Source organism: Dunckerocampus dactyliophorus, chromosome 17 (genome assembly GCF_027744805.1).
Source record: "Dunckerocampus dactyliophorus isolate RoL2022-P2 chromosome 17, RoL_Ddac_1.1, whole genome shotgun sequence".
NCBI classification, from domain to species: Eukaryota; Metazoa; Chordata; class Actinopteri; order Syngnathiformes; family Syngnathidae; genus Dunckerocampus; species Dunckerocampus dactyliophorus.
The window spans coordinates 1,357,377-1,429,465 of NC_072835.1; the positions used below are offsets into that span (position 1 = coordinate 1,357,377).

The 72,089-nt window shown below is 43.3% G+C and overlaps 3 protein-coding genes across 7 annotated transcripts; all 3 read right to left on the minus strand.

Annotated features, from left to right (window-relative positions):
• Nucleotides 1-22,668: 22,668 nt before the first annotated feature.
• c17h2orf42 (chromosome 17 C2orf42 homolog) lies at nucleotides 22,669-31,750 on the minus strand. 3 transcript variants are annotated; one of them, XM_054756913.1, is made up of 8 exons: nucleotides 29,436-30,580; nucleotides 29,060-29,179; nucleotides 28,882-28,986; nucleotides 28,700-28,804; nucleotides 27,620-27,720; nucleotides 27,368-27,527; nucleotides 26,167-26,379; nucleotides 22,669-23,784 (listed from the first exon to the last, which is right to left on the minus strand). In XM_054756913.1, exons 1-7 carry the CDS (start codon nucleotides 30,520-30,522, stop codon nucleotides 26,198-26,200), a joined length of 1,860 nt encoding a protein of 619 aa, XP_054612888.1. In that variant the 5' UTR covers nucleotides 30,523-30,580; the 3' UTR covers nucleotides 22,669-23,784; nucleotides 26,167-26,197. The 3 variants fall into 3 exon arrangements, with proteins under 3 accessions (XP_054612888.1, XP_054612887.1, XP_054612889.1); XM_054756914.1 differs by adding an exon at nucleotides 30,600-31,750 and having other exon boundaries at nucleotides 22,730-26,379; nucleotides 29,436-30,441; XM_054756912.1 differs by having other exon boundaries at nucleotides 22,677-26,379; nucleotides 29,436-30,579.
• Nucleotides 31,751-32,336: 586 nt separating this feature from the next.
• On the minus strand, nucleotides 32,337-43,582 carry LOC129169933 (cytotoxic granule associated RNA binding protein TIA1-like). Of its 3 annotated transcripts, none has more exons than XM_054756918.1 (12): nucleotides 43,346-43,582; nucleotides 41,681-41,777; nucleotides 40,133-40,231; nucleotides 39,289-39,343; nucleotides 37,727-37,814; nucleotides 37,034-37,109; nucleotides 36,848-36,953; nucleotides 36,581-36,679; nucleotides 34,466-34,550; nucleotides 34,248-34,386; nucleotides 34,018-34,163; nucleotides 32,337-33,128 (listed from the first exon to the last, which is right to left on the minus strand). In XM_054756918.1, exons 1-12 carry the CDS (start codon nucleotides 43,369-43,371, stop codon nucleotides 33,005-33,007), a joined length of 1,140 nt encoding a protein of 379 aa, XP_054612893.1. In that variant the 5' UTR covers nucleotides 43,372-43,582; the 3' UTR covers nucleotides 32,337-33,004. The 3 variants fall into 3 exon arrangements, with proteins under 3 accessions (XP_054612893.1, XP_054612891.1, XP_054612894.1); XM_054756916.1 differs by having other exon boundaries at nucleotides 41,672-41,777; nucleotides 43,346-43,581; XM_054756919.1 differs by lacking the exon at nucleotides 40,133-40,231 and having other exon boundaries at nucleotides 41,672-41,777.
• Nucleotides 43,583-52,070: 8,488 nt separating this feature from the next.
• On the minus strand, nucleotides 52,071-54,785 carry dtwd2 (DTW domain containing 2). The gene is made up of 6 exons (XM_054757268.1): nucleotides 54,525-54,785; nucleotides 54,254-54,344; nucleotides 54,021-54,115; nucleotides 53,732-53,933; nucleotides 53,437-53,565; nucleotides 52,071-52,333 (listed from the first exon to the last, which is right to left on the minus strand). Exons 1-6 carry the CDS (start codon nucleotides 54,689-54,691, stop codon nucleotides 52,154-52,156), a joined length of 864 nt encoding a protein of 287 aa, XP_054613243.1. The 5' UTR covers nucleotides 54,692-54,785; the 3' UTR covers nucleotides 52,071-52,153.
• Between the last annotated feature and the right edge of the window lie 17,304 nt (nucleotides 54,786-72,089).

Genomic DNA, 72,089 nt, shown 5'->3' on the forward strand with positions numbered 1-72,089 from the left:
ATAGCGTATCTCATGTCATTGTATTTTATTGTAGAATATCCTAATTCATTCTATCGCATGTCATCATATTGCATATCATACAGTATCGTATCATCCAGTTATATCCCATCGTATCGTATCATCCGGTTATATCCCATCATATCGTATCATCTGGGTATATCCCATCATATCGTATCATATCGTATCATCTGGTTATATCCCATCATATCGTATCATCTGGTTATATCTCATCGTATCGTATCATCTGGTTATATCCCATCATATCGTATCATATCGTATCATCTGGTTATATCCCATCATATCGTATCATATCGTATCATCTGGTTATATCCCATCATATCGTATCATCTGGTTATATCCCATCATATCGTATCATATCGTATCTCATTTGAACATATTCATCGCCTCATAGATGACCGTAATTTATCGTGTCTCATCTCATTTATCATCATATCTTATCGTATTCTATGATATTGTATCTCATGGTGTCGTATCATACTGTATCGTATCCCATCTCATTGTGTTATGGTCTATACAGTATCACTATATGATGATATGATTTTGACATGATTGCTAGGAAAATACTGTGATACCATTGTATGGTAGGCCATTCATACACACGTAGCGTTAATTCCGAGTATTTGATTCAGTAATTTGACCTGCTAAGCTAACGCGTACGTGCTCGTTAGCTACGTCTTAGCATGTCAAAGTGAGCGTGTAGGCTCATTTGCTCCAAATAAATGGCACTGAAGTAAAGATGGGTCTGGTAGGATATCGTCTGCGTGCATTCAAGGTATAATCGATGACTGTCGCTAGGCTAGCGCAGCAACGGCACACTTTCCTCCGGTGATGAAGGGCTTTCACAAGCCGTCCGAGCGCCTTTTTTATCATCTGTGTACGATACTGGCAAGGCCGTAATTCTCCGTCCTTCCTTCTTTCCCAAAAGCAAATGAAAAGACGGCGCTGTACATCTCCCCGCGCGGACATGTTTACGAGGCGTCCCCGTTGTTGGAGAGCAGCGGAACACAGAGGGAAGCTTTCACAGGGAGAACGTCCGACTGAGATAATTACCACCTTGTCAACTCGGGTGCCCGTTTAAAAAGTCTCTCTTGTTCGCTTCACGGCACATTTATAGCAAACACGCCCGCCGCTAGCTCTTCCACGCCAAAGCCGAGCCAAACGTTCCACTCCGCCTGTCCAAACACCTCACCTTTCACAGCACAAACACACAAACAGTCACATTGTTCTAATTCTTATTATTGGTTGCGTAAGGGAAGGGATTTCTGCTTTGTCATTCTGTCATGAGGTTCTCATAACAACAAATCATGTTTCATAATCATGCAGGTCTTCTTGAATAAATATTGTAGCATGTTGTGTATTCCCCTCATTTCATGTGTTGTGTTGTATCTCATGCTTGGTATCATACCAGATGTCATTGCATCTTCTCATATCACATTGTAATGCATTGTATCATTACGCATCTTATCTTTTGATATCATATCTCATCGTATTGTATCATATTGCATCATCGTATCCTTTACTAAAATAACTTACAGTATCTCATCGTGTCATCTCATGGTATGATATCATATCTTATTGTTTTGTATTATTATGACATTTTTGCAGGGCTGCTGGAAATGTAAATTTCTCTTGGAGATCAATAAAGTATCTATCTATGTACCATCATATCCTACTATCTTAACTTGTCATATCGTATCTTATCATATGATATCGAACCATTGTCTTAAAGGAGTCAGTGCCTCACCAGCCGTGAACCTCAACCATCACCGTCACAGATGTTGAGATGGTGTCTGTCATTAATGTTGTCATGCCAGCCTCACCAGGAATGTCACGGCTCATTTTCTCGAGTGGAAACCCACCTGCCCGTTTGTACTTCCTGGTTGTGGTCTCATTCATTTAGCAACAACTCAGAGGCATTAAAGATATTTCTATGAAGGAATTTTACTGCCAAGATAGAGGATGATACTGTATATCCTAGCTCAACAGAAGGTGATCAGAGCTTTTACTGGATGAAGATAGGACGCATGTGCTTCAGGTACAAATAAAAGGTAAGACCACAAATGTTTTTCAATGTATTAAATAAATAAATGGGACTAACAGCTATTTGAAAACAAGTTTTTCCTTTTTTTATCTTAGAGGAGTCAGTGCCTCACCAGCCGTGAACCCCAACCATCAACGTCGCAGATGTTGAGATGGTGTCTGTCATTAACATTGTCATGCTAGCCTCACCAGGAATGTCACAGCTCATTTTCTCGAGTGGAAACACACCTTCCCCTTTGTACTTCCTGGTTGTAGTGACTGATTGACAGCACGTTTTGTTTTGATGTAGCCAGGAAGCCTTTAACCAGATTTAACCGGCCTACTTTCCGCTGAACTTTTCTACTTGCTCAAGTCGTTAAATATATGCTGCTACTTTTTATGCTAAAAACAAAAAACAAAAAAAACGCAATGTTTTCAAAAGCCTGCTGCAAAAAGACCTCTAGAGAAACACAAGTCATTGCACGGTGGATGAAGTCATGAAATCCCTGCTAGAAGTCTGGGGAAACGATGTTAGCACCTTCAACGCTTTCAGATCACGCAAGCTAGCAAAGCTCCAACGATGGTCGCAGATGACGGCGCTCCCCAAAAGAAAATGTCAGCCAAGTCTAATGACATTAGAGCGCACGTCACACCTTCGCTTTCAGCCGCTCTGATCCTCATTGTCGGGATAGGAAGGGCAATGCTATCGCTATGAGCGCCACGTACGTACTGTATCTTAGCATGTGGCCGTCAGCTCTGGTGGCCTCCTAATATCCTCACATGCCCCCGACTTGGTTTCGTCTCCCAGCTGAAGTCCCATCATGCACTCCCTTTTTCCAGATCTGTCACACGTCATCTGGGCATTCCCCCCCCCCGGAACATCACGGGGTGGGAGGGAAACAATCGCTAAGGGGGCAGGAGGAGGACGGGAGGAGTTTAAAGATAAGCAAACTACTATTTCATCTGGATGAAATCATCCATCAGGTGCTCAGACATGATGTCATTTTCAAAAAAAAAAATGGCAAGAATTTACATTTTGCACCGTTGGATCCTAAGAAGGTGAGACAAAAAATGTTTAGAGCAAGCAATTTATTGCATAGAATGTCTACTTTCTCTTACTGTGTCTCCTATATTGGGTAATAGGAGTGTAAAGGTGACTATAGGGGTGTTATTTCATGTCTAGAGGGCTCCAATGATGTTAAAAATCAAATTGAGAAGGTAGTAAACAGGTTTTCTATGTCTTACTTTCTCTTGGTGTGTCTACTATATTGGGTAATAGGAATGTGAGGGTGACTGCAGATGATGATGGGCAAACTTCCTAAAAAAGTGCCCTTTTCCTTTCAGGAACCAAGTGGCGTCCCATCACGTCATCAAACAAAGCAGTTTTGAGGAGAACATGACACTTGTAGATAAAACTCATGTAGCTGTCTGCCTGAATAAGTGACTATTTGGAGGAAAAACAACACGTCCCCAGCTGCAGGCAAGCTCCAAAAGGAAATTCAATATTAAAAAAAAAAATCTTCAAAAGACTCAGTCTGACAATGAAAAATAGCGATAGGCTAAAAATATGTGTAGGGGGGTGTAACGAAAGAGAGGAGTTATTGTACTTGGCAGAGAAGCACTGACGTAGAAAGCCAATCCTCGGGCATTTTGGGGCTTTTGTCTCAAGAAGAAGAAACCCTGAAGAAGAAGAGTTAGACCAGATGGTTTGCAGCGTCTTAACTTGGAATCGATTACGTGGGTTCCAGTTCACTGGTGGTGACGACTGACAGCAATGATTGGGAATGTCAGCAAAACAAAAACAAACATTTACATGCATTTACACACTTACATACATTTACACACTTACATACATTTACATATTTACATACATTTACACACTTACCATACATTTACACACTTACATACATTTACACACTTACATACATTTACACACTTACCATACATTTACACACTTACATACATTTACATATTTACATACATTTACACACTTACCATACATTTACACACTTACATACATTTACATATTTACATACATTTACACACTTACATACATTTACACACTTACATACATTTACATATTTACATACATTTACACACTTACATACATTTACATATTTACATACATTTACACACTTACATACATTTACACACTTACATACATTTACATATTTACATACATTTACATATTTACATGCATTTACACACTTACATACATTTACACACTTACATACATTTACATATTTACATACATTTACACACTTACCATACATTTACATATTTACATACATTTACACACTTACCATACATTTACACACTTACATACATTTACACACGTACATACATTTATACACTTACATACATTTACACACTTACATACATTTACATATTTACATGCATTTACACACTTACATACATTTACACACTTACATACATTTACATATTTACATACATTTACACACTTACCATACATTTACACACTTACATACATTTACATATTTACATGCATTTACACACTTACATACATTTACACACTTACATACATTTACACACTTACCATACATTTACACACTTACATTCATTTACACACTTACATACATTTACACACTTACATACATTTATACACTTACATACATTTACACACTTACCATACATTTACACACTTACATTCATTTACACACTTACATACATTTATACACTTACATACATTTACACACTTACATACATTTACATATTTACATGCATTTACACACTTACATACATTTACACACTTACATACATTTACATATTTACATACATTTACACACTTACCATACATTTACACACTTACATACATTTACATATTTACATGCATTTACACACTTACATACATTTACACACTTACATACATTTACACACTTACCATACATTTACACACTTACATTCATTTACACACTTACATACATTTACACACTTACCATACATTTACACACTTACATACATTTACATGCATTTACACACTTACATACATTTATACACTTACATACATTTACACACTTACCATACATTTACACACTTACATACATTTACACACTTACCATTCATTTACACATTTACATACATTTACACACTTACCATACATTTACACACTTACATACATTTACACACTTACCATACATTTACACACTTACATACATTTACACATTTACACACTTACCATACATTTACACACTTACATACATTTACACACTTACCATACATTTATACACTTACATACATTTATACACTTACATACATTTACACACTTACCATACATTTACACACTTACATTCATTTACACACTTACATACATTTACACACTTACCATACATTTACACACTTACATACATTTACATGCATTTACACACTTACATACATTTAAACACTTACATACATTTACACACTTACCATACATTTACACACTTACATACATTTACACACTTACATACATTTACATATTTACATGCATTTACACACTTACATACATTTACACACTTACATACATTTACATATTTACATGCATTTACACACTTACATACATTTACACACTTACCATACATTTACACACTTACATACATTTACATATTTACATACATTTACACACTTACCATACATTTACACACTTACATACATTTACACACTTACATACATTTACATATTTACATGCATTTACACACTTACATACATTTACACACTTACACACATTTACATATTTACATGCATTTACACACTTACATACATTTACACACTTACATACATTTACACACTTACCATACATTTACACACTTACATTCATTTACACACTTACATTCATTTACACACTTACCATACATTTACACACTTACCATACATTTACACACTTACATACATTTACACACTTACATACATTTACACACTTACATACATTTACACACTTACCATACATTTATACACTTACATACATTTACACACTTACATACATTTATACACTTACATACATTTACACACTTACATACATTTACACACTTACCATACATTTATACACTTACATACATTTACACACTTACATACATTTATACACTTACATACATTTACACACTTACATACATTTATACACTTACATACATTTGCAATTACCAGTTCAATGCTGCTATTGGTGCAAGGCAACAAACAAACTGTAGAACTAAGACCTCTGCCAAGGCTGAACGTTGGAGTTGTCCCTCGCCATTTCACGGTTCAAATTTCACAGCATTCACTCTCTCACGTTTTGATCGTTGTTTCATGGTTGAATACGGCCTATTGTGCAGATTTAAGCTTGTTTTTCATATTCTTCACCTGAATGAAACATTTAAGCATAAAATAGCTAAATGAGCAAATATGTAAACACAGTCGTCCCTCGTTTATGGCAGCTAATTGGTTCCAGTCTCAAATGCGATAAGTGAATTTCTGCAAAGTAGGATTTGATATTAATAAACAGAATGTTTTTGTAGTGAGAGCAAAGAAAACTCTGTTTATCACCTTCTAAATACGCATTTTTAACATTAGAGCCCCGTAGACAAGAAATAGCACCCCTATATTCACTTTCACACTCTTATTACCAAATATAGTAGACATAAGACAAAATAAGACACATAAGACATGGAGAACCTGTTTACCACCTTGTAAACATGCATTGTTATCGTTCTTAGTGCCCCGTAGACATGAAATAACGCCAGCTGCTGGGACCGTGTGCACGTTGCTGGGCTCCTCCAGGTCTATACTCCGCTTCTGCTGACCTCTGTAACGCCGTTACAACATTGGTTGTATTGCTGTGTTGTACATGCTAGAAAGTAAATGTATACGTAGATATTCCATCCACCATGACGTGAAGAATGAGAGTCAAGGGGGGGTAAATAGGTTAATATGAAGTGATGATGTAACATTTACTGGAGTGCAAATGTGTGCTCAAATGATTTTCAGATGTTTGCTTGCTGCCTCACCGTGTGTGCGTGTGCATGTGTGTGTGTGTGTGTGTTACCTCCTGTGGTGCGTGACTGGGCAGTGACCCCCCATGAAGCTGCTCCTTGCTGCTGGTGTCCCTCTCAGGTAATTTATGTTGTCTTTTTCTGGCTCAACATGTGAGGACTTCTGCAAAAACACAGCCATTAATCCCCCAGTCTCCAGGTGGGACGTATGTGCACTGCAGTAAAGGTGAAAGGGCGGACACTGAGCGCAGAGTTTGCCCTGTAAAAATCCCGCGGTGCCGTCACATCGCCTCCGAACCTGATTTTCCGCTTCCTGTGCCAGGCTGCTGCCACCAACGCCCTTTTCCCTTGGACAGCTTCATGTGGGACTCAATCACCCCACTTCATCATCAGTGCTGTCTCTCTCTGCATGCTTGGCATGACGCAGCCCGCAGCAGCAGGCCTGTTTAGTCCGCTTGTGACGACACCCCCTCCTCAGAGATGCACCCCTTCTTCTTTTCCAGGGGAACACGTGACAGCAGAGTTAGCGACTCATCCTGGGACATGTGTCCTTTGCATCTTTGACATGTTTAGTTGCAAAAGCATCAACTTGGAGGCCGAAAGGCTTCAAAGACCGTACAGACGACAAGGTCGTGGAGACCATCCATTGGCCTTTGGGTTTTTGCACGCGCACGACCAAAACAAGACAGTTTTTATACATTTCAGGCAAAAGCCTAAACTGGAACATCTGTTCTTTGGGTCTTGGAAGTGTTTGACGTACGGACGAACACACGGAGCTGCAAAATGTCAACATTGCGACTGAAAGGCTTCCCTGCGTGAACGAAGGCCTTCCAAAAGGAGGCGTGTGCCAGTGACAAGATGAAGGATGTCTACCGGGTCCGCTGAGCAACAGGTGCCATCGGGTCATGAAGACTTAATGTTGGCGATGATTGGATAATGAGCCTTGATGCAAAGAGACGCGCTGCAAGAATGCGGCTGGAGAGCGTAATTAAGGGCGGGAAAGCAGACGGAAACAGCTGTACACTCATCGCAAAGTGTTGACGGACGCGTTTAGAGAGCGGGACGCCGCCGGCCGCCCCCTACATCTCTCATCTCGCCGCCTGGCCTGTCAATCCGCACGGGCGACAGGTAAAATCTGGCTCGTCAGCCTCGTCGCCGGCTGCTGAGGTGAAAAGTTCAGCGGGAGAAAGAGACAGTGTGTGTGTGTGTGTGTGTGGTGAGGGACACCGCACAGCAGCCATTGTCCCCCACATGGATTTGGGTTTTACCCCGTTGCTTCTGCAAGAACCCTTTTGACGAGGAGCTGGTGACATGGCACGCAGAAGAATGCATCAACAAAAGCAAAACGGTAATGTGGGCTTGAGGAGGAGCAGTAGTGTGGTAGTGGTCCTGCTGGTGGAACTGGGGACCAGCTCTGCAGTCAGCAGGGTCCTTCAGGGTGCAACCAGTCTACGTACATGTGCTTAGTGGACTTGGGGAAGGCATTCCACCGTGTTCCTCCAGGAATCCCAAGGAGAGTACTCCAGGACTACGGGGTACCGGACCAGCTAATTCAGGCTGTTTGGTCCCCAGATGCCCCCTGTCAGAGTTTGGTAATAAGTGGGACTAGCTTCCAATGAGGGTTGGACTCCGCCAAGGCTGCCCTTTGTCAGCGATTCTGTTCATTGCTGGTCCTGCTGAAGGATTCTGGTTTGGTGGCTGCAGGATTGGGTCTCTGCTTTTTGCAGATGATGTGGTCCTGCTGACCTTCAGCTCTCACTGGATGGGTCCGCAGCCGAGTGTGAAGCGGCCGGGATGAGAATCAGCACCTCCAAGTCCGAGTCCATGGTTCTCGCTTGGAAAAGAGCGGAGTGCCATCTCCGGGTCGGGGATGAGATCCTCCACCAAGTGGAGGAGTTTAGGTACCTCAGGGTCTTGTTGACGAGTGAGGGGAGGATGGAACGCGAGATGTGCTGAGCCCAAAGGCAAAGCTCTCCATTTAGCAGCCCATCTACGTTCTACCCTCATGTGGGCATGAGCTTTGGGTGGTGACCCAAAGGACAAGATGGCGGGTACAAGCGTCCCAAATGAGTTGTCTCCGTAGAATCATGTCTCACAGCTGGCCCGGGAGCACCTTGGTGTCCTCCCAGTGGAGCTGGACGAGATGGCCAGAGACCGCGAAGTCTGGACTTCCCTACTGAGACTGCTGCCCCCGTGATACGGACCCAGATACGTGGAAAAAAATGCATGGGGGGATCAATACTAGCCCCCTCCCTTAGAGAAAGGGTGAGAAGCTCTGTCATCCAGGAGAAACTGGCAGTGCAAGCACTCCTCATTGAGAGGAGCCACAGGGGGTCTGGTCAGGATGCGTCCTGGACACCTCACGTCCGACTGGTAGGCCTTGGAACGCCTCGGGTTCGGCTGGACCAAGTGGCCGAGGAGAGGGAAGCCTGCCCCCGCGACCTGACACAAATGAGCAGTAGAAGATGCATGATGGCTCCGAGGGGCAGTAGCGTGTGCATGCTAGTTCGAGCTAGCCTAAGAGGAAGACTGCCCTCTGACAGCCGGAACTCTCAGACTTACGAGTCTTAGGTGGACTTACGAGTGCTTGCCAAGTTTGTCGACTCGTCACAGCCGCCTGGGGGCTGTTCTCACCGCTGCCTTTCTACTTCCTCCTTTCAGCGTTAAACAGGAAGTACCGCATGAGGACAAGGAAGCGCTACAGTGGAGCCATCTCCCATTAGCTGGGATTTCACAACGGTTTTCCCATAAGAAACTGAATTTGTCTGTTCCGGTGTCAAACTGTGGCATCACAAAACTTTTAAGAACTGCAGGCAACGTTTGAAGTCACATTGTTAACATGCAAGCGTAAAAGGAAGCTAACCACTCAGGATGTAAGTCTCTTTGTGGTACACGATTCGATGCACATCGAAATACGCGACTGGACAGGATGTGACATCAGAGTTGAGTTTAACTTGTTATGACCCCAACAGTATTATGTATCATGTCATGTTAGGTGTTAGCATGTTAGTACTAGCATGCTAACATTAGCATAATAGCATTTTTTGACAAGTATTACCACACGCAGACACTTAACGTTACTATGCTCGGTGTTGCATGCTAATGTTAGCATTGCTAGCATGCTAACATTGGCATAATAGCATTTTGCCATTTTCATTAGTATTAACATTGGCAGACACTTAGTGCTATCATGCTAGGTTTTGCATGCTAACGTTAGCATTGCTAACAATAGCATCGTAGCTTTTGAGCCGTTTTCATAAATAGAAACACAAACACTTAGTGCTATCTTAGGCCAAGAATACGCACAATTTGCTTTAATTTTAAATGTTTTTTTACTAATAATAGGCCATATTCAACCACGAAAAAGGGGTCATTTACTAATGTTTTGTTGAAAAAGCACAATATCGTGAAGGAGCGATACTTGATGTGGCGAGGGACCATGTATTGCTGCTTTACCTTCAGAGAAATGCTTTTGATGGACTTGTGAGTCAGTTTGTTCAATCAACACAACGTTTACATTCAAACCACAGCAGCTGGTCGTATTAGCCAGCAAACCACGCAACCACAAGATAAATCACAAGAAGATACATCACAAGCCAGAGTAGGGGGGAGCAGAAAGAAGCAGAGAAAAAAAACGATGTGCAGGAGGGAGACAAAGCACTCTGGGGGCCGTCTCTCACTTCCACATCTGGCCGTGATATTTCAGAGCTAATTAGTCATGCAGCAGATAAATCCATCACGCCGTGAGGAGAAAGATCTACATCTACATAGATATAGACATATCCACATGATATCTACTGCATAGCTAGACATAAACGCCGTCTGGGACTCGTTCGTAAATCAGTGGCCAGTCGCAGACACGACGCAGTCAACAGCAACATGGCTGCTCAGCAAGGACCGACATGACCTCCTTAACGTCACGCAAGTGTAAAAAGAAGCTAACCGCTGGTCTAACACGTAAAACCATTTTTAAAACCAGAAGGTCAAAACAGACGCAGACTTCACTTAACCTGCTTAAAATGTTGCGCAAGTGTAATAAGAAGCGAACCAGTGTAAAAAACCCCGTCAGAATGCAAGAGTCTGCGTTAACTTTGCTAACACGTGACGGCGCGTGTGGTGGCTTTGCGTGAGCCCCGTCAAACTGGGGCGTCGTGCGTGCTACAAAGCGTGCTAAAGGTGAGCGTGCTGACGCGCCACATCGTTGGTGTTGTGCGAGACGCCGCAGCTGACAGATGCCACGTTTCCGACGGCGCGGAAGGCAGCTGATGACCATCTGATGTGAGCGGGAAGCACTAAACCACACATGAAGCAGCGCACGGGGGTGGAATGGAGGGCTGAGGGAGGGGTGCTGATGTCAAATCCCACATCACAAACAAGCCCGATACGAACCCTGAAAGCTCGCCTTCAAAGCGGCCCAGGCAGGAAGCCGGCATCCCCCGCCACTTCCTGTCTGGGAGGTGCGAGGGGAAATTGGACCATTTTGTCCTGTTTGGATGTTCCCTTCCTCCCAAGGACGAGCGACTGCGCCGCCGCCCGATGAAAAGGCAGCCGTGGCGGGCGCGGGATTCTCCTTTGTACCGGCGCAGACTTTGACCCGTGAGGTTGCTGTCGTGGAAACGGCGATGACGGGTTTGTCGGAGTCACGGCTGCTTTGGATTCAGGTTACAACAAAGGAAGACGCTTTTATGGAACAAACCTTGGCTCTTCCTTCCATAAACACATTCATCACCATCACACTGCCATGTGTCAGTCGTCATGAAAGGGACCGTTTGACACCCCCGCCAGCAGTGTGCTACATCAACAGCGACTTACCCCCCCCCCCCTTGGTCCCGTGAGTCCAGTTCTGGTTGGATTTGGGTGATGAAGAACATAGTTCCAGGTAGTCGCTGGGGTTACACAAGTAAAGAGTTTGGCTTCTCAAAAGAGTCATAGTGTACATTTGCATCATAAAAATGCCTCCTTGAAATAAATCAGACCTCACAAATCACTCAGCGTTATATTTGTCTTTGGTCGTATGCCCGCACACTGTAGCCTGTCCTGTCTTGCATATGCGATGAAGACGCTCGCATCTTCTTCCGCTGTGGAGCACGTAAAAAAGATGGTTGCGGTGCTCCATGGCAGAAGACGATGGGTGTGCATTGGGTGTGCTAGCGTTAGCATGCAACACCCAGAATGGTAGCGCTAAGTGTCTACATATATTAATACTTGTGAAAATGTCCAAAAATAAAGTGGCCATGGTAATGTTAGCATGCTAGTGCTAACATGCCAACACCTAACATGATAGCAATAAGTGGTCATATAAGTTTCTGCTTATGAAAACTGCAAAAATGCATCTATGCTAGTTAGCATGTTAGCATTAGCATGCAACACACAGTATGGCAGCATATGGTAATACTTATTAAAATGTCAAAAAATGTTACTAAGCTAATGTTAGCATGCTAACAGCTAGCATGATAGCTCCGTTTATATAAGTTTCTACTTAAGAAAACAGCTGAAATGTCACTATGCCTATGTTAGCATATTATCAATGCTAGCGTTAGCATGCAAAACTTAGCATGATAGCGCCTGCCAATGTTAAAACTAATGAAAATGACTAAAAAAAAGACTACAATGCTAACATGATCATAGGCTGTATTGAAAGTGAAATTGAAAGCGTGAAGTGGGGAGGGATGAATGTGATGTATATGTGGTGGACCAACACAGCTGATTAGCATTAAAGCTACAGACACGCAAGACGGCTAACAGTACTAAAAGCGCTTTGAAACTGTTGTGTGGGCACCGCTGAGTCTTATTAGAAATTGCTTTAAAAAAGTAATAATGGAATACGAGACGTTTAATAAAATGGTAACGACTAAGGCGACGAAGTATTGTTCTGCAGCGGATTGCGGGCCACATCAAACGGACAAGGAAGATTTGGGGGACGTAAAAGTGGGACATCCAGATGTCCAGAGAAGTGGTTAAGAGGCAGTAAAAAGACGTTTGTAGTCATGTGTGTGTTGGGGGTGATTTATGGGGCCTCTCTTCCTGTGCCAGCAGTTTGGAGGATGAACGGTCCACTGTCAGCTCCGCCCCCGCCCCCTCCGCCACGCTCAAATGACCTCTCTTCCTCCCTCCCTTCCTCTCTCTTCCTCGCCGTCTCATCAGTCGTGTCGTGTGGTCCCGTCATGCCACGATGCAGCGTCCGTGCGGATCAGGCGCTTTGAGCGTTTTTTTAGGAGGGGGGAAGGCGGTGTGCTGCGCTCGCTAACGTGGCAGATGGACGGTGACGTGCTAACGATGATCGGCGGGCTGATTGATGGCAGCTTCCGGCTGATTATTGGGCCATTGATCAGTCTAGGATGGGCGCCAGTTTTGGCCAAAAGTGAATAAATACAAATTGAATGAGTGAAATATGTTTTTATTTTTATCTAATCACTGCAGTCACCACAGCATAGTCAACCTGGTACGCTGTGGATCAAGTGGGCTTTCTGAAATATGATTCCTTTTTTGGGCCTAAAATTAAATATTTCAATGTCAAAAATGTATTTAATTTGTGAAATATAGTCAGATGCACTTTGTTTTCCCCTTTTTTGGCCTAAAATTAAATAATTTAATTAAAAAAACCCTAATTTAATTTGTGAAATATAATCAGATGCACTTTTTTCCTTTTTTGGCATAAAATTAAATAATTTAATAATTTAAAAAAAAACTTAATTTAATTTGGGAAATATAATCACATGTACTTTTTTTTTCCTTTTTTGGCCTAAAATTAAATAATTCAATAAAAACACAACTGTTTTAATTTGTGAAATATTATACCTTTTTTTTGGCCTCAAATAAATGTTTTTTTTTTTTTTTAATGAATTTGTGAAATGTAATCAGATGCAGTTTGTTTTTCCTTTTTTGGGCCTAACATTAAATCATGTAATAAAAAAAACTTAATTAAATTTGTGAAATATAATCAGATGCATTTTTGCCCCTTTTTTGGCCTAAAATGAAATAATTGAATAAAGAAGCTTCCTTGAATGAGTGAACCATATGAGGTGTGTGTTCAGGGCGCGTCCCACCACTGGGAGGTGTCAGGGTTGGAGAGACTATGTCTCTCAGCTGGCGTTTATGCTCCTAAAATTGTGACCTTTTTTTGTAGAATGACTTTTCCTTCTCTTCAAAAACTTTCTGCTACTGAAATGAGGTTATTTTGTCTCCTGAAAAGCGTGAACTTTACTCCGCTGACATGACACATTTTTCCACAACCTCATTTCCCAAAATATCACGATGTCATTTGGAACTTTGCGCTACTGAAATGACATGTTTTTTCGTGATATTCCAACGTTAATCTCGTGACTTTTCTTCTCCCTATTTTCGATTCATATTGTCACTTTTTCTTGTCAAACTACTGATTTGTCTTTTTTTTTTTTTAGTTTTCTTGTTCTATTTTTAGAATGTGCCGTGGGCCAATAACAACACGGCCACGGGCCCCGCTTTGGACACGGCGGTTTTAAGCACTGCTTGCGCTGATGGGGCGTTCAGGCGCGCTGCGTATATACGGTAGTGTATGTTTTTCTGGATATTTTCCTCGCATAAAGCAGCAACAGCAGCATCGGAAGCCTCATGACATATTCTTTCTTGACAACTCGGGGCAGACGGCCCACTGCCCCGCAGAGCAGAGAAAGGACACTAAAGCACAGCAATATGACTAAAAACGGAGCGTGACGTGTCCCACTGGAAAAACAAACCAAAGCAGGCGGTGTCCATATTTTGACTAGCGGGTTAGCCGACGTGTAAAAAGTGGAAAAGCCGAGCGTAATCTCCTTGCTTAAATGAGAAGCCAAATAGCCTTGTTTTTACAGCGTGCCATAAAGCGGCATGGCGGTGTCTTGCGAGGGCTCGGCCAGGCAGCAAACTGGGAACAGCTTTTCCAGCGGCAGGCAAACGGAGAATAGTGATTTAACGATAAAAAAGGTGGGCTGGAGGTTAACGAGCGGCTTTGATGGGCGGACGCCGTCAAACAGGCCGACTCTTTCCTTGTGGCCGCGTCGGAGTGATTGAACACGGCCGAGCCTATCGGATGCGCCGCCAGCTGTCCTCCGAGTGGCACGCTCGTAAACGCCCGAGCCGACGGGGCCTCGTAAAGCAGACATAATGCGTCGTAAACACGTCACGCCACCTGTCATAAACATTAACGACTGTTTATGGACCGGGACGGACGCCGGCGGCGCTCTGCGAGGCTTCAGGCTGGTGTCGTCTTGCGACAACCATTTTCCCAACATAAAGTCAGCCAAGCCAAGACAACAAATAATCCACATGCTAGCTAGTAAGACATAACAACTTGGATCAACCACATTACGTTGATCCCCCACCCCCCCAGTCAAGTGACACGCTTGCTGCTAGGCGGAGTTTGAAGTCAGATAAATAACACCAAAATCACTGAATCCGACACTTGCCATGTATTTCCCTTGGCAACCTCATGCTTGAGGACTCTGATGCCTCACACTGGAGAGAAAGGACAGGGAGAGTCGATCAGAACACTGTTCAGACACTCAAGACAAAGCCTCTAAATGACAGAATGATGAAAGGCTGCTAATGCATTCATTCATTGCTATATTGGGTAAATGGGGTGTAAAGGTGACTATAGGGCTGTTATTTCATGTCTAGAGGGCTCTAATGTTAAAATGCATATTTAGAAGGTCATAAACAGGTTTTCTGTGCTTTAACGACCAAAATATTCCATTTATAAAAGGAGGAATCCTACTTGGTGGAAGTCTGGAACCAATGAGCCACCATAAACGAGGGATTACTTTATTAGAATTTTACTTCATCGAGCTGCTTTTATACTTAATGCTCTTACTTAATACTTTTGCTTAATTTAAGCAAAATATAAGTCAAATGTGCTTAAATATGCATAAATTTTTACTAATAATCGCCATGAAACAGCACGAATTATGAATGAATATATTTGGAAAAACAGTGATAGCGTGAAGCGGCGAGGAAAATGCATGCAGCGTATTGTTCCCGTACTTCCTGGCGAGACTGAATTCTATCGTGTTTTTCAACTTCTTCATCAAAAGGCCAACGGACTCAATTGTTGTGTGTGATATTTGTTACGTGTGATATTTGTTATGTGTGATATTTGTTACATGTGATATTTGTTGCGTGTGATATTTGTTGCGTGTGATATTTGTTACGTGTGATATTTGTTGCGTGTGATATTTGTTGCGTGTGATATTTGTTACGTGTGATATTTGTTGCGTGTGATATTTGTTGCGTGTGATATTTGTTACGTGTGATATTTGTTGCGTGTGATATTTGTTACATGTGATATTTGTTGCGTGTGATATTTGTTACATGTGATATTTGTTGCGTGTGATATTTGTTGCGTGTGATATTTGTTACGTGTGATATTTGTTGCGTGTGATATTTGTTACATGTGATATTTGTTACGTGTGATATTTGTTACGTGTGATATTTGTTACATGTGATATTTGTTACGTGTGATATTTGTTACGTGTGATATTTGTTACGTGTGATATTTGTTGCGTGTGATATTTGTTACATTTGATATTTGTTACGTGTGATATTTGTTACGTGTGATATTTGTTGCGTGTGATATTTGTTACATTTGATATTTGTTACGTGTGATATTTGTTGCGTGTGATATTTGTTACATGTGATATTTGTTACATGTGATATTTGTTGCGTGTGATATTTGTTGCGTGTGATATTTGTTACGTGTGATATTTGTTGCGTGTGATATTTGTTACATTTGATATTTGTTACGTGTGATATTTGTTACGTGTGATATTTGTTACATGTGATATTTGTTGCGTGTGATATTTGTTACGTGTGATATTTGTTGCGTGTGATATTTGTTACGTGTGATATTTGTTACGTGTGATATTTGTTGCGTGTTGCGCACGAGAAGCAGGATGAAGGCACATCCGTTCCATTTCCCCAGCAGGGGGTCCATCGGGCCTGTGAAGACAAATGTGGCCGCACCCTCCACACCTGCCGAGACAGATTCCATCACGCTAGCGAGCAAACGCATCAAGGTCTTAGCATTAGAGGACGTGGCGTGACGGTTTGTATTTACGTGACGTCGGCGGGTCCAGCGAGGCTACGAAGACCAGATGTGTGTGCGTGCCAGAGCCGAGCTGTCAGGCTTCTCGGGGCGAGACAAATGTGTTGGTAATTTACAAGCGTGCTTAAATAGTCGTTATTCTTTCCTCGCCGAGCTCTCTCAGGATCCGCCGGGCTCATTTATCACCAGCGACACATAAACGCAGCGTAAAACCACCAAGTCTTCTTTTTAAATCCCCTTTCATCAAGCAGAAGATCCTGACCGTCAATGCAAGCAGTCACTGCAAAGATGCCACAATGTGTTCATAAAAATTCCTTGTAGACTCTTTTACCCCATACGATGAAGGTACGCATCAGTCCTACTTCTTCATCTTAGCAGACATTTTGGAAACTCTATGCTTCCAACTTTGTGGGAACCGTTTGGGGAGGGGGGGGGGCCATAGCACAAAGCCTGAACCATCCCCGGTGGAGGTCTGGCGCCTGGCCAGACAACCCCACATCGACCCAGGGTTCCACGTCCTTGACACACCAGATCCAGCGCCCAATGGGGGCTTGGGCAGCTCCACTGCCACCCACCAGGCCCCAAGAGAGGGAGGAAGGCAGGGAACGAAGAGAGTAGAACTGCCTCCCATCCTCCCAAGGGCATGGTTAAAGCACCTCCGCAGGCACCAACCCAAGACCCAGTAGGCAATGCAGAGATATGGGCACCACAGAGTAGTGGCCGGTCTTTTAATAGTCCAAAATGAGAGGTATGCCCCCTTCCTGGAGGTTTTCTTAGTTAACGTCACGCTTGCTGCTTACACCGCGTACTCATCAATCGAGGTGCCAACAGTTTAAGGGTGAGGGGACACAGCACAAAGCTTCCCCAGACGAAGCCATCAAACCTGCCCCGGCCCCAGTGGAGGAGTGGCACCCGGCTGGACGACCCCACATCAAACCAGGCGCCATTGAAACAAACCAGCACCCACCGAGGACAAGGGCAGGGGCAGCTCCACTGCCACCCACCAGGCCCCAAGAGAGGGGGGAGGGCAACAGAGGAAGGGCATGGTGGCAGGGGCTGAAGGCAGCCTAACTGGCTCCCATGCTTGCAGGGGGAGGGTTAAAGCACCACCCCACGACCCAGTAGGCAAAGGTTTTCCAGGGTAGAATTCAGGCTTTAAGTCCAAAATGAGAGGCAGGCCTCCTTCCCGATGGCTTTCTTAATTAACATCATGCTTGCTGCTTACAACGCACACTCATGCTCATCAATCAGTGCCCCATGCAGGGATGGCACCCTTTACGACGAGGTGCCCGTAAATCACACGCCGACTGCTTAATCCTGGAGAGACTTTCACAGGAAGCGAGGGAATTCAAGCTCATGCTAAGGGATGCTAATGTAGCGCGAGCCAGAGCAGATGTGCGAGCGTGCCGCTTGTGTTTGCAGGCGCCATAAATCAACGCCGCGCTCCCACGTATCATGTGACCAACGCTGGAAGACGAGGGCGGCAAACTCGATAACGGTCCGCGCATCTGACCTCGTTAGTCTCAATCGCGTCTCCTCCGGCGATGAATCACAGCGAGATGACGCCGCTAATCGTCTCATCTCATGGAGTTTCCAGGAAATGCGCGCAAGGATTATTCCTCTCATCAGTGCCCATCAGACGGGGGCAACGTGGCTAAATGCTGCGTGTCAACTTGGCCAATCTGCTTCTCGCTGAATCCATCACAACGCAGACAACAGACAAGTTGGACTTCCTTTCAGGCTAACACTGCGTGGACGTACTGGACAGTATTTGTCTTGAAGAGCATCCCAGCAAGGAGTCGGGATAAAAGCGTGTCTGTGATGCGGACAGCTGAGAAGGCGTCCTTGTAAGCGGATCTGCCGCTGATGGCCGTGATGATAGCGCGGCTTATCGGCCTGTAAGTCTGCTGTAATGGCGGCGCTGACAGACACGGACCACCCACTGTCCTGTGACACTCACACCCCCACCATATTCCCCTCCATTTTCATTCAACACAGTCTCAGCTTTTCCAAAAAACACTTCCCGTGGCCGCACTTGACGACTTGCAGATCGGCCCTGCTGGGAACACGCCATCTTGCCCGTTCTTAGCTTTAGCGTCCTGCTAATGAGCTGTGTTTGTCCTGCTGTGTGCCCTTGTGAGATGGAATGATCCTGTATTGACAACTCAAAGTGCGCGTCAAGTATTGAGAGTACAAGGGCAACGGACTAATCAAAACTTCTGCAGTCAGTTAAGTGTGCAGCCTGTTGACGACACAAGCTAAGCCAATCGATGCCAGAGTGTCTGATCACCCGCCTATCGATCTCATTGCGGTTCGCCTTTTCTGGCATCTTTGTTTACACATTTTGACCCACATTAACAGCATCTAACTAGCTAGATGCTATCTCCTGCGGGCCAATTTTATGGGAATAAACAAAAATTGGTTTGGGAAAAAGTTAACATTATGGGAATAAAGTCAAAATATTAAGAGAAAAAGTCGCATTCTAACGAGGAAAACAGTTGCAGTTTTAGGAGAATGAATTCAAAATAATGTCATTTTAGTACCAACATTAGAAATATTAAAGAAAAAATACATTAAGTAGTACTATTGTGAAAAAGACAACACAATAAAGTTGTCATTTTTGGAAAATTAGGTTGGGGAAAAAGGTATTATAGTATGGGAATAATGCTATAATATTATGGGAATAAAGTCCTAATATTATGAGAATAAAGTCATTATATTAAGGGAATAAAGTTATAGTATTATGATAAGAACATTTCCAAGAAAAAAGCTGAAATAGTTGGAAAATTAAAACTCAAACAGCAAAATGTGCGTGGGGTGCGGAGAGTGCAGCTGCTATGAATTACTACTGGATATGACAAAGCTGAGATGAAATAAGAAAGCAGTATAAAACTTCTTAGCGTATCTTTACAAAATATCAACGTGACAAAGTTGCATCCTTTCATTTTTCACGATGTGGCCCACATTGGGAGGAAAAGGTCTGGACACCCCTGTGTTAGATTAAAAAGTTACTTTTGCATAACGAGGAGGCCTAGCTAGCTAGCTAGTTAGCTAGAAGGTACGGTAGGCGCTAGTGTGCTAAGACATTAGCGCTAAGCGTCTGCAATTGATGTCTGCTTTGCTCAATCCATCAGGCGCTATTTAATTACCAGCAATATAACCCGAAAGAATTGGAGCTAGCCAGTGGAGGTGAGGAGGAGGGGGGCATTAAGATCCACAGAGGAGCTTAATGACCCCCCTGGTCCGAACAAATCACTTTTAGCAAAGAAAAAGGTACCCTCAGCAGAAATATGACCTACCTGCGCCCCATTAGCCACAAACTACAACAATGTACTCGTCACCGAGCTAAAAGGAAATCCAGGCACCTCTGAGGAGGCTTGTGTGGGGGAGGTGAAAGGTGTGTGTGTGGGTGGGTGGGGTGGGGGGCAGGTCAGGGAGGACCGCGGGCTGGCCATCGATTGCCCGCCAAGGTGTGATGGATGATGCAATAAGTGGCAGCGGCCGGCGGACGAGGAGGAGGAGGAGGGAATGATTTGTGCTCCTTAAAGTGGTGATGAAGGAGCACAAGGGTGGGGTGGGGGCACATGGAGAGAAAGTGGAGGAGATTTTGGGAGGAGTGAGATCATCTTAACGGCCGGGGGCAGATAGTGGGTTATTTTTTTTAAAAAGGAAAAGATGAATGAAAGGATGGCGGAGGAGGTGATGTACGCCCCCTGCTGGAGTGGAGTCAGCCTTGGCGGGGGGCAGCACTGAATCTTGGAGGAAGAATGCAAGACATCCATCCAACATGTGAGCTGGATGCAAAGTGACAGCAGCGTCTCCTCTCGCTAAAGAAGTCCAGCTGGTGACAAACTCCTACGAATAATCACGAAGGCCACCTCCTCCAAGGCTCAACGTGCACAGGAAACAGTGGAAGCACAATGCTAATGTTCCAGGGTCAATAAGACCCAATAAGAAACACTCAGGTGGTGCTGTGCTAGCTAATGAGCTGTGACGGGGGAAGAGCACCTAGTGATTAGCTTAGCCGTGCTAATGCTTCACCTTCTTACCGGCCTTTTATGAAGACAATCGTCACGCATGGAAAGTGGGCAAGCTTTAGTGCTAGAGCAAAAGTCTGACCAGCCAAGGGGAAGGTGGGGGAACAAACGGCGCGTCTTTGTTTCTGCAATCATTACCATACATCAGGCCAACGGATGAGGCTTTCAGCGAGCGGTAATAAGAATTTGACAAATCACGAGCAGCGGAGAATTAACTAGAAGCGTCAAAACAACCGGAGCGACCCTGACGGATGGCGAGGGCACGGCGGCGGCCATTAGTCACACGGGAGGAAAGGAAGGAGACGCGGCCAAGGTCACCTGGGGGGGGGGGGGGGTCTCTCACACACGTCAGCAACCGCCACCCAGCTCGTCATTAGTGAGAGTGTTCCCGCTAACCACAGCAGGAAGAAGAAGCAGAGAGGGTGATTGAGGAGATGAGGAGCTGGGACGGAACATTCAGTACTTCTTCACCAAACGGAACATTAAGCAAGTAGTAAGGTGTGATCTGACTAGACAGAAATAGCCTACAAATGTTGAACCTTATTTACCGACTGAAGCTCGAACCAGCAACCAATCTACTTCCTGGAACGACTGTACTGGATGTCACCCTGTAGAAGAAGTGGAAAATGATCATCATCACCCGTAGGGGGCACTGGGCCCCAGCAAATTGAACCAGCAACCACCAGGTTGCTATTCTTGTAGAATTGGCCTCTTGGGAGATACACTGCTCAAAAAAATGAGGAACACTTGGAAAACACATCAGATCTAAACTGGGGGAAAATGATGTTGAATATGTTTCCTGATAATAAGTGGGTGATGTATTAGTAACAAAATGATGCCACATCATTTGATAGAAATGAAAATGATCACCCTATAGAGGGGGGAAATCAAAGACACCCCAAAAATGAAAGTGAAAAAATGATGCAGCACACTGGTCCATTTGGCTAAAATGTCATTGTAGCAACTCAAAATGATTCTCAGTAGTTTGTGTGGCCCCCACGTGCTTGTACGCATGCCTGACAACGTGGGGGCATGCTCCTAATGAGACTATGGATGGTGTCCGTAGTGTCCTGGGGGATCTCCTCCCAGATCTGGACCAGGGCATCACTGAGGTACCTGGACGCATGGAGGAGATTCCAGGAGACAGGTAGTTACTCTGGTTACGCTGGTGCAGTGGGACCTGGGTTCCTCCTGGACCTCATGTGGCTAGTGTATGCAGGTAGTTCCTGGAGGATGAAGGAATTGATACCATTGACTGGCCCCCACGTTCACCTGACCTAAACCCACTAGAACACCTCTGGGACATTATGTTTAGGTCCATCCGGCACCGCCAGGTTGCTCCTCAGACTGTCCAGGAGCTCATTGATGCCCTGGTCCAGACTTTATTCCCCAAGAATTATGACTTTGTCAAAATGCTGATTTAATGTTTTTAAATATCCATCCATCCATTTTCTATACCGCTTATTCTCTTTAGGGTCGTGGGGGTATGCTGGAGCCTATCCCAGCTGACTTTGGGAGAGGCGGGGTCCACCCTGGACTGGTGTCCAGCCAATGGCAGGGCACATATAGACAAACACTCACATTCATACCTATGGACCATTTAGAGTCTCCAATCAAGCTAACATGCATGTTTTTGGAATGTGGGAGGAAACCCCCCCACACACGGGGAGAACATGCAAACGCCACACAGAAATGCCCAAGGGAGAATCCAACCCAGGTCTTCCCATCTCCAGACTGTGTTACCACTAACCTTTTTATTTTTAATGTATTATTATTTAGTTTTAATCTTTTCATGAAAAAAATACCACTAGCTTTTTTATTATTTTTAATATATTATTTTGTATTATTTTTCCATCTTCTTTTTATGACAAAAAATACCACTATCTTTTTAAAAATGATTTTTAATTTATTTAGAATAAATTTGTTTTGAGCTTATTTTCATGAAGAAAAAAACAACACACCACTAACTTTATTTTCGTGGAATGACAGTTTTATTTTGTTGTCTTCTTCTTTCATTCAGGAAGTGAGCATTCTCTGTCCACCAATCAACGCACTGCACTGTGTAGCTCCGCCCTTTAAGTCCCCAACCACGACCACTTGCTACCCTAAAAAGTGCCGCATACAACTTATCCCAGCAACAATCCACGAGCGCGGTCCCGGCTACAAAGTCTCATTTGGCGAGCGTTCCATCACGGCGAAGGCGGGCGTCATGTAAATGAGCTCTGAGCGCGGCCCATCCGTCATGCTGCCGCACGCGCTCTCCCATTATTATTCATGACCATAATTGGCCCGCGTTTCCTCAGGCAATGACTCAGAAATGATGGATATGACAACCGCCCCACTTGGCACACAAAGTGTGTGTGTGTGTGTGTGTGTGTGATGGGTTAAGTGTAATACCCCCTCCTACCTCAAGAGGCGGTGATGAGAGTACAGGTGAAACTCCGTGTACCACATTTTGTGGTTCCGAACACGTTCCCAGTCATGAATTAAAAGCTTCTTTTTGGTTCGTAAACACGAGACTCGCTCGAGAACGAGTTACAGCGCATGTCGGCCGAAGAATACGTACCGTGCGCAGCGAAGGAATCGCTTAATAGTTAACCTTTGTGCAGCGAAGAAAAGGGATGCCAAAGGATGAAGATGATTGAATGCTACAGGGGGTCGTGGATTCGGTGCGCTGTTACAAGGAGATCTGTGAAGAGAAGAGGTGGTCATCCTTCCAGACTAAGAAGGTACAAAGTCCTGCAAGACAACGGCAGGAATAAAATAAAAATAAAAAGTTTATTAGGCTTTCATTGACTTCTTGGTATAAGTCCAACCATGGCAGCTACACAAGTCGCTACTCCGTTAAATACACTCCTCATAAAATGTTAACACCAGTTGAAAAATGGCAAGAATGCACATTTTGCACTGTTGGATGTTAAGGAGATTGTCAGTAGTGCTTCAAAATGCAAAAAGAAGAAATGAGAGTGAGACAAAAATCCTTTTGAGTAAGCAAAATGTTGGTAAAAATGTGACTGAATGTGTTTTAGTGTCCACACTGTCATGATCTCTTGATGACAAAGGCAAAAAAGCTTTCTCTCTTTCAATGTAGTGGGAAGACTTTGAAACTTCTTCACACGTCCTGAGGCTCATGGAACAAAAAAGTCAAGCAGTAGACCCCCAAAAAATGAGCCGGAGGATCCCATTGGCTGTCCGTCAAGACACGCGACCATCCTGGGCCCAAGTGAAGGTTGTTACTGGTGCCGAGCACAATCCGATAACCAGCAGACGCCATCTGCCAGAGAAGGCTTTTAAGAAGAAGAAAAGTCTTCAAAAGCCTCGCCTCCTTCAACGCCACAAAATTACCTGTTGGAAGTCAAAACATTTACAAGAATAAAATTGAAATAACTGGAAAATAATTGTTTAAATAAACAGCTAGAATTTTACAAGAATAAAGTCAAAATATTGAGAAAAAAAGTTGTATTCTAATGAGAAAAAAGTTGCAATTTTACGAAAATAAACGCAATATTATGAGGAAAAATAATGCCATTTTAATAGCACAAAGCTAAAATATTAAAGGAAAAAAATGTTTTTTAAAAGCCATAATATGAGAAACCAAAAAAAACAAAAAAAAATTGTCATTTTCGGAAAATTCTGTCAGGCAAAAACTAATAAGTGAATAAAGTCAAAATATTAGAAAGGGAAAATTTACTGTAATACTTAACATTATTTAAATATTTGCAAAATAAAAAAAACAATAGCAAAAGGGGCAGAAAGAGCAGTTATTTCACAAGACTAAAGTCAAAATATTAAGAGAAAAAAGTTGTACTCTAATAAGAAAAAGTCAAAGAATAATGTGGTAATATGAGATTATGTGCATAAAGTTGAAATATTAAAAGAAAAAACTGTTCCTCATTGAAGTAAAAAGCTCGTCAAAGGCCTGGTCTCCGTCAAGGTTGGGAATTTGCAGGAGAGCACCAAACATGGGACATTGAAAGGTGGAAGAAAGTCTTCTGCTCGCTTGACGGTCCTGATGGCCTCCAGCGTTACTGGCATGACAAGGACATCCCACCTGAGATGTTTTCCACCATCATGATCCTTCAATGGAACAATGGAGCTTCAGGTTGTGCAGGGGCGTCAAACGGCAGCCGGCTATGTGGAGATGTCGCAGGCGGCATCCCTCGTGACCGAAGGCCCTCGTCTGTGTGGTAATGATTGGCTTTTTCAACAGCACCACGCTGCACTTCACAAAGAGGAATAAGCTCAGTCTTTTGGACCATCCTGCGTGTTCTCCTCATCTAAATCCAATGGAGAACATTTGGGGATGGATTTACAAAAAGGACATGAGTTCCAGACAGTGATGCCCTGGCATCAAGCATGCCCAAAGCCATTTTTCACCTCATTACCAAGAATGATGCAGCTTTCGCAACATTTTATTTCTGTTTAGGGGGTTTCATGGTTGTTGTTTTTGATCTTTGGTCTTCAACTTGTGATGAGCTGATGAACAGCCTATCTCACCTTCATGCTTCTATGCAATAAATTACTTTTTTGTGTCACTCCCATTTCTTGTTTCTGCATGTTGAAGCTCTACTTAGAACCTCCTTAAGATCCAACAGTGCTAAATGTACATTCTTGACATTTTTCAGCTGCTCTCAACATTTGGATGAAGAATGGCCATGTGGTTTGGTAAAAGCTTAGCAAACACATCAAACTACGGACACATTTAAAGGCAGCCGACAAACAAACCTGAGCACAACTCATTTTGTGTATTTTTGTACATTCCCCAGCACACAAGAGGAGTTTGGGTCCATTTCCTTGACCGTTTCCAGCTGTGATGGAAAGAGCAGCGTGATGGCGCACCCTGCTGGCCACTTTTAACACTAACACAGGACAACCAACGCACTCGAATTGATGTTGTAAATATAGGAGTAGTGAAAAGGGTCATGTAATGACTTGATGTGATATATTGTATGTTTTTCCTTCCTAGATATGCCACTCTAGCAGCTAGTGAGAGCTATTATGCTCAAATAGAATGGAATCCAATACAAAAATGTACCTTTATAAAAGATAATAATGCTTAGTGCAGGTGTACCTAATGAAGTGTCCGGTAAGTCACATGATGCCTAGGAAGGGAACTGCATCATGTTGCTTTTCACACACTCAGACGAGTCGGGCTGCTGTCCGCTCTGCCGGTGGCCGAACTCGAAGTTGATCCTCAGCTCTCCCATGTGGCAAAGCGGGAGCACATCAGGGGTCCACTCAATCTCAAACGGACGGGCGTCCTTCGGATCGTCCGAGCCGGGCCCTGCGGGGGTGGGAAGGACACGGGTGGGGGTCAGAAAACAGCAACGGCGGTGTAATAGAATACGGTCGTCCCTCGCTATATCACGATTCAAATATGGCGGTTTTTGAGAGTAACATACTAATAAATGATTGCTGTTTCATGGTAATACGGCCTATTGTTAGTGATTAAAAAATCCATATTTAAACAAATTGTTCATATTCTTGGCCTAAATGAAGTATTTTCAAGCATAAAAATGACTAAATGAACTAAAATACAAATACAAGGCAGAAGAAACATCCTACTTGTGAATGTAGTACTCCACTTTGGCCACTAGACGTCACCAGAACAAGCAGTTATTGTAGGTTCAATAATAATCATCATCATCATCCCGTAAAAACAACACAGGCTACAGTTGGGGCCATAATCCACCACATCTGTCCGCCTGGCACTAAGGTCCACAAGTAGTTTTGTTATTTACGTCTTAGATGGCTTATTTATTCTTCATATGTCTGCTATGTTTGCTCATACGAGCGTAAAGCTGCCATTAAAACACATTGATGAGACGACAGCCACCACATGAAGTACGCTGTCCAGACAAAAACAAGGAACTGCTAATGTGTGGGTCTGTTATCTTATTTATGGCTAATAAGGCTTATTTTCTCTGATTACTGTATATCTATTGTACTGGGTAATCCTACTGTAAAGGTGATTGTAGGGGTGTTATTTCTATTGCAGGGCTCTAATAATGTTAAAAAACATATTTAGAAGAAGGTAAACAGGTTTTCTATGCCATAACAATGAAAATATTCAATTTATTAATACTGAACTCAAGCCAATGAACTGCCATGAAATGAGGGTGACTGTGGATGGAACAAGCAACAGCGACTTGAGACTGAAGCAACAGCGCCTCCGGTGGTTGCACCCGAGTACCGCACTCCATTTCTTCAACAGCCATGTTTCTGTCCTTGTTACGAGTGGGACCAAAAACTAACAACAAAAACAAGCTCACCAACTCTGAGGAATGTCTGCAGCTCCATGGGTCGAATCGCTTGCGGCCGAGCCGTCCCGACTCCCTCCGGCAGCTCCGGTTGGAGCGGTTGTGGACATCGAAAGCGTGAGTAGGAACCGTCCACGTTTTTGACGAAGCTCTGAGTGAGCTCCAGCTCCAACTGGCAGACACAATAGGAGCTTGATGTAGCAACATCAAAGGACGAATAGGGCTGTGGGAAGACACAGGATGGGGGGAGTGGTGGCGGTTTACCTCGGGGGTGTCGAAGATGCGTTTGACCTGCGCCAGGTTGGTGATGTGCCAGGTGTACTTGGAGAAAGAGCCCAGAGGGGGAGCGTCGCTCTGCATGACCACTGAAGCGGACATGGAGACTGGTGAGTGTCTCCTAGACCAGTGGTCCCCAACCTTTTGGGACCCACAAATCTCCAGCGGACAAGGGCGGGTGGGTGTTATACATGATAGCGATCAAATGCTATTTATTACGTAGCGTGTAAAACTAAGACAGGACCATCATCAAATTAAAAGCACTAAATGAATACAGAGCCTCCATCCACCAGTACCAGCCTGGACTGTTTTATAACGCCGCTGTTTGATGTGTGTCATAACAGGCTAGCATGCATTAACTTGAGGTTGTGGACCCAACAGATATACACATTAGCACTCAGTAAGGTCACATCTTACCTTTATGCATTCCTGAATATGAGGTGAAAGAAAAGGCTAACAATCCACCATAGTAGTTCATCTGTGCAGCGTGGGACAATGTTATACATCAACATGCAACAACTGTGGGATTTCTGACTGTATTTCTTTTATAACAAAATAATGGCACATATTTCCAAAATTGATATCCCTTTTCATAAAAATGTGATGTAGTTAGGTAGGGTCACATTCCAAATTTACGACCCGTTGAGGTCCCTTGAGGACAAAAAAGTTCCCTCAACTTCCATTATAAGCGCCATTTTTCAATTCGTTGTAATTAGATGATAGAAACATGCATTATCTCACTTCAGGGTTTCATTCTGTTGGAAAATAGTCCAATTAGTTGTATTTTCTGTTCAGAAGAGATTGGACAATTCTCACATTGTAGGTGATAGCGTTTCCTAGCGGGGAAAAAAAAAACATTGACTTCTATTATAAGCACCAAGGGACCCCCAGGGGGTTAATCATTGCAACTGAAAGTTTCCCAGTGGTTTGGGGCCCCCGTCATAGACGACCGTAATGTACCACCACCGGGCGGCCTCAACCACTCACTTTGAACCTGATACCGCCTCTAGGTGGATTAGCCCCCCCCCCCAACAGAAAAAGACGGATGGTGAATTCAGACGTCGTCACCTGTTGTGAAGTTAGGCAGCCTCCTCTTGGAGCCGAGCGACAGGCGATGCTGCAGGGCGTTAAAGAACTGTTGAGGAATGTGGTACACCAAAGGTTCTGGATTCCCTGAATGGGGCAGGTGCAGAAAAACCCACTGAGAAATATTTCACCAACAAATGAGCGGAAACGCGCGTCAGCCTTACCGTCCAACTGGTAGTGCATGGCCTGGTGGATCCGCTCTGTGACGCCGGCCAGCCACTGGTGGAAACCCAACGACGCCGAGTGCTCATCCACAGCCTGACCGCCACCTGGGGAGGTCAGGAAGAAGTAATTCATGCTCGGGAGTGATGGCATTCCCAAAACCCCGTGGAGCAAAAGTACCAGAAAGTGCTTCCTCCTGGCGCAGTTTCTTTGCTTTGTGTGGAGATTTCACTGCTTCGGTGTGCAGCGGAGGCCTCTCGCAAGGAACGATGACTCTGCAGGTGGAGTTTGGTAGCACGCCTTAAACACACGGGCGTAATTAGGACGCTTTTGGAAGACTATGACAACGTTTGAGATGCCAACCCTCCCGATTCCTCATGACATACTGACATTACGTACGTACGTGCGTGCGCATTATTCTTCATCCGCACTACGGTACAGCCCCAGTCCACGTGAGAGTACGTTAACCCCCTGCTCGGCGGGACGTTGTGTGCCAAGAAGACGTTCTTTTGGAATTTCTGAGAAAATCAGGAGGGTTGGCATTTATGACTCGTACCATTTGATAAGGAGTTGATAAAAGCCGCAAACTCTGCCGCAAGCTTCTCATCGCTAGCGAAGGCACACACGCAGGCGTAGAAGTGCAGGCAGGGTTCCGACAGCCCCCCGCCCGGCTCGGCCCCGTCGGCTCTCCCTCTCCTGCCGCCCCCCTGGCAGCCGCAGTGAAACAAAGCCTGCTGTTGCACAAGAGCCACCTCGTTTTTCAGCACATCGGCACGTCCGCCAGCTCCCACGGTGAGATGCAGCAGGCCGTGAGGGTGCTGGGAATCCGGGTGGCACTTCACCACCAGGGTGTCCCTAGACACGCGCTGCACCAGGGGCACCAGGGACTCAGTGGCCAGCCTCCAGAGCTCCTCCTTGGCTTGCACGGAGGCCTGCAGAGCTTCCAGGACGGAGCTCTTGACGCTGAGCGGCGTGGAGTGGTTGGTGCACTCGATGGCGTGCTTGATGTGGGCGCAGAGGCTGTCGTAGGACGCCTTGCTGTGGCTCGACTTTTGACCCTGTTTGCAAGCGGGCATGAAGCAGCGGCCCAGGTTGATGTGAGACAGCTGGGAGGCTTTGTCGCCCGTGGCGATGGCGGCGTCTGTCGCGACGAGCTCGACGAAGCCAAACTGAGCGGTTCCTCTTCCTCTTTGACACACTGAAAACACCTGCACTCCTCCTCCTCCTCCCTGGTTGTCCTTCTCCTCGCTGTCAATGATGACTTTGACCACCTCCATGGCATCCTTTCTGCCCCTCCTGGCCTCCAAAGAGGCGTTTCTGAGAGATATCCCGCAAACGGCGTTCTTGCAGCTGAGCCCCCGGGTTCCGTTGTAAACGCCACACTGAGGACACTTGCGAATCCCCCGCAGGGTGGCCCTGCCCAGGTTGGAGAGGAAGGCCGGGGTCACGGAGGACGCCCCTTTGCGACTGTCTCTCTGCTTGGCTGCCAGGTTGGGTGTTGACATCTGCTGGCTGGAGGGGGACGGGACATGGCTGGATGAAGAGGAAGCACTCTCCATTTTCTGGTCACAAATGGTGGGGTTGAAGGTGAACCAAGTTAAACAGGTAAGAAGATTGTTCAGGAAAACAACCACCACCCCCATTAAGATTGTGACTTGTAACTACAGCGTGACATTGCGAAGTCTTATGTGACTATGGTCATGAAAGGTGCGTAAACTACCTGAAAAGCTTCCAGTTGGTCAAATTCGGCTCCAATTTAGCTTTCAAACCAGCTCGACTGTCGCCATTGCTCCTTACATCCCGACACCCGCATTGCGTCTGTAACAACACTCCTAATAGGCCAGAGGGGATCACGTGGCTTAAAAAGGCGGTTACTACCAGCGCAAAAGATCTTGGGATTGTAGTCCATTTCAAACTACTGCACTGGTTGTTAAGACGCATTTTAAGGTTTTTACCGGTACAAAGTCGACATTTATTTCCTGAATGATGGTTAGCAAAAACAAAAATGCTACTTTTAATACTATAACGTTCATTAGTAGCTCATATTTTACGTTTTTTTGAAGTACAGAAATCGTACCTTCATATTGATGGGTTTTAATTTTGATAAAAAAAATATTTTTTCCGCATTTAACTATAAATGGTCAAAAATACGCATTTTAGGTATCCAGTTTTGTCACTTTAGAATTGAGTGATTTTCTGACATTACTAAGTCTTATGTGACTATGTTCATAACAGGTGCGTAAAGTACCTGAAAAGCTTCGCGTCAAATTGGGCTCCAATTTAGCCATCAAACCAGCTCGACAGTCGCCATTTCGCCTTACAGCCCGACACTCCTAATTGGCCAGCGAGGATAAAAAAAAAACTGCCAGTGCAAAGCATCTTGGAATTTGTAGTTGATTTCAAACTAAGGCGTATTTAAGACGCAATTTACGTTTTTTCCTGGTACAAAGACATTTACTCGCTGAATGATGGTTAGCAAAAACAAAAATGCTAATTTTAATACTGCAACGTTCACTAGAAGCTCATATTTTACATTTTCTTAAGTACAGAAATCGCACCTTCATATCATTGGTTTAATTTTGATAAATGGATAAGTACTTAATAGTTATAAATACTGCATTTTTAACGCTGGTCAAAATATATTTTAGGCATGCTATTTTTTGATCATTTTGAAATTTACCAATTTCCTGAAAAAGCTGAGAATTTTTGTTTTCCATCATCAACATTTTAATGGGGGCAAAACCAAAATAAACTATGTTACGTAAGAGTAAACACAACTCTTCCGGCCAAATTCCAGCAAGGTGTAAACATTCTTACCTGCTGATTTTTGGTTAAATAATAATAAAAAAAAAAGGTAACTCACTGATAAGGCAACACAACCGAGCCGTCAACAACATGAAGAGGATGGCAGTGGCCACAAACTCTCCTCTTTGAATAAAAAAAGACGCTCTGTATGTTTAAAACAGAAATGCTGATGAATGCAGCACGATGTCATGTCATCCAAAAGGCCAACACACGTCCTGAATGAACATGTCTTTATACAGATACAATTGAACAGACCGCTTGGTTATTTACAATAAGACTTCCAAATGATATTACAAAAAAAAAGGCGGAATGCCAAAAAAACCCCAAAACAAAACAAAAAGTACTTCAAATTTAGTGAACTTTTTTTTTTTTAAGTAGTTGTGCAATATTTGTCTGCCGGTAAGTAAGACAAGCGTGGCAGTATAGTCCCTGCGATTTAGTCCAGATATTGAAAATGTTTTAAAAAATAAAGTTGACAGTTGACAGCCACTCGATGCTTTATAAACAAACATAAAAAGGTCTTCATTTGTCACTGCAACATTTCTTTTCAAAGACAGCCCCCCCCCTTCCCAAAATGAAACAGCAAAAGAAAAAGGCAAACGCTCTTTGTACAGGTCAGCATTGTGACAAAAAAAAAAAGACAATTTGTCTATTTAACTGTTGCAAAAAAAAAAAAAAAAAAAAAAAAGCAAAAATGAAGAGTATAGTCCTTTGTGACTAAAGGGGGGGAGGGATGCTAGATGAAGTGGATTTGTGTGTAAACGCATTATCGGTCCATGCACACACGCACACACAGAAAGCGTCGACTGGACACGGTCCGTCAGCCGGGGGTCGGTGGCGCAGCGCTGAAATGTACTCCTTTTATTTGGAGATTTTTCAACTCAGTGATATCCTACATTTCACAGAATGACTCCACACCCTGAGAGCAGCCTTGGACTAAAAGTACAACCCACTGATTGGAAGAGGAAAACGAAGCTCAGGCCTTGTCGAGTGAACTCTTTGGCTCCTGCAAACAAAACCTGGTGATTCCAACACCATCTTTTCCTTTTTTTTTTGTTGGCTAAACTAAACTATCTGGACTTGTCATGTCATTTACATTTGGCCGGTGATGGGACACTTTGCAGATGTGGAGAGACGGGGGGGGGATGAGCGTAAAGCCCGGTACGCTAACGGTAATGTTCTCGACCAGCGTCCCTAAGGAGAGAATAATGTGTTGACAAAAGGAGAGCGCGAGCACACGTGTGGTGCTTCGCTCACCACCCCCCACCCCCAGCAGAGTGCCGTCCACGTGCCCCCCCCACCTCAAGAGGGAGGGGCTGATCAGTGGGTGTGGTAGCCTGCCTGGTTGGCCAGCACGGTGCCGTTGACCCCTTGCCCTGGCTCCACCATGCCCCCGTTGCTCACAGCGCCGACACCCGTCCATCCGGCGCCAGAAGGAAGAGGACTACATGTGAAAAGGGGGTGGGGCAGGATGAAGAGGGAGAGTGTGATGATAAAACACCCAACTCATAGAAAAAATCTGATTATATTCTCTCACATTTGTAATTTTTCTCTCTGTAAATTTTCCCTTTTTTTCCCTCTCAAGTATTCAAAATAAACATTTTTTTTTTAAATTGGATATAAAAAAAATACTGTAATTTAAAAAAAAAAAACTGATTTTATTCTCGCAAGTTTATAATTTTTTCTCAATATCTATTTTCTCCCCCTCTCTCAAATATTCTACAGTTTTACTTAAAAAAAAAAAAACGCTTAAAAAAAAAAGAAAATCAGATTTTATAAATGCAAATGTATGCAAATGTAAAGATTTTTTTTTTGTTTTAAGAAAAAAAAAACCTTTACAACCAACTCTTAAAAAATGATTTTATTCTTTCATAATTTTTCCGGATATCCCCCCATTTTTCTGTCAAATACACATTTTTATGAAAATATATGTATTACAAAAATCTAGAAAAACGTTCTCTTTGGAAGATTATAAAAAAATACTTTTCTCTGAAGTTTATAACTTTTTTCTAATAAAAAATACCCAACCCAACTTTTTCTTGATAAGAGAAAAACTTTATCTTTGAAAAAAAAAAATAAAAATGATAAATCTTGTGTATTAATCTTGCAAGAGCTTGTGCCAACCCTATCAATAACAGCGCCACCTAGTGGTGGGTGTGCGAGAAAAGTAACAGCACAGACAACGTAGTAGGGGTGCGTGTTTTGACACACTTACACCCTTTTGTGTGAAGTGGTCACATGACTGTAGCTGAGATCATCATTATACTGACAAACAACTTCTTAAAGCAGAGAGCTCAAGATGTGTTGTTAAAGCGCCTGACACACACACTTACTTGTAGCACTGCTGATCCCAGGTCTGCCCATAGACGCCATAGCTGGGCACCTGCCACCCATTGGGCACATACTGACCAATCTGCTGCGTGTTGCCATACCACTGCCCCCACTGGCTGTAGGGCTGCGCTGCGAAGCTCACCGTGTTCTGCTGACACAAGTGGCACCTATTTTAAGGCAGCGCGCGGCGGGATTTGATTGCACGTGGTGGCCGGGCCCTCCGGGTACGTACCTGAGGCATCTGCACCTGCTGTATGGGGCTGACCATGTCGGTGGTTTCTTTGCCCCAGTAGCACTTGACCACAAAGCCTTCCACCGACGTGGCGTTGACAGACACGATGGCGTGGGCGGCCGCCTCGTGGGAGTTGAACCTGCGGCCAGGAAACGACGATATCGAGTCAATGCGATGCGTCGCTGGTTCTGTCCCTAACCCCTGTCTTGCAATCTTACCTCACAAATGAGTAGCCTTTGTCAGGAAAAACGCGGATCTCCATGATTTGGCCAAAAGGCAAGAAGGTTTGTCTCATAATTTGCTCTGTGAAGGAGAAACTCAAAAGCGTTACCATTGAAGACAGTGTCTCCCATGGGACTGCAATCTATCTGTGGCAGACATATTAGTCTAATTTGCATAATAATATGCAAGCAAACCCGGAAGCAGGGGTGATACTTTCAATGTAAAAGCTTTGAAAATACGTGGAACCCAAGTTAGTGTCCATCACGGCTTATGCACATTTTTCGGTTAGCCCTAGAAGCCATAGAAATCCCGTGATGGTGCAATGCATTGTGGGCATGGTTTCCGCCCGTCTCATTTTCCATCCGTAAGACTTATTTGTGGTTCCAACAACAAAACAGACGCATCCAAACTTCCCGTAGCATGCTCGCGCCATCCTGAGTCAAACACAGCACACGTTTCCTCGCCAGCGCACTTCTGCCACGTGATGGCATTTTCTATATTAAAACAACAAGGTATATGTTTATTAGTTATAGAATGTTATTTACATTGACATATTTAGAAAATTGTGGTTGCAGCAGAATAATGTGTTGGTTTTGCTAGTTGATGGTTTTGTGTTTTTTTCCCCACCAAAACTTGGTAAACGTGATGTCAAATGTTCACTTGTCCATTCATTTGTCATTTGAAATTACATTTGCATTTTTTTTTGCATATAAAACTAGCATTATTGTCTATAAAATGTGTGTTGTTTTGGATGTCTGGAATAGATGAATTGGACTTACATTATTTTATATGGGAACATTTGCTTTGGTTTTAGTTCCTTTTTGGTTCAAGTCTGACCTTCTGGAAGATATTAATGACGCTAACCAAGGCTCCACTGTATTCTTAACATGTGGCACCAAAGCAATCATGTTGTACTGAGCAGCCAGGACCAAGGCACCGCTGTCCATATAAATGATGACTAAAAGGGATAAATGAACATTATAGGTTCCGTTCATCTGCACTGAATACGTGATTCTTGATGTGAGCGTTCCATAAGACACCATGTGGCTGTGCTGTTTTGCCGTGACTTATTTCTTCAGTTTAAGTGTTTCTCACCTCAATAACCCAAAATGGAGCCACAGGAAGTTGCAGGAGGCAGCATTTTGACAAACAAGCTGAAAAATGCTTTTGAATTGAATAAATAAGTCATGTCGAAACAGGAGGGTGGTGTTCGTGTGGTGTGCTCATGTCTTCAATGAAGGTAAAAGTAACCTTAAATGTTCATTTAGCCCTTTCATTCATCATTTATATGCATTTGGAGTTGTTTACTGATTGTAAAACTATAACTGTAAAACTATAAAAGACGTTCTGTATTCACATTTTTGTCTTTGTAGAATGGATGAATTGGATTTACATTATTTCTTATGGGGAAAAATGGATTCAGCTAGCGTTCGTTTCAGTCAGAGTCGGACCTTCTGGAAGGAATTGATGACGCTAACAAAAGGTTCCACTGTATTGTTAACATGTAGCACCAAATCTATCTGTGGCGGGCCGCCATGTTGTACTGAGCAGCCAGGACAGAGACGCAGCATTTTAAGATGACTGTACTGGGAAACACTAGTCTGATTCAAGGAAAAGTAATCAGCTGCAAATGAAGCACATTGTTACGCTCAAGAACTACCTTACTGGCATAGTGACACCTCACCACGCCACAGCAGTTAGCTACTAGCCGGCTAGCCACTAGCTTCACCACACACTAGCCAAAGGTAACACTACATATTGGAGCTATGTTTTTATTTTTGACGCTAGGTGTAGCGTTCCTTTCTATGTTGCTATGTGAAATCAAAGTTCCCAAAATATGACAAGTATGACATGTTACCATGAATGTACCTGTTACTACACGCTCACAGCATGGATGGAAAACCACTATAATTTGTTACAGCTTTTTGGAGGTGTTTTCATAGGTGTGTCCCATTATGTGCATTCATTAGCTGCCTCTTTTTACCCGTTTTTATATCTTTAGAAGGCACAGAAAAAAGAAAGACACGTGTTCATGTCTCATAAGGACTGTGTATGATGGGCAAAAAAAAAAAGTGCACTTCTCCTTCAAGGCCAAACGGTGCTGGCCTCACCTGTGAGACCCGCCGTGACCCCTCCGCAGTAGACGGTGCAGTTGCTGGGACTGGACTGGTTCACCACCTCGTCGAAAGACAGCTGCTTCGTGTTGCTCGCTATTGGACAAAAAACCCCAAAACAAACACAGCATGCATTTTCAATCAGCTGCAAAGACCATAAAATAACTAATATTTTGGAAACATTAACATATATTATGAAATCAAGAAAGGAAAGCACTAAAGAGCTTGCTGCATTTATTAGCATTCTATCATGACTCATCTTACTTTCATTGGTAGTTTTGGGTGTGGGCTTTCGTGTGGCCCAGTTGGTCCTGATCTGTCGCCCTCCCAGCCACTGGCCTCCCATCTGCTGGATGGCGTTCTCTGCGTCCTGAACACAGCCACAACTTGCGTCAAGTCAACTGGTTTCGTCTGGGTTTAGCACCTCAGCGGCGTTGGCGGCACGCTCACCCATTTGTTGAAGAAGGACACGAAGCCATAGCCTTTGGACTTGCCGGTGGCCATGTCTTTCACCACCCGACAATCGCTGCGAACAAACAAAGAGCTGTTATTGTAAATGTATAACATAAACGTAACAACAATGATGGCCTCTCCCACATCTAGAACAGCACAAACAGCTCCTTCTTGTAAGATTAAAAAAAAAAAAAAAAAAACAGCAAAAACCAGACAAAAAATCTCAAAGCTGAGATGCATTTTTTAAAATTGAAATTCTATTATATTGAATCCTTTCATTTTTCACTATGTGGCCCGCCGTGGAATGGACACCCCTGCTTTATAGTGTAACAAATACACAACCTCAAATATACGCTTCCTGTTTCCTTTTTCAGAAAATAAACAGGCTGTACCACGAGGGATCTATGACTGATACCACCTGCTGAAACTATTATGAGTGGACAAAACTGAACAGTACCACTCAAAGTTTGGATAACCTTCTGAAATGAAGTGCCTGGCAATGTAAGTGATTGAGTATTGTTAAGAAAACGCCTCCCTCAACACCTAATGCTCTCTGCAGCTGAGAATCTAAACACCTCCGGCCATTATGTTAAGGAAATTCTAAGTATTGCTTCTTCAGGAAACAAAGCAGAGCACTGAAAGACGCAGTAAGGTTAAAGTTACTCATCGGCGGGACGCGGACACACTTACGATATTTTCCCAAAAGGTCCAAAGGCGGCTTTTATGTCATCTGTGGTGATTTCAGGACTTAGGTCTCCGACAAAGACGTGGAAGTGACCTAAAGAACATTGAAGTGTGGTAAACATCCACAAAACAAACATACTGATACACTCCTGATCAAAATGTTAAGAGCAGTTGTAGGCTTCATCAGCTGATGAATCCATCCCCAAATGTGCTCCATTGGATTTAGATGAGGGGAACACGCGGGATGGTCCAAAAGAGTGAGCTTATTCCTCTTTGTGAAGTGCAGCGTGGTGCTGTTGAAAAAGCCAATCATTACCACACAGACGAGGGCCTTGGGTCACGAGGGATGCCGCCTGCGACATCTCCACACAGCCGGCTGCCGTTTGACGCCCCTGCACAACCTGAAGCTCCATTGTTCCATTGAAGGATCATGATGGTGAAAAACATCTCAGGTGGGATCTCCTTGTCATGCCAGTAACGCTGGAGGCCATCAGGACCGTCAAGCGAGCAGAAGACTTTCTTCCACCTTTCAATGTCCCATGTTTGGTGCTCTCCTGCAAATTCCAAACCTTGACGGAGACCAGGCCTTTGACGAGCTTTTTACTTCAATTAAAAACTTTTTTTTCCATTGTTTTTTCCCTCATATTACCATCATGTTATTCTTCTAAATGTACAACTTTTTCACCTTTTTGCTATTTTTTTTTATTTTCCAAATGTTCTAATTTTTTTTAAGTTTAATAAATTTCCTTTTGTAATATTTTGACTTTATTCACTTATTACAACTTTTTTTCCCAAAATGACAACTTTCATGTATTTTTTTTTGTTTTTCATATTATGACTTAAGAAAAAAAAATTATGATAAAAATAATACTTCAACTCTGCTATTAAAATGACATTATTTTTCTTCATAATATTAGAAGTTTATTCTCATACATTTGTGACTTTTTCTATTATGACTTGTTTCACATAATATTTTGACTTTTAAAAAGGTAATTTTGTGGCGTTGAAGGAGACAACGCCTTTGAAGAGCTTTTTCTTCTTAAAAGCCTTCTCTGGCAGATGGCGTCTGATGGTTATCGGACTGCACTCTGCACCAGTAACAACCTTCATTTGGGCCGAGGATGGTCCCGTGCCTTGGCGGACAGCCAATGGGATCCTCGGGCTCATTTTTTGGGGGGTCTACCACTTGACATTTTTTGTTTCATGAGCCTCAGGATGTTTGAAGAAGTCTTACTGCGTCCAAACTCAGCAGCAATGGTGCGCTGTGGACTAAAATAACCAACACAGCAGTTTTACGTCAATTAGAAGCTCTAAATGTCGGTTTTGGTTATTTTTCCAATTAACAGCCTAGCCCCACCTGACACTAAATCACATTCAAGCCACTTTTGCCTACATTTTTCTCAGTCAAAATGTTTTTTGTCTAACTCCCATTTTTTCTCTTCTTTGCATGTTGAAGCTCTACTTGGAAACTCCTTCAGATCCAACAGTGCTAAATGTTCACTCTTGCCATTTTTCAGCTGCTCTTAATGTTTAGATCAGGAACGTATTATTTATTGAACGAGACGTACTGCTGGTGTCCTTCTTTTGGCTGGTCGGCGTTGTGGCCCAGTTGACCTTGACTTCCTGCAAAGAGACACAACAAGCAAGACAGCACAGGTCAGACGTGAGCAAGGAGTATATTGTTATTGATTAGATGACTTGTGTCTCTCACGCACGCATGAACAAGCGCGCGCACACACACACACACACACACACACACACACCACTTTTACTTTCTAGCGTCTTCTGTTGGGCCAGTGATTTATCTAATGTTACCTAATTGGACAAACCTTTTTCTTTTACACTAAACACACAGTAAATGAAAATACAGAGGAGAATATTCAAGAAAAAAATATCAAGATTTCACCCTCATTAAATCAGGAAAAATGTCCAAATTTGGTGTAAAACTGAAGGAAGTAAGGTCCAAATAACAAGGGACTTACAAACAAGTGATTTTTACGAACTTGTTATACTCCTCAAATGGTCCTTCAATACCTGTTGAGGATAGAATATTTTGAATGGATTTTTCTAGAAGTCAAACTCTTGGGTGGCATCTATGTGGAAATAATGTTGTTACAAATAAAACGTACGGTAATGGTGATGAAAGTCAAGAACACACGCCAGCAAAGAGGCAAGAAGGGTGGGGTTGGGGGGGAGAAGAGCATCATCACATGACATTTAGCGCCTTCACCCAACGCAAATTCATAGCATAAAAAAAACACTTGTTCAACACATCACACATTTACACATCAAGCTCCAATTATTTCATTCAGCATTTTGTTTTCAGGGGGCTCTTTCAGGAAAACCCCGCCCACCCAACACCGGTCCGACTGGCCTCGCCCCTGGGGGGGGGGTGGAGATGGGACAGCTTACCTTACCCAGAATTTTCCGACCGTTCATAGCCGCAATGGTGGCCATGGCGTGTCTATGCTCATAGAATTCCACAAAGCAGTACGGATCGTGACCTGCTGTCTGGGGTGGGTGAGAGACACACACACACACACACACAAGAACATGTCAACTGGGGCGCCCACGCGCACTTTTCAACACGGCAGGGCAGGAAGATTGAGGCTGTGTGTCCAAAATCTGAATTACAAACAAAAAAACCTATAAATAAGTTACAACTATCTACAAATATTGACATTTAGTACCATATTTCCTCATATAGTAGCTGTGAATGGCTCATTTCTCAACTGCAAAGAGTAACAAGTGACCATTAGTGGTAAGAAGGGAATTCTTCACCTGTTCAAATGCATTTTTCTAATACAGTAGATCCTCGCTTTTTTGCCGCCAAAGATAAAAACACACCATGTAAGTGCACCACACGGAGGGAACGCCTACCCACTCATGTACATGCAAAACAATGCTATTTTTAGACTCATCTGAAACCCGCAAGGCATGCTGGGCAATTTTGCTGTTTGGGAAGTGTGCGCGTGGGCTTCCCAGCATGTCTTGCGGGTTATGAACTAGTGTACAATGGTATTATTTTGTATCTACAGTACATTAGTGTCTATTTCGATACCCACGTCCCGTGGGTTTCCCAGCATGCCCTACAGGTTATAAACTAGTGCACAATGGTATTATTTAGTATCTACATTAGCGTCTATATCAATACCAATGTCCTGTGGGCTTCCCAGCATGCTTTGCGTGTTATAAACTAGTGCACAATGGTATTATTTTGCATCTAGTGTGTAAGCGTCTATGTGCATTCCCGCATAGTCGGTGTGGTATAGTTATTTTTGGGTCCACCATGAGAGTGAGGGAGCCTTTTGGTATGATGACCTCCTGTTGGTGAGCATCGGTGCAAAAACACATCTTAAGCAAGTTGGAGTTTGCTACCGACTGCTCTCTGTGCAAGTTTGAACAATGTAGGGCGCATTAGATGGGTTTTCTACCAATAACCAGCCTAATTATGGATATTATCAGCACAAAATGGCGGGTTTTCCTCACCAAAAAGTGATATTTTTATAAAAAATTCACAAATATGCAGGCTTATAGTATGAATGCTGTAAATGCATTATACATGTATCATTACGCAATCTACATCCATTTTGTTGATACTTTTTCCATATCTTTTTTCCGACGTTACTTGTCCGTTTTTGCCCCGCTACACTCCCACAAACTCGACTATCACCTTTACAGATGCCATGCAAAAGGTCCGACATTTACTGTATTGGTCATAGTAAAGGTAATTATCGCCACCTATTGACCCGTTATTTTCTTCCAAAGTGGAAAAATTAAACCAGGGCACTGTGTCAATTCGAGGAGAGGCCACTATTGGAGAAATACGGTATTGGGCAGATGTTGCACTGTGGAAAAACAACAAATCTCTCCCTTTGAGCTCCAAATCTGATAATAAGCAAGACGAACGCTGACTTTTGAGTTTCTTTAAGAGCACGGAAGTTGACTCACTGAACTCACATCCACGATCATTTTACAGCTCTTGCAGGGTCCGATCTGGCCAAACAGCTCCAGGATGAGCGCTTCCGTCACATCCCGCGACAGGTTCCCCACGTACCTGTGCACAAAGACGCAAGAAAAGCAAATTTACCACCACAAAAATAAAAGCACGAGGGAGAAGAACTTGTCTTAAATGAAAATGTTCAATTACAGTGGTGCCTCTGTTAACGTCTGCCCTGGTTAGTGCGTTTTCCAGTTAATGTCAAAAATTTTTGCCTTTGCTTGCATTTGCCCGCTTGTTTAGCATCCAAAATGCCATCCGGTTCGTTTACGCCATCATTAGAGCAACAGCATTTGTTACTATCAGATTTGCTGCACTAGAGAGAGATATACGCCGTAACAAAACACATGGACCGCACAAAAGAGAAAAGTGATGGGTGCGAGACCTCCGAATTTTACGGGCATTTTTCCGTCTATTAGAAGCTCTAAATGTCTCCCAAAAAGGCTTAGACTACTCAAATCTGGCCTTGATTAATCAAAGATTCATAAAAACACTGATTATGATTTGTTAAAATCCAATAAAGGCACATTTAGATTTTTTTTTTTTTAGCATCTGGTGCATATTAGACATGGTCGTCTTTGAACACCACTAGGCTTAGACTTCTCAAATCTGAACGGGATTCATCAAAGATTCATAAAAAACAAGTTTGTGAATTGTGAAACCTTTATTCTATTTGTGAAAATGCAATAAAAAGGTACATATCTCTACGTTTTCAACCTTTAACCCATATTAGACTTGGTCCACTCTGAAAACCTCTAGGTTTAGACTTTTCAAATCTAGACTGGATTAATCTACAGACCCCAAAGATTCATAAAAACACAGTTTATGATTTGTGAAACCTTCACCAGTTTGCGACATTAATGACGTTAAGCAAGCCACCACTGCAATATAAGTGATGCAGACGGAAGGACAACAATAGAGAGATGAAGCTCCAGTCAGAAAACAACATTTCAAGACCGTTAGGCTAAATAATCCAGCATCTAATGTGAGTCAAAGCTGACTTTGGTTTACCTTACTACTAATTTAAAAATAGCACCATGCTAATCTAAACCAGGAAATACGGCCAACGATAGCATTGGTTACCCTTCTGTTATGTAAACTACTTATCTAGCGGGGTGCTCGTATATTATCTATATTTAAAGACGACAAGCACGTTTATGGGCCTAATGCTCGATTTTCAGGACTTAATTGCTCGCCAAAGCCTTGTGCGGAAAGGAGCCATTTCCGTGTTTTGCTGCTCATTAGCAACCCTCGTTCGCAGCACATAGTAAAAACATATTACGTTTGCTCTCACGTCTCATTCGGCTCGCTTCAGTAATGACAAAAACAAGAATTTTTTCATTCAAAATCAGGAAAACCACTTGGGAATTTTCTAGAATTAGCTTGCTAGCATACAACACTAGCTTGATGGTTGATGTGCACGAATTAGCCGAACTGGAAATGCACTTATTTCAACGCTTCATTTATACAACAATATAAGTACATTTACACCAAATCGGGTATATTTCATAGGTAATCTTTTGGGGGAGATTGAGAGTGTTTATAGTCGAGTGCGGCCATGCTAACGTGCTGCAGGTTACGTGAGCGATACAAGCGGTTGAAGCTAGCAGCAAACAAACACTCACAGGGTTTTGGGCTGGTCATCGTCCATCCTGGTTGAACGTGCTGGCCGAGAACGAGTCGCAACCGCGGGGTGCTAATCCACGACCGTCGCGGGCAGCTGCCTGTGACACCGACCGCTTGTTTTTTTTTTTTTGTGGCGCAGTATGAATCGATACGCCGTCGCCGTCGCCGCCGCGGAGGGAAGCTCCAGAGCGAACAATGGGCAACCGACAAAGATGGCGGAGCGGCCGCGACTGATGCCAAAAGCGCATGCGCGACACAGCAGCACGGGGGGGCTTTAGTGGTCCCCAACCAGAGGGTCGCGGGAGAAAAAACTACATTAAAAAACGTTGTCACTGGTGAGGGGCGGATCGATACGAAAATATCGATATTTCCCATACCAGCTCTTCATGCGCTAAAATCGATTCTCAAATCAAAATATCGATAATTTTGATACTTCAGTCATTTGCGCTCATGTTTGTCTGAAACGTTTGTCTGTTGAAACGATGACCGGTCATGAACGGAGCCATGTGTGAATTGTGGGATAAGAGGGGGGACAAAAAAAAAAGACCAGACAAGGACAACAGCAACAACAACAATTGTGACAACAAGAACAGAACAACAGAAACATACAGAACTACATCAGCAAATAAATGTCTGTGACAACTATAAAGATGAACAAGGACATAAGGACAAAGGACAAAACAATATCAACAACCACAATGACAACGCTGTCAATGACAATCACACATAATAGTAGTAATGAAATGATGAACTATGATAGTGATCACAATGACAATACTGCATTGAAACAGTCACACATAATAGTAGTCATGAAATGATGAACTATGATAGTGATCACAATGACAATACTGCATTGAAACAGTCACACATAATTGTAGTAATGAAATGATTAGCTATGATAGTGAACAGAATGATAATTACTGTAATGCACATCATTGTAAAAAAAAACTATAGTCATACTGCTGATATCACCGTCGCTGTAATAAAACCAACAACATAATAACACCCTGGTTAACTCAGTGAGTAATGTGGGGAAGTACGTATGTACTGTGAGTGTGCATATGTACAGGTATCTCTGTATGTGGGGAAGACTTTATATATATAAAGGTGCAAGAATGTGTGGGCGTGTAATTGTCACTGAGAATGCATGAAAGGAAAGGGGCCGCCTTCCACCTCCCAGAGAACCTCGCCCCAAATAGCCAGGCCGAGCCCCCGCCGCCAGAAGGCCACCAGGGCCACAGGGGCAGGCAGCACAAAGATCAGTGCCCCAAGAGCCAGCCCAGAGAGCCCTCCCCACCGGGAAGACCAGCAAGGGGCCAAAGAGAGGTAATCACAGCCAAAGACAGGGCGCCGGCGGGCCGGAGGACAGCCAACCCCTGAGACCAGCGAGAGATCACACCCCACAAAGGCAGACGAGTACCGGGAGCCACAAACCGGCAGGCCCAGGGACGCCCCCACAACCGGAAAGAAGCCCGCCCACGCCAGGAGTGCCAATGCCCCCCCACCGCCACCCCCAGGGAGCGGAGCCCGGCCCGCCCCGGGCCAACCCCCGCCCGACCCCCGACACAGGGCCGCCCCGCCCAGGGATGCAGGAGGCACACCTTCCACCCACCCGGCGGAGGCACAGGTGGCAGAGATGTATCACCCGGCACCTGACCCCACGGAGCGAACCCCTGTATGCCCCCCCCCCCCCCCCCCAAAAAAAAAAATAACTAAAATAAATAAATAAATAAAAATACACACACACACGCATGCACATACACACTCCTACGCACCCACGCGCGCACACACACACACGGACACACACATGCGCGCGCGCACACACACACACAGTGGTCGACTGCCCGACACCCGGAAGCCTCGCCCTATCCCCCGTTGGTAACCCAAGGAGCAGCGGAGCCGGGGACCCCAGGGTTCCAGACATACAATCCAGAACCCAGGCGCGGAGAGCTCTGACCGCCGGGGAGCAGCAAGACACCAGGCCACACCCTCCCAACGGTAGGACGCCGCCAGCAAGGCAGACAGAGGAGTCAGCGAGGAGGAAACCGGGAAAATGAGCAAGCGGGCGGGAAAACAGGCAAGCAGCCAGGCGAACCACCACACAGCGCCAACCGACACCCGCGGGACAGCAAACCCCGGAGAGCACCGCACCCCAAGCCGCAGGCAGGCCAAGCACCAGAGCTGAGAAGGCGACCCCACCAGCCACCAAAAGCCAGACCAGCCACATGCCACCAGAGCCTGACAGCGCACCACCCGCACACCGGAGCCCCACCCCCGACAAGCCCGCAGACAGACCGGGGGAGGCGAGGACACAGACAACGGCCCAGCAGAGCACAAAGAGCAGCGGCAACAAAAGCCCAAGCGCCCGGCAGAGCATGACCCCCACAGCGGGCCCGGCCCCAGGGCACACATCCCCCCCACCCCCACCCCGCCACCCAGGCCCACAGTACCCGCAAGCATGACCAAGCCCCAACCCACCAGTCGGCCCGGCGCCCCAGCAGCCGCCGCAGCGCAGCAACCACAAGCCCCCGCGGCGGCACACGGGCCACCCGCAGCACCGGCACCGCCCCTCGGAGACAGCCAAACCCGCCCCAAGAGCGCAGAGGCGCCCGCGGCATGCGTCAGTCCAGGGGAAGCACCGCCCGCCCGGCGCAAGCCCCGGCATCAACAGGCCCCAGAGTGCCACCCCAGACAAAGGCAGGCGAACCAGACAAAGGCATCCCACAAGGCAGGCCACCCCAGGTGAGCCACCGCGACGGTCAGGTCCCTGGCCACACCCCCGACCTGGCACAGGCACGGGGCACCCCAATCCAGCCCGCCCCACCCGTGTATGTGATATGGTGTGATTGTGTCTATTATGCAATTAAAAAATAATAAATAAATAAAATAAAATAAAAGAGGACAGCTATTAAGAGATGGTCTCCCTGAGGGGTGTATCTGTGTGCATGTATATTATAGGGGTGTATGTGGATGATAGCTAATAATGCAATTAAAATCGGGGGACAGCTGCCGCTCGGAGGACCCCTCACCTGACCAGCCCCCCCAAACCCTAAGTGTCTACTGTGCAATTAAAATTGGGGGGGCAACAGGTCAGTGGCACAGCAGGGGCAAAGGAGCCCCGCAAGGCAGCTCCCCAACCCGACCGTAGGCCACCCCCCAAAGTCCTATACTGTATGTATGTGAGGTGGTGCAGTGGAACAGGAAGGATGGGGGCCCCATACCCCAATGCCGCCCAAACTGAGCAGGGGGGGACCAAGGACACATGACCGACCGGCCACCCACCACAGCCCAGGCTCGGGCGAGCCACAGGCTGCAGGACACACCACAGACCCTACCCGGCCCACCCAACCCCCCAGAGGCGATACCTCCAGCGCCCCCCAACACCGCAGCCCCACCGGAGGTAGAGTCCACAGCGCCACCCACAAACCGCCAAACACCACGGACCAGCCACACGACCCAAGGCAGATCCGACCGCCGCACGCGCCCCGCGCATACCACCACGGCTGGCAAGGGAGCAACACTACAGCGACCACAAGAGCACCGGACCCCACATAGAGCGGAGCACGGCCACACCCACGAAGCACGCAAGCCAGAGGCACCAGGGAGAGACAGTGAAGCAAGCACTGCACGACAGGGCCCACAAGAGGAGCGACCCCCCGCCCGGCGCCTAAGCAGATGCCCCCGCCCGCCCAGCCCCACTCCACCCCCCGCCCATCCACCAACACGCCGAGGGAGACAACCACCAGCCAGGAAGCAGAGCAGGCGCCCAGCACCCGCAGGATGCAGCACCCCGCCCTCCCACCACCCTGGAGGTCAACCAACGCCGTACCCTGGACGGCCCCCCCGGCCCCGCCCCCGCCCCATCACCCGACCCGGTTTTACTTTATTGTTTTACTTTATTGTTTAAAATACCATTTTGTCCTGTTTTTTCTGTTGTTGTATATATATATATATATATATATATATATATATATATACAGTATATACTTGTTGTACTGTATATACTTCAAGGTTTAAAATAAATTACTTACATTATTATTTCTATTAAATTTTAAATTACATCATTTACAATTATTTTTTTAATTTTAATTTACTCTATTTAATTTTAATGAATTGATATAATTTTTATCCATCCATCCATCCATCTTCTACCGCTTATCCGAGATCGGGTCGCGGGGGCAACAGCCTAAGCAGGGAGGCCCAGATCTTCCTCTCCCCGGCCACTTCGTCCAGCTCCTCCCGGCAGATCCCGAGTCGTTCCCAGGCCAGTTGGGAAACATAGTCTCTCCAACGTGTCCTGGGTCTTCCCCGAGGCCTTCTACCGGTCGGACTTGTCCTGAACACCTCCCCAGGGAGGCGTCCGGGAGGCATCCTGACCAGATGCCCAAGCCACCTCATCTGGCTCCTCTCAATGCGGAGGAGCAGCGGTTCTACTCCGAGTCTCTCCCGGATGACAGTGCTTCTCACCCTATCTCTAAGGGAGAGCCCAGCCACCCTACGGAGAAAACTCATTTCGGCCGCTTGTACCCGCGATCTTGTCCTTTCGGTCATTACCCAAAGCTCATGACCATAGGTGAGGGTAGGAACGTAGATCGACCAGTAAATTGAGAGCTTTGCCTTTTGGCTTAGCTCTCTCTTCACCACAACAGACCGATGTAGAGTCTGCATCACTGCAGACGCCGCACCCATTCGCTTATCGATCTCGCGTTCCATCCTTCCCTCACTCGTGAATAAGACCCCAAGGTACCTAAACTCCTCCACTTGGGGCAGGATCTCATCCCCGACCTGGAGATGGCATTCCACCCTTTTCCGGGCGAGAACCATAGACTCGGACTCGGAGGTGCTGATTCTCATCCCGGCTGCTTCGGACTCGGCTGCGAACCGATCCAGTGAAAGTTGAAGTTCACGGCTTGATGAAGCCAGCAGGACCACATCATCTGCAAAAAGCAGAGACTCAATCCTGCAGCCACCAAACCGGAACCCCTCACCGCCCTGGCTGCGCCTAGAAATTCTGTCCATAAAAATAATGAACAGAATTGGTGACAAAGGGCAGCCCTGGCGGAGTCCAACCCTCACTGGAAACGGGTCCGACTTACTGCCGGCAATGCGAACCAAACTCTGACACCGGTCATACAGGGAACGAACAGCTTGAATTAGCTGGTCCGATACCCCATACTCCCGGAGTACTCCCCACAAAATTCCTCGAGGAACACGGTCGAATGCCTTCTCCAAGTCCACAAAACACATGTAGACTGGTTGGGCAAACTCCCATGCACCCTCAAGGACCCTGCTGAGAGTGTTGAGCTGGTCCACAGTTCCACGACCAGGACGAAAACCACACTGCTCCTCCTGAATCCGAGATTCAACTATCCGGCGGATCCTCCTCTGCAGAACCCCTGAATATACCTTACCAGGGAGGCTGAGGAGTGTGATTCCACGATAGTTGGAACACACCCTCCGGTCCCCCTTCTTAAAAAGGGGAACCACCACCCCGGTCTGCCAATCCAGAGGTACTGCCCCCGATGTCCACGCGATGCTGCAGAGTCGTGTCAACCAAGACATGCCTACAGCATCCATTGCCTTAAGGAACTCTGGGCGGATCTCATCCACCCCCGGGGCCCTGCCACCGAGGAGCTTTTTGACAACCTCAGCAACCTCAGCCCCAGAGATAGGAGAGCCCACCGTGGAGTCCCCAGGCTCTGCTTCCTCATCAGAAGACGTGTCGGTGGGATTGAGGAGGTCTTCGAAGTATTCTTTCCACCGATCCACAACATCCCGAGTCGAGGTCAGCAGCACACCATCCCCACCATACACGGTGTTGACTGTGCACTGCTTCCCCCTCCTGAGACGCCGAATGGTGGTCCAGAATCTCTTCGAAGCCGCCCGGAAGTCGTTCTCCATGGCTTCTCCGAACTCCTCCCATGTCCGAGTTTTTGCCTCAGCGACTGCCAGAGCCGCAGACCGCTTGGCCTGCCGATACCTGTCAGCTGCTTCTGGAGTCACATGAGCCAAAAAGGTCCGATAGGACTCCTTCTTCATCTTGACGGCATCCCTCACCACTGGTGTCCACCAACGGGTTCTGGGATTACCGCCACGACAGGCACCAACCACCGTACGGCCACAGCTCCGATCAGCTGCCTCGACAATAGAGGCACGGAACATGGCCCATTCAGACTCAATGTCCGCCACCTCCCTCGGAACATGGTCGAAGCTCTCCCGGAGGTGGGAGTTGAAACTCCTTCTGACAGGGGACTCTGCCAGTCGTTCCCAGCAGACCCTCACAATACGTTTGGGCCTGCCAGGTCTGACCGGCATCCCCCCCCACCATCGGAGCCAACTTACCACCAGGTGGTGATCAGTTGACAGCTCCGCCCCTCTCTTAAACCGAGTGTCCAAAACATATGGCCGCAAGTCCGATGATACGACCACAAAGTCAATCATGGAAGTGCGGCCTAGGGTGTCCTGGTGCCAAGTGCACATGTGGACACCCTTATGCTTGAACATTGTGTTTGTTATCGACAATCTGTGACGAGCACAGAAGTCCAATAACAAAGCACCGCTCGGGTTCAGATCAGGGGGGCCGTTCCTCCCAATCACGCCTCTCCAGGTCTCACTGTCGCTGCCAACGTGAGCATTGAAGTCCCCCAGCAGAACAAGGGAATCGCCTGAGGGAGCACTCTCCAGTACTTCCTCTAGAGACTCCAAAAAAGGTGGGTATTCTGAACTGCTGTTTGGCGCATAAGCACAAACAACAGTCAGGACCCGTCCCCCCGCTCGAAGGCGGAGGGAAACTACCTCCTCGTTCACCGGGTTAAACTCCAACATGCCGGCCACAAGCTGGGGCGCAACAAGAATTGCCACCCCTGCCCGTCGCCTCTCACTGCTGGCAACGCCAGAGTGGAACAAGGTCCAACCCCTCTCAAGAGGACTGGTTCCAGAGCCCTTGCTGTGCGTTGAGGTGAGTCCGACTATATCTAGCCGGAACTTCTCAACCTCATGCACCAGCTCAGGCTCTTTCCCTACCAGAGAGGTGACATTCCATGTCCCTAGAGCTAGTTTCTGTAGCTGAGGATTGAACCGCCAAGGTCCCCGCCTTCGGCTGTCACCCAGCTCACTCTGCACCCGACCCCTTTGGCCCCTCCCATGAGTGGTGAGCTCATTGGAGGGGGGACCCATGTCGTCTCTTCGGGCTGTGCCCGGCCGGGCCCCATGGGCGTAGGCCCGACCACCAGACGCTCGCCATCGTGCCCCTCCTCCAGGCCTGGCTCCAGAGGGGGGCCCCGGTGACCCGCGTCCGGGCAAGGGAAAACGTGGTCCAATGTTTTTTGTCATCATAGAGGTCTATTGAGCTACTCTTTGTCTGATCCCTCACCTAGGACCTGTTCGTCGTGGGTGACCCTACCAGGGGCATAGAAACCCCTGACAACTTAGCTCCTAGGATCATCGGGACACGCAAACTCCTCCACCACGATAAGGTGGTAGCTCAGGGAGGAGATAATTTTTATTATTTTAAGAATTTATTTTTAATTGACAATGTATTTGAATCAATACATTATCTTAGCAATCGTTTTTTGTTCATATCTATGCTATGAAATACACAACTTAAAAAAAAAAAAAAGACCAGACACATTAGGTGAATTTGCACGAAGTATCGATATCGGATCGATATTGCTGACCCCAGCCTGAAATTTACTCTGTATCAGATCAGAAACAAAATCAGTGGTATTACTAGTTGTCATTGGCGCTGCTGAAGAAAGATCTCTGGCTGAAGAGGAGTCAAGAAAGCAAAATTTTTAAGTACGGTAGTAAAGCGTCTGTGTAGGCTCTCAGTCGTACAGGAGTTGTCCATCGAGGAAAAGGCTTCTTGAGACGTCATCTGTACTTCTGTGTAGAAGGTGTCGGACGTTTCGCTCCTCATCCGAAGAGCTTCGTCAGCAAACTAATAAGTGCTGGTAGCTTAGGCCTTAAATACAGTAAGAGTGGGCGGAATTGGAGTGCCAACACCCTCCTCCTATTGGTTCGTTACACTAAGCCTGGGCGGAGCAGTGGTATAATCCTATCCTGTTATTCACACCTACGATAAAAGGGAAGTGTCGCTCCCTGAATTGGGTATGAACGACTCTGATACTGGCTTGTTAGCATCTATTGTTCTGGCTCGGCCCTGCCTTCACCTCATTTGCAAGACTAAGAGCTGTGGGTTTTGGTCTCAGTAACCTGCTGAACACAGGGTCCAAATTAAACCTCAAACCACCATTCCGGTTCAATGATGGGTTCTGTTGTTTGACAAAAATAGCTTCCTTTACTCCTCTTTCAAACCATCTGTTTTCTTTGGCCAAAATCTTTACCTCGCTGTCCTGAAAAGAGTGATTGGTAGCTTTCAGGTGTAGATGTAACATCAGAAGTACAGATGACGTCTCAAGAAGCCTTTTCCTCGTACGGTAGTAAAATAATAAAATAATTGAAATAAATATTATATTATATATTATAATCTTATTTCCTGTTTTTTGTTTCAAATATAGCAGCATGCATATTAGTATTTCATGTATCATTAGTGGGCTGACTTGTGGTGGGAGTGTTTTGAAACACAGGCTACGGTATACATATTCTGTACTATACTCATTATTTTGTTCCAAAATGTGCTGTATGTTTTTATGTTTAACCTCATCGTGTATTCCTAAGGTGCGGCAGTGAGAACAAACAGGAAAGTGTTCAACTGCTATTAAAATAGGATTTATTTTCTTTAAATAAAACGTCAACCCTGAAAGAAAACACGTGTCCATTCAGCTTAATATTCCTTCATTTTGTCCTCATCTCAGCAGACAGTTGTGGTCCGTAACGAGCTTCTCCAGCCTCTTGATCTTGCGCTTGTTCTTGGGCATGGTTTTGTCGTACATGCCGTTCCTCAGGAGGTGCTCCTTGCTGTGGTGGACCTGAGCGCCGTGCTCCAACTGGAAGGCGCACAAGGCTTTCAGGGGCCTCAGCAGGACCTGCACCGACAAACGGGGAAGGAATGAGTTTGCTTTGCAACACGGGCAGTATAAACAATTGCAGATTCTGTTAACTGTGTAAAATTGTTGGTGAATTAGCGTCCTGAGCCAAAAATAGCACACACTACCACTTCTTAACCAGAACCTGTGGGCTGTACGTAAGCTGTCTGTCCCCTGCTGTTCCATTTATCATGAGAAAAAAAAAATGTAGTACTGTATTCTACATTGGCCACTAGGTGTCGCTGCTCGGTGAGACAGGCACTAGACTCCACACTTAGGTTCCCTAGGAACACATTTACTGTAACACTGCTCGAGCAGGACATTTATTTATGTCTTACATGGCTTATTGATTCTTACTCTGTCTACTGTATTGGGTAATACGGGTGTAAAGCCATTTAAAGCCACAAGGAAGTACGTTGTCCAAAAAAAAAAACAACAAGGAATTGCTAACGTGGGAGTCTATGATATCTTATTTATGTCTTATATGTCTTACGTTCTCTTATTATGTCTACTGTATTGAGTCATAGAAGTTACTATAGGGGTGTTATTTCATGTCTTGAGGGCTCTGATCATGTTAAAAAGCATATTTGGAATGCTGGAAACAGGTTTTCTATGTCTAATATGCCTTATTTCTCTTATTATGTCTACTATATTGGGTAATAGGAGTGGTGACTATAGGAGTGTTATTTAATGTCTTGAGGGCTCTAATCATGCTAAAACAGCATATTTAGAAGGTGGTAAACAGTTTTCTATGTCTAATATGTCTTAAGTTCTCTTATTATGTCTACTGTATTGGGTAATAGAGGTCACTCTAGGGGTGTTATTTCATGTCTTGAGGGCTCTAATCATCTTAAAAGACATATTTAGAAGCTTGTAAACAGGTTTTCTATGCCATAACTATGCAAATCAAATCAGAAATTCACTAGAGTGGTCAGGTCTGAAACCAATACAGAAACGCTGCCACTCAGTCCAATAGATAATAACGAACCCTAACAAAGTTATTGACACACTAATAACAATCAATTAAAGAGACCCTCTGCTGGTTTAGTACAAGCATCACCTTGTTGATAGGACCCAGAGAACCATCATATGTCACATGATACCTCTTGGAAGACGTCATTGTGCTCCAGGATGGACAAAGCCACGGCAGCGCACTCCAGTGTGGACAGACAGATGTTGGAGGGCTGAGTTCGGATCACATACTGGCTGGATAGAGTCCTGCTGAGCTGCACCTGATTGACACAAACACTCCACACTCAATGCTCAGGTTATGCGTTTGCAGACCACGCACTTGGCGACTTATATGTGATATGCTAGAGGTTGAAGACACACACACACACACGCACACACACGCACGCGCGCACACACACACACACACACACACACACACACACACACCTGCTTGGGGAGGTGCAGCATACTGTTTTTGAGGAAAATGTTCTTGGCCTGGCTCCAGGTGCCGTCGATGATGATGATGTTGTGAGGCGCGGCGCCCTCATCTTCCTGGAGCTGCACCAGCTCCTCCAGGTTCTGGGACTGGGGGCCCGGGTACAGAATGAGCGTCCGGCTGTCCCGGCATATGTCTGCCAGCTCTGGATTCCTGAGAGAACGACAAAAAACTGTAAACAAAGAAAGAACCTGAAACGACTGTGCAATATGTGAGCGATAAGGACACATGGCCGCTTACTTGACGTCATTAAAGCGCCTTCCCACAATGACGTTGCACTTTGCCGGGGGTAAGCATGCAGCCAGAAGAGGCACTGTGCGTAGAACTCTGCTCTCCTGAAAGCAATGCAGATATTATGATAGTAGTAATCAGAACAGCTTTTCATGACCGGTTGTTGTGCTAGTCCAGATAATGTATGCTGAGTAAAATGATTTATGCAAGCAAATAATGAAATAACAGCGGGCAGGACTCACCTCAGCAGGGTGCTGCACGATGTAGAGACATGTGGACACCTCCAGGGGTTGTGTCGGGAGAAAGGGACAAAGACACACCTTCTGAGGGCGTCTACAACATGGGAGGAAAGTTGAAGACCTGTCATTGCCCCCATCTTTTTGCTCATGAAAGACATGAATGGTCCCCCTCGTTAAAACAATGTTTAGGGAAGGGGGGTACACAGATGTCGTCCGTGTGTTGCATGTCTGTCCATTCGCGTAACCTACCTACCCTAGCATTAGCTTAGCTTACCGGCACCGTAAACACGTCGGTCTTCTCTCGCTAACCTCGACCGGAAGCGCAGCCAAGTCGCCGAAAGCGTCGTCTAAGCGTCCGTCGTCAGACGAATCGTCCAAAGTGTCTGGTATATCACCTTTAAGGGGGACAGAAGAGGAACAAGGACCGGAGACACGGTCCATTGCTAGCTAGCTTAGCTCATAGGGCTTAGCTAACAACAAGAGCCACGCTGCTTAGCAAGCGCGCTGTGATGTGGACATAGATATACACCAACTAGACAGACTGTGACGCTGTCTGACTCGTTTTCTCACAAGTCAGTCTTTTATTTTTCACTTGTATGTGTTGATACATGTCATGTTATAAAATGTGACGCTTGGCTGCTGTCATTCAGACTGTTACAAGCAACGCAAGTTTACATTTCTATATCTTTTACACTTACATCTACAGCCTTGTGCCCAGACAAAGATAAAGCTCTTTATGATTGTCATCATAGAATGCATCAATGACGTATAATATTATATTATTTCTAACGACCCAGAGAGTTGTTTCGAATACTTAAGGGAGCTCATTGGGCCTCATGAAACGGGCGATATATTGTTATCTACACCCATGCATTTCGAGTGACAGCATCTGTGTATAAGCATAATTTTGAATAGATGACATTGTATACCTAATTAAATGATCACCTAAATCAACAACCTTCTATTGATCATTTTCAGCTTTAAAAAAGCTGAAAATGACCAAAACGTAGGATACTTCTATGTCACAGTCACTGTATGTACTTTTACTGCAGTATGAATGCAATCTGCCTTGTTATCTTTGGCCTAAGCAGTCACGTGTGACACATTAGTGCCCATGGTGCATGTGATGCTGCTGAACGTTACCCATCAAAGAAAACTACACCCCTGTCTTGAACTGCACACAAACGAGTGAAAATGTGTGAAAACATGCACCCCTCCTGTGCTATTCTTCTTCTGACAAACACACCACACGACGGCGCTGTTATTTAACCCCATAAAGTGGATTGACTTTTTGAAATTTCTCACACGCGCGGTACAAAAACATCCACTCTAACTTTGGGGAGAATTTAGATTAACCAAATTTGGTACACACCTTTAAGGGACTGACAAGCGTATGTGTGTAATAGTGATGGGAAACTCGATTCTTTGTCGGGCACCCGTGAATCAGTGGAACTCGAGTCTTCCTCAACCTGTGAGTTAGTGAAACTCGAGTTGCCATCGAGCACCCGAGAGTCAGTGAAACTCGAGTCTTTGTTAACCCTTGAGTCAATGAAACCCAAGTGTTCATTGGGCACGAGTGAGCCTGGGAAACTGGAGTCTTCGTTGCACACCCGTGAGTTGGTGAAACTCAAGTGTTTTTTGAGCACCTGCAAGTCAGTGAAATTCAAGTCTTTGTCGAGCACATCTAAGTCAGTGAAACTCGAGTCTTTGTCAAGCACCCAAGTGTCAGTAAAACTCGAGTCTCTGTTGAGCACCCGTGAGTCAGTGAAACGTAGGTCTTCATCAACTCCTGAGTAAGTGAACCTCGAGTCTTTGCCGAGCACCCGTGATTCAGTGAAACTCAAGTCTTCTTCAAACACCTGTGAGTCTGTGAAACTTGAGTCTTTATCAGCCCGGGAGTCGGTGAAACTCGAGTTTTCGTGGAGCACCCGTGAGTCTGGGAAACTCAAGACTTCATGGAGCACCTGTAAGTGAAAATCTGTGGCTGAGTGAGTGAATCGTTCGTTCTGTCGAGTCTGTGATGCAGCTCATGCAGGAAGGGGAAAGGAGAGGTGATTTGAGGCAAGGAAGAGATCTGTTGCTTTTTTACATTTATACAAATGCCGTTAACAAATGGCAATAACACGTAACGTTCCTTTTTTAATGTAGCTAACGGTAGCAGGGCTGAGTAAGTCAACGAGTTAACGAAGGCGAGTAGCCATTCAGTCCCAATCCAGTAGGGAACTTGCAAGTTTTGAACAAGTCGTTTATGACTCGCACATCTCTACGGTGTTAGATTTGAGTAAGACTGGTTGAAAAACACGGCAGCCATCAAGCAAAATGAGGGCGGGACTTAGCAACTAACTGCCCATAAGTCACTGAGCATTGATTTAATGATTATGAAACTAAACTTGGTATTTGTATTCCATGTATGCTAGCATGTATTCTGAAGCATTTTGACCACAACCCATAGGGGGCGCCACAAACATGCCCCTGATGTTGTCACATGACTGTATTGTCTTAAAGAATGACACATTGTGTTTTAGTTGTCAGGTGCTGATCTTCTTGTTTCTCGGGATGAAACTTCTCTGATTCCGATGCTTCAAGTTGGGCTGAAGCGACTTCACTGTCTAATGCTTTTCCAGTGTCTTTCTCCTCAGCAGGTTCTTCAATGGGCACACAGGAGGGCATGTGGGCCACCTGATCTCCATCCTCTTCGTCGCCGGTCTCGGCTGGCGACGCCGCCTCCTTCTCTTCCACTCTCTGTTCTTTCAAGGATGCGTCTTTGTTGTCCTCTGCTGGAGTCAGAGGCACTAGAGACAGACACGCCTTATCGAGGGAGGAGGCGACTTTCCTCCTGGGAGGTGGACTTGGGCTTGTTGCGTCTGGCTCAGGCCTCCACATCTCCACATCTGTGGAGACGTCATAATCATCCATGCCTTCCCAATTAGACTCCCAGGAAAACTCATGAAGTGGATCTTGTGGGATTGCAGTATCTTCCACAGCTGAGATGTTATTGGTTGTGTTGGTGGTTGATGGACTTTCATCTTCTTCATGTGATACGAGGAACATGTCACATGGAGAAGACGTGGCACTTGACCTGAAGAAGTCTGTAATCTCCTTTAGGGATTTGGAAAGACTATCCTCAACATCATCCAAGTCTTGGGACAGAAGTCGAGGTCCTCGTTCTTCTTCTTCATCTGTCGGTTGTCCATCCACCACGGGCGTCTCATCGACGAGGACGTATTTCTCCATGTAGCCCCTGGCCTCCCGGTCGGAATGTCTGCTGTGGAAAGACTTCTCCGAGGTCATACTTTCTGTGTCATCTTCTTTTTCCCGACTTCCTTTTGCCTCCTCATAGAGGTCGTCATAAAGGAAAGCCATGGCTTTGGGTTCCTCTAACAGAATGGGGTCGATCATCTTTGGAGGACCTTCAGGCAGGAAGACAGGAGTCAAGATGTCCTCTTGATTCCCAAACAGCGGGGAGCCATTAAGTTTGAGAGGAGGCTGAGAGACTTTGGCTGCGTCCAGGTGACTTTTCTTCAGGTAGTTGTTGGTGTCGCTGTAGAAGAACTCATCTAGAAGCTCAGTGCTGAGTCCTTCTGGACTATCTTCTCCGGTGTCTCCAGCCTGAACCGGTGTCTCCGTGTCTTGCTTCTCTGGAGCAGCCTCAGGTTCCTGGAGTCCGTGTGCGATCACGGCAGGACTCCCAGGACCCTGATCATCAATCCGGGTGTAGGCTTCAAAGTAGTCCACGTTCCGAGCAGACTCCATTCCTGGAAGCGTCGCCACAGGAGCTCCTGGTGGATTACTGGAACCCATCAGGGGTGTCGGATGTTTCCCGGGAACTGAACGTGATCCTGCTGAAGCATCCGAAAAACCATTGAGCTCAATCACCTTGTCGCTGCTCTCGTCTTCTGCTCGGTCAGCTGTAGGAGATCTCTCCTGCAGGTAGGACAAGTTGTCGGCCATGCCATTGCTCTCCTCTTCATCCACTGTGAGCAGCTTGTGAGGGACGACAATGTTGAGGATTTCAGATCCTTCAGACACCAAACTGAACAAGCTCTGCTCTTTATTCTCCCGCTTCTCTTCGTTTTGAATATTAAGCTGAGCCACTCCGACCAACTCGGGTCTTCCCGAGATGTCATCACAGCTTTCTGCAGGCGGAGGGTTATCTTTGTGTCCTCCTGCTCTCGTCTTGCTCCGCTTGGACATCAGCTCCTCATCCATGACAAGGAGGATCCTTCCTGCTGGTGCACAAGAAGTCCTCGGCGGGATCGGAGAGATGGGTGTGGCGCCGCGGCTCGGGGTAGTCTCCCAGGCGATCCCGCTGTCCTCACTGTGCATGGCAACCATGGAGAAGGTGGAGTCCATAATCAGGAATTGCATCTTTGGCTGGACCTTCTCATCGTGGACTACTTCACGTAAACTGAAGGACACAGTTCAGGAACACTTGTGAGACTAGGGTTTATAGCATGACTTTATTCCTATAATATCATGACTTTATTCTCATAATATTTGGTTTGGTTTGGTTTGGTTTATTTGAACATGAAGGTTCCAATGGAATACATCTCATGAATCATCCTTTCACAGTTCCACATGTCCAAAAGGAGTAGGAAGAAGCAAAGCTTATTTAATCCTACCCCCCATCTATTCTACATCTAGTACAGTACATGTTGTTCACTTCCTGCGTTCCATGTAATATTTTATATAATAATCATAATAATAATAATACATTTTATATATACATATATATATATATATATATATATATATATATATATATATATATATATATATATAACAAACCTGACAGAACCATCACTGTGATGATGAAGTCTTTTCTTCCTTGTATTTAGCAAACATCAACTGCTTGTATTGTTTATGAATGTGCTCATCTCTGAACTTTGTTGGACTTCCTTACTCAATCTGTTACGTCATTTAATTCCACACACGGAAATGCTGTGGGTTTTCAGCGTAGTTCTGGCGTATAAATGTTTTAGATGTAGATGTCCTTGATGTTTGATGTTTAAATATTGTTCTGCAGCTTCCACAACCGTTTTGATCCTGTCACTCTTCCTTTCTTGCCTGATGGCCACATTGATAACTTTACATATAAAAGCTACAAAGTTCTTTTTCTTTACAACTAATGTTCCAGCTATTATGACTATTATGACTATACACTAAGTCCCCTACTAACGAACGTCCGACGTGTGAACACTCGGAGATACAAACACAAGCCGACTGGTCTATATTTTCATGTGTTTTATTCCCATATCATGCCTTTATCATGCCTTTATCATGCCTTTATTCCCATAATATTATGACTTCATTCCCATAATATCATGCCTTTATCATGCCTTTATTCCCATAATATTATGACTTTATTCCCATAATATCATGCCTTTATTCCCATGATATTATGACTTTATTCTCATATTATTATGACTTTATTCCCATAATATTATGACTTTATTCCCATAATATCATGCCTTTATTCCCATAATATCATGCCTTTATTCCCAGAATATTATGACTTTATTCTCATATTATTATGCCTTTATTCCCATAATATTATGACTTTATTCCCATAATATCATGCCTTTATTCCCATAATATTATGACTTTATTCCCATAATATTATGACTTTATTCCCATAATATTATGACTTTATTCCCATAATATCATGCCTTTATTCCCATAATATTATGACTTTATTCCCATAATATTATGACTTTATTCCCATAATATTATTACTTTATTCCCATAATATCATGCCTTTATTCCCATAATATTATGACTTTATTCCCATAATATTATGACTTTACTCTCATAATATTATGACTTTATTCCCATAATATTATGACTTTATTCCCATAATATCATGCCTTTATTCCCATAATGTTATGAATTTATTCCCATAATATCATGCCTTTATTCCCATAATATTATGACTTTATTCCCATAATATTATGACTTTATTCTCATATTATTATGACTTTATTCCCATAATATTATGACTTTATTCCCATAATATCATGCCTTTATTCCCATAATATTATGACTTTATTCCCATAATATCATGACTTTATTCTCATAATATTATGACTTTACTCTCATATTATTATGACTTTATTCCCATAATATTATGAGAGTAAAGTCATAATATTATGACTTCATTCTCATAATATTATGACTTTACTCTCATATTATTATGACTTTATTCCCATAATATTATGACTTTATTCTCATAATATTATGACTTTATTCCCATAATATCATGACTTTATTCTCATAATAATATGACTTTACTCTCATATTATTATGACTTTATTCCCATAATATTATGACTTTATTCCCATAATATCATGACTTTATTTCCATAATATTATGACTTTATTCCCATAATATCATGCCTTTATTCCCATAATATTATGACTTTATTCCCATAATATCATGCCTTTATTCCCATAATATTATGACTTTATTCTCATATTATTATGACTTTATTCCCATAATATTATGACTTTATTCCCATAATATCATGCCTTTATTCCCATAATATTATGACTTTATTCCCATAATATCATGACTTTATTCTCAGAATATTATGACTTTATTCCCATAATATTATGAGAGTAAAGTCATAATATTATGACTTTATTCCCATAATATTATGAATTTATTCCCATAATATCATGCCTTTATTCCCATAATATTATGACTTTATTCTCATAATATTATGACTTTATTCCCATAATATCATGACCTTATTCTCATAATAATATGACTTTACTCTCATATTATTATGACTTTATTCTCATAATATTATGACTTTATTCCCATAATATCATGCCTTTATTCCCATAATATTATGACTTTATTCCCATAATATTATGACTTTATTCCCATAATATCATGCCTTTATTCCCATAATATTATGACTTTATTCCCATAATATCATGACTTTATTCTCATAATATTATGACTTTATTCCCATAATATTATGGGAGTAAAGTCATAATATTATGACTTTATTCCCATAATATTATGAATTTATTCCCATAATATCATGCCTTTATTCCCATAATATTATGACTTTATTCTCATAATATTATGACTTTATTCCCATAATATTATGAATTTATTCCCATAATATCATGCCTTTATTCCCATAATATTATGACTTTATTCTCATAATATTATGACTTTATTCCCATAATATCATGACTTTATTCTCATAATAATATGACTTTACTTTCATATTATTATGACTTTATTCTCATAATATTATGACTTTATTCCCATAATATCATGCCTTTATTCCCATAATATTATGACTTTATTCCCATAATATTATGACTTTATTCCCATAATATTATGACTTTATTCTCATAATATTATGAATTTATTCCCATAATATCATGCCTTTATTCCCATAATATTATGACTTTATTCTCATAATATTATGACTTTATTCCCATAATATCATGACTTTATTCCCATAATATTATGACTTTACTCTCATAATATTATGACTTTATTCTCATAATATTATGACTTTATTCCCATACTATTATGACTTTATTCTCATAATGTCATGACTTTATTCTCATAATATTATGACTTTATTCTCATAATATTATGACTTTACTCTCATAATATTATGACTTTATTCTCATAATATTATGACTTTATTCCCATACTATTATGACTTTATTCTCATAATGTCATGACTTTATTCCCATAATATTATGACTTTATTCCCATAATATCATGCCTTTATTCCCATAATATTATGACTTTATTCTCATATTATTATGACTTTATTCCCATAATATTATGACTTTATTCCCATAATATCATGCCTTTATTCCCATAATATTATGACTTTATTCCCATAATATTATGCCTTTATTCCCATAATATTATGACTTTATTCTCATATTATTATGACTTTATTCCCATAATATTATGAGAGTAAAGTCATAATATCATGACTTTATTCTCATAATATTATGACTTTACTCTCATATTATTATGACTTTATTCCCATAATATTATGAGAGTAAAGTCATAATATTATGACTTTATTCCCATAATATTATGACTTTATTCTCATAATATTATGACTTTATTCCCATAATATTATGACTTTATTCTCATAATATTATGACTTTATTCCCATAATATTATGACTTTATTCCCATAATATCATGACTTTATTCCCATAATATTATGACTTTATTCCCATAATATCATGCCTTTATTCCCATAATATTATGACTTTATTCTCATATTATTATGACTTTATTCCCATAATATTATGACTTTATTCCCATAATATCATGCCTTTATTCCCATAATATTATGACTTTATTCCCATAATATTATGACTTTATTCTCATAATATTATGAATTTATTCCCATAATATCATGCCTTTATTCCCATAATATTATGACTTTATTCTCATAATATTATGACTTTATTCCCATAATATCATGACTTTATTCCCATAATATCATGACTTTATTCCCATAATATTATGAGAGTAAAGTCATAATATTATGACTTTATTCTCATAATATTATGACTTTACTCTCATATTATTATGACTTTATTCCCATAATATTATGACTTTATTCTCATAATATTATGATTTTATTCCCATAATATCATGACTTTATTCTCATAATAATATGACTTTACTCTCATATTATTATGACTTTATTCCCATAATATTATGACTTTATTCCCATAATATCATGACTTTATTTCCATAATATTATGACTTTATTCCCATAATATCATGCCTTTATTCCCATAATATTATGACTTTATTCCCATAATATCATGCCTTTATTCCCATAATATTATGACTTTATTCTCATATTATTATGACTTTATTCCCATAATATTATGACTTTATTCCCATAATATCATGCCTTTATTCCCATAATATTATGACTTTATTCCCATAATATCATGACTTTATTCTCAGAATATTATGACTTTATTCCCATAATATTATGAGAGTAAAGTCATAATATTATGACTTTATTCCCATAATATTATGAATTTATTCCCATAATATCATGCCTTTATTCCCATAATATTATGACTTTATTCTCATAATATTATGACTTTATTCCCATAATATCATGACTTTATTCTCATAATAATATGACTTTACTCTCATATTATTATGACTTTATTCTCATAATATTATGACTTTATTCCCATAATATCATGCCTTTATTCCCATAATATTATGACTTTATTCCCATAATATTATGACTTTATTCCCATAATATCATGCCTTTATTCCCATAATATTATGACTTTATTCCCATAATATCATGACTTTATTCTCATAATATTATGACTTTATTCTCATAATATTATGACTTTATTCCCATAATATTATGAATTTATTCCCATAATATCATGCCTTTATTCCCATAATATTATGACTTTATTCTCATAATATTATGACTTTATTCCCATAATATCATGACTTTATTCTCATAATAATATGACTTTACTTTCATATTATTATGACTTTATTCTCATAATATTATGACTTTATTCCCATAATATCATGCCTTTATTCCCATAATATTATGACTTTATTCCCATAATATTATGACTTTATTCCCATAATATTATGACTTTATTCTCATAATATTATGAATTTATTCCCATAATATCATGCCTTTATTCCCATAATATTATGACTTTATTCTCATAATATTATGACTTTATTCCCATAATATCATGACTTTATTCCCATAATATCATGACTTTATTTCCATAATATTATGACTTTATTCCCATAATATCATGCCTTTATTCCCATAATATTATGACTTTATTCCCATAATATCATGCCTTTATTCCCATAATATTATGACTTTATTCTCATATTATTATGACTTTATTCCCATAATATTATGACTTTCTTCCCATAATATCATGCCTTTATTCCCATAATATTATGACTTTATTCCCATAATATCATGACTTTATTCTCAGAATATTATGACTTTATTCCCATAATATTATGAGAGTAAAGTCATAATATTATGACTTTATTCCCATAATATTATGAATTTATTCCCATAATATCATGCCTTTATTCCCATAATATTATGACTTTATTCTCATAATATTATGACTTTATTCCCATAATATCATGACTTTATTCTCATAATAATATGACTTTACTCTCATATTATTATGACTTTATTCTCATAATATTATGACTTTATTCCCATAATATCATGCCTTTATTCCCATAATATTATGACTTTATTCCCATAATATTATGACTTTATTCCCATAATATCATGCCTTTATTCCCATAATATTATGACTTTATTCCCATAATATCATGACTTTATTCTCATAATATTATGACTTTATTCCCATAATATTATGGGAGTAAAGTCATAATATTATGACTTTATTCCCATAATATTATGAATTTATTCCCATAATATCATGCCTTTATTCCCATAATATTATGACTTTATTCTCATAATATTATGACTTTATTCCCATAATATTATGAATTTATTCCCATAATATCATGCCTTTATTCCCATAATATTATGACTTTATTCTCATAATATTATGACTTTATTCCCATAATATCATGACTTTATTCTCATAATAATATGACTTTACTTTCATATTATTATGACTTTATTCTCATAATATTATGACTTTATTCCCATAATATCATGCCTTTATTCCCATAATATTATGACTTTATTCCCATAATATTATGACTTTATTCCCATAATATTATGACTTTATTCTCATAATATTATGAATTTATTCCCATAATATCATGCCTTTATTCCCATAATATTATGACTTTATTCCCATAATATTATGACTTTATTCCCATAATATCATGACTTTATTCCCATAATATTATGACTTTACTCTCATAATATTATGACTTTATTCTCATAATATTATGACTTTATTCCCATACTATTATGACTTTATTCTCATAATGTCATGACTTTATTCTCATAATATTATGACTTTATTCTCATAATATTATGACTTTATTCCCATAATATTATGACTTTATTCTCATAATATTATGACTTTATTCCCATAATATTATGACTTTATTCCCATAATATCATGACTTTATTCCCATAATATTATGACTTTATTCCCATAATATCATGCCTTTATTTCCATAATATTATGACTTTATTCTCATATTATTATGACTTTATTCCCATAATATTATGACTTTATTCCCATAATATCATGCCTTTATTCCCATAATATTATGACTTTATTCCCATAATATCATGACTTTATTCTCATAATATTATGACTTTATTCCCATAATATCATGACTTTATTCTCATAATAATATGACTTTACTCTCATATTATTATGACTTTATTCCCATAATATTATGACTTTATTCCCATAATATCATGCCTTTATTCCCATAATATTATGACTTTATTCCCATAATATCATGACTTTATTCCCATAATATTATGACTTTATTCCCATAATATCATGCCTTTATTCCCATAATATTATGACTTTATTCTCATATTATTATGACTTTATTCCCATAATATTATGACTTTATTCCCATAATATCATGCCTTTATTCCCATAATATTATGACTTTATTCTCATAATATTATGACTTTACTCTCATATTATTATGACTTTATTCCCATAATATTATGAAAGTAAAGTCATAATATTATGACTTTATTCCCATAATATTATGAATTTATTCCCATAATATCATGCCTTTATTCCCATAATATTATGACTTTATTCTCATAATATTATGACTTTATTCCCATAATATCATGACTTTATTCTCATAATAATATGACTTTACTCTCATATTATTATGACTTTATTCTCATAATATTATGACTTTATTCCCATAATATCATGACTTTATTCCCATAATATTATGACTTTATTCCCATAATATTATGACTTTATTCTCATAATATTATGAATTTATTCCCATAATATCATGCCTTTATTCCCATAATATTATGACTTTATTCTCATAATATTATGACTTTATTCCCATAATATCATGACTTTATTCCCATAATATTATGACTTTACTCTCATAATATTATGACTTTATTCTCATAATATTATGACTTTATTCCCATACTATTATGACTTTATTCTCATAATGTCATGACTTTATTCTCATAATATTATGACTTTATTCTCATAATATTATGACTTTATTCCCATACTATTAGGACTTCTTCCACCACCTAATTTTCCAAAAATGATTACTTTATTTTGTTTTGTTTGTTTCTCATAAAATTACAATTTTTAAAAAGGTAACATATTTTCCCTTAATATTTCAGTTCTTTGCTACTAAAATGACATTATTTTTCCTCATAATATTATGAGTTTAGTCACGTAAAAAAAAACTATTTTCTTTAAATATTTTGACTTTATTGTCATAAAATTACAGCCATTACTTCCATTTCTGCTTATTTAAACCTTCTATTTGTACATTTTCTTCTTGTAATTATGACATTATCCTCATAACATTCTCCAAAACTTTCTCTGCAACCTGATTTTCCAAAAAAGTTTGTTTCTCATAGTAAAACAACTTTAAAAAAAATAACGTCTTTTTTCTTTTAAGTTTCAATTTTATGCATGAAAATGTTTTTCCTCATAATTTTATGTTATTCTCATAAAATTACAACTTTTGTAACTTCTTCCTAATATTTTCACTTTATTTTTGTAAAATTACTGCAGATTTATACATTTTTCCTGTTTTAGCTTTCTTGTTAAATGGTATTTTTTGGATGTGCTGCGGGCCGCACACATGCATGTGCTCAACATGCTCTGTTGTGTAAACAATCAAGCAGACCTGTTCCAGAGGTTCTCCACCTCATCGCCAGCATTCACCTCCGGCTCGGCGCCGGGCGTCAGCGCTCGCATCTCGGCGTCACACAGGACCGAATCCCCCATCAAAGCGTCCATGGTTGGTTGGAAGTGTCCCGACAGATTCTGCCTCAGGGTCTCCCACCACCGACACGCGGCTCCCCTGTGGTCACGTTGCAAACACGCTCGCTTTGGGCTTTCTTGCTCAGCCTAATCTTGAAATAGAAGACGAGTCTTCCAGTGTGTCATGTGAGGCATTCACAACGTGTCTGACGTGACTCAACTCTTGACCTTTGCCATGCCGCTTGTGACATTTGGATGATTGTGTTACGGTCTCTTGGTGGATTATTAAAGAATTGCTGCAGTATGTATGCAGTGGTAATGCCACCTGGGAAGAAGAATGTAAAAAAAAAACATGTCTACACATTACACATGCAGCAGTGTTACTGCACCTTGTGTGCAGCAACAATACAACAAACACCAGTATGTTGTTGTCCATCCATCCATCTTCTATGCCGCTTATCCTCATTGGGGTCGTGGGTATGCTTCAGCCTATTCCAGATGACTTTGGGGTAGTATGTTGTTGTGTTTATTATTATTATTATTGTTGAAAGCATCTTTTACTAACTCCACATACTAAAACCTCACACCTGCCCATGCGTGTCATGCAGTGTGACGGCGATACCGGAGAAGATTTTTTTTCGCCTTGTCGTCAACATGTTACATCAGTAGAACCCTAACCACTTGTGCTGCTGCACATTGCACTACAGCCAATCAGATCATTGATCCCGCCAGCTGCCTCTTTGATGGCTGACTTTGATGGCTGACTTTGACAGATTGCGTTCATGAATTGAGACGCTTTTCAAAGCGAGGCAGAATCATGAAAAAAAAATGGGGCCATTAAATACATGAAATAGATTTAATTAGTCATTAAATTGTGTTGAAAATGGCAATAAATAAATTCCATTCCATTCCATTTTCCTCCTCTTATCCGGGTTCGGGTCGCGGGAGCAGCAGTCTTAGTAGGGAAGCCCAGACTTCCCGGTCCCCGACCACCTCCTCCAGCTCCACCGGGAGGACACCAAGGCGTTCCCAGGCCAGCTGTGAGACATAATCCCTCCAGCGTGTCCAGGTCGTCCCCGGGGCCTTCTCCCGGCAGGGAATGCCCGAAACACCTCACCAGGGAGGCATCCGGACTAGATGCCCGAGCCACCTCAGCTGGCTCCTCTCCATGTGAAGGAGCAGCGGCTCTACTCTGAGCTCCTCCGGATGAAAGAGCTCCTCACCCTATCTCTTAGGGTGAGTCCCGCTACCCTACGAAGAAAACTCATTTCAGCCGCTTGTATCCACGATCTCGTTCTTTCGGTCACGACCCAAAGCTCATGACCATAGGTGAGGGTGGGAACATAGATCGAACGGTAAATTGAGAGCTTTGCCTTCCGGCTCAGCTCTCTTTTCACCACGACAGTCCGGTACAGCGACCGCATTATTGCAGACGCTGCACCGATCCGCCTATCGACCTCACGCTCCAACCTTCCCTCACTCGTGAACAAGACCCCGAGATACTTGAACTCCTCCACCTGGGGCAGGACCTCATTCCCAACCTGGAGGGAGCAATCCACCCTTTTCCAACTGAGAACCATGGCCTCGGTTTTGGAGGTGCTGAGTCTCATCCCAGAAGCTTCACACTCAGATGCAAACCGTCCCAGTAAACACTGAAGGTCACAGCTCGATGAGGCCATCAGGACCACATCGTCCACAAATAGCAGAGACGAGATCCGAAGGTCACTGAACTGGACTCCATTGACGCCTTGGCTGCACCTAGAATTTCTGTCCATCAAAATTACGAACAAAATCAGTGACAAAGGGCAGCCTTGGCTGAGGCCAGTGTTCACCGGAAACAGGCTAAACTTACTACTGGCAATGTGAACCACGTGCCTGCTACAGTTGTACAAGGTCCGAATGGCACGTAGTAGCACGCCACCCATCCCATACTCCCGGAGCACCCCCCACAGGACACCACGAGGGACACGGTCGAATGCCTTTTCCAAGTCCACAAAGCACATGTAGACCAGTTGGGCAAACTCCCAATTACCCTCCAGAACCCTTGCAAGGGTGTAGAGCTGGTCCAGTGTTCCGCGACCAGGACGAAAACCACATTGCACCTCCTATAGCCGAGGTTCGATTAACGGTCGTACCCTTCTCTCCAGCACCCTGGAATAGACTTCCCAGGGAGGCTGAGGAGTGTGATCCCCCTATAGTTGGAACACACCCTCCAGTCACCCTTCTTGAAAAGGGGGACCACCACCCCAGTCTGCCAATCCAGAGATACTGTTCCCGACTTCCACGCAATTTTGAAGAGATGTGTCAGCCAAGACAATCCCCCAACATCCAGAGCCTTGAGGAATTCTGGGCAAAACTTGTCCACCCCCGGAGCTTTGCCGCTGGGGAGCATTTTGACTACCTCAGATACCTCAGCCACGGTGATGGAACTGTCCGCGTTCGTGTCCTCAGCCTCTGCTTCCTCTTTGGAAGGTATGTCAGTGGGTTTGAGAAGGGCCTCAAAGTATTCCTTCCACCGCCCAACTATATCCTTAGTCGAGGTCAGCAGGCCCCCGTCCCCACTGTAAACATTGTGGACCGGCCACTGTTTCCCCTTTCTGAGGCGCCAGACGGTTTGCCAGAACCTCTTCGAGGCTGACCAAAAGTCATGTTCCATGGCCTCACCGAACTCCTCCCACACCCGAGTTTTTGCCTCGACCACCGCCGAAGCCGCGTGCCGCTTGGCCTGCCGGTACCTATTGGCTGCTTCAGGATTCCCACAAGCCATCCATGCCTGATAGGATTCCTTCTTCAGCTTGATGGCAGCCCTGATCTCTGGTGTCCACCATCGGGTTCGGGGCTTGCCGCCACGACCGGCACCAACCACCTTGCGGCTGCAGCTCTGATCGACTGCCTTAGCAATGGAGGCACGGAATAGAGCCCATTCGGACTCAATATCCCCGTCGTCCCCCAGGATGCAGGAGAAGCTCTGCCGTAGGTGAGAGCTGAAGACTCGACGAACAGAGACTCTGCCATACGTTCCCAGCACACCCTCACTACACGTTTGGGTCTCCCGGGTCTGTCCGGCATCCCCCCCGCCATTTAATCCAACTCATCACCAGGTGGTGATCAGTTGACAGCTCAACCCCCCCCCTTACCCGCGTGTCCAGAACATGCAGACGCAGGTCTGATGATACGACTACAAAGTCGATCATAGACCTGCGGCCTAGGGTGTCCTGGTGCCAAGTGCACTTATAGACATCCTTATGCTCGAACATGGTGTTAGTGATGGACAAACTGTGGTTCGCACAAAAGTCCAACAACATCACACCGCACGGGTTCAGATCGGGGAGGCCGTTCCTCCCAATCACGCCCCTCCAGGTCACACTTTCATTGCCCACATGGGCGTTGAAGTCTCCCAGCAAAACGACGGAGTCACCAGTTGGGGTGCTCTCCTGCACCCCCCTGATGGACTCCAAGAAGGCTGGATACTCTGAACTGCCGTTCGGCGCGTACGCACAAACGAAATGACCCTCTCGTTAACCGGGGATGACTCCAACACAGAGGCACCGAGCCGGGGACTATTAATAAGCCCACACCAGCTCGCCGCCTCTCCCCTGCAACAACTCCAGAGTAGAACAAGGTCCAGCCCCTCTCGAGGAGTTTGGATCCAGAACCCAAACTGTGGGTCGAGGTGAGTCTGACTATATCTAGTCGGAATGTCTCAACCTCTCTCACAAGTTCGGGCTCCTTCCCCGCCAGAGAAGTGACATTCCATGTCCCAAGAACCAGATTTGGCCGCCGAAGACCAGGTTGCCTAGGCGCCCGCCCTCGACCGCCTCCCAAAGCACAATGCACCGGACCTTTATGCTTGCCCCGCAGGTGGTGGGTCTACGGGGGGGAGATCCCGTGTGGCTTGTTCGTGCTGAGCCCGGCCGGGCCCCACGGGTGAGAGCCCGACCACCAGGCGCTCACCTGCGACCCCCTTCCCCAGGCTTGGCTCCAGGGTGAGGCCCCGGTATCCCACGTCCGGGCGAGGTGCCGTCTCTCCTTGTGTGTTTGCTCATGAAGGTCCTCTGAATCACTCTTGGTCTGGCCCGTCACCCAGGACCTGTTTGCCTTGGGAGACCCTACCAGGGGCATATAGCCCCAGACAACATAGCTCCTAGGATCACTCGGGCACACAAACCCCTCCACCACGCTAAGGTGGTGATTCACGGAGGGGAATCACCACCACAATAGATAAATACGCCAATTATAAATTAATGATGAATAATGATTATATATATATTAAAATATAAATTATACATGGGGGCCGCACGGTGGTCTAGTGGTTAGCACGTTGGCCAACCCAGTAACAGCCTGGAAGATGGGAAGACCTGGGTTCGATTCTCCGTTGGGCATTTCTGTGTGGAGTTTGCATGTTCTCCCCGTGTGCGCGTGGGTTTTCTCCGGGTACTCCGGCTTCCTCTTTTTTTCCAAAAACATGCAGGTGAGGTTAATTGGTGATTCTAAATTGTCCGTAGGTATGACTGTAAGTGTGAATGGTTGTTTGTCCATATGTACCCTGCGATTGGCTGGCGACCAGTCCAGGGTGTACCCCGCCTGAAGTCAGCTGGGATAGGCTCCAGCATGCCCCGTGACCCTAATGAGGAGAAGCGGTATAGAAAATGGATGGATGGAAATTATTCATGTACAAATAATTGTGAATAATTTCAATAATAAATGTCAGAAAACAATTTAAAATGCCAACAAATAAAGATGAACGCCATTAAATTATTTTAAAAAATGCTAATAAATGTCATTCAAAACAACGCCAAAAAATTGAACACCACAATTATTATATTTATAAAAACACTTTCCATTATTGTCATTATATTTCAGTTTGTT

Bases quoted from the DNA above. Each gene is read 5' to 3' on its own strand.
- LOC129169933 (XM_054756916.1), bottom strand. From the start codon at position 43,371: ATGGACGATGACCAGCCCAAAACCCT. The intron at 37,110-37,726 runs GTAAGTGTGTCC...GTTTGTTCGCAG, and splicing joins GGACCTTTTGGGAAAATATC to CGATTGTCGGGTGGTGAAAG. The intron at 34,164-34,247 runs GTACGTACCCGG...TTGTGTCAGCAG, and splicing joins AGCAGGTGCAGATGCCTCAG to AACACGGTGAGCTTCGCAGC.
- c17h2orf42 (XM_054756913.1), bottom strand. From the start codon at position 30,522: ATGGGGGTGGTGGTTGTTTTCCTGAACAATCTTCTTACCTGTTTAACT. The intron at 29,180-29,435 runs GTACGAGTCATA...CGTGTGTTTAAG, and splicing joins TATCAACTCCTTATCAAATG to GCGTGCTACCAAACTCCACC. The intron at 28,805-28,881 runs GTAAGGCTGACG...TGCCCCATTCAG, and splicing joins CATGCACTACCAGTTGGACG to GGAATCCAGAACCTTTGGTG.
- dtwd2 (XM_054757268.1), bottom strand. From the start codon at position 54,691: ATGGACCGTGTCTCCGGTCCTTGTTCCTCTTCTGTCCCCCTTAAAGGT. The intron at 53,934-54,020 runs GTAAGCGGCCAT...TCGTTCTCTCAG, and splicing joins AGGCGCTTTAATGACGTCAA to GAATCCAGAGCTGGCAGACA. The intron at 53,566-53,731 runs GTGTGTGTGTGT...TGTGTCAATCAG, and splicing joins TGCTGCACCTCCCCAAGCAG to GTGCAGCTCAGCAGGACTCT.